This window comes from Arvicola amphibius, chromosome 1 (assembly GCF_903992535.2).
Source record: "Arvicola amphibius chromosome 1, mArvAmp1.2, whole genome shotgun sequence".
Lineage (NCBI taxonomy): Eukaryota > Metazoa > Chordata > Mammalia > Rodentia > Cricetidae > Arvicola > Arvicola amphibius.
In genome coordinates, this window is record NC_052047.1 from 24,914,572 (window position 1) to 24,986,660 (window position 72,089).

Sequence of the window (72,089 nt, forward strand, 5' to 3'; positions counted from 1 at the left end):
GAGCTGTGTATAAATGGAAACGAATCCAGGATTTTGAAGACTTAGTATAAACTCTATCAAGTAAAGTGTGAAGGACTGAGATATGGTCCACTGATTAAAAGCAGTTTGTGACTGTTCCAGAACACCTTTTTTTTAAGAGGCCAAAATGTTTGGCCTCATAAGGTCCAGTGTAACTTCTTGAGCCTAACTTGAGTTTGGAGAGGAGTAATTCAGCACAGCGTGACCTAGGCCCGCCTCTTCCCAGCCACTGATGACATAGCAGGATATTATTGGCACTCTACCTCACCCCATCCCAAGACTCCCACCCACTGCCTCAGCCCTATGTAAGTTACCACCCTGATGCAATAAAGTGACATCCTGCTTTGACAGACTCCTGGCTCAGTGTATGTTTCTCCACAGTGGCTAGGACGAAAAGGGTTTGGATCTTTCTACACTCATTTTTCTGCTCAGTCCCTGGGAGAAACTGGCACGACCAGTTCTGCCTCAGCCCTGTCTGCTGGAGAACCCAGCACCAAAACCCACATCTGATGGCTCCTGTCCCTCTATTAGATCTGAAACCCTCTTCTAACCCCACACTTGGTAGTTACACAAAGCCCAGTACATACACCTAAATGTGAATATTGATGTTTATTTCCCCTCTGTATACTATGAGTATATTTTATTACCATTGGTTATTAAAGAAACTGTTTTGGCCAAGGGCTTAGTAGAGCAAGGTCAGGTGGGAAACCCTAAAAGAGATATAGAGATAAAGTAGTTGGAGTCAGGGACGCACTAGGTAACCATCAAAGGAGAAAGATACCAGCTGCCACCAAGAACATTACCAGTAGGCCACAGCCTCATGAAATACACAGAATAATAACAAGGGATTAATATAAGATGTCAGAATTAGCTAGAATTATGCCTAAGTCATTGATGTGCTGTAATTAATTTACTTTCTGTGTGATTATTCAGGTCTGAGCAGCTGGGAAATGAAAAAGCAGTCTCTACCTACAATATATAAATCTATTAAACTATATCAATAACTTCTATAGTAATTATGTGTTGTAATTATACAATTTGTGGATAATATTAAAATGAATAATCATTTTATTTCAACAAAAGTCACTTTCCTCGAGGTATATATAAGTTTTTAAAATTATGTAGGTGACATTATTCTTGTTTTTTATTGGGTTGTCTTCTAAAAGAATACTCAGCTCTTTCACTTACAATACCTTTGACCTTGTAAAACTATACCTGAATTCAAAATTCAGCAATAAGAAGTCAAGATGGGTCTAGAAGCTAATCTATATTCTAACTTTGTCCCCAGTTCTGTGGATAAATGCTAGCTGATCTATCTGTTTTCCTCTCAATCATCATAACCTGGGGAAGAATGTGACTGGCAGAATGTCATAAATTTCTATACTCAGTTTCTGCTCTTCTGCAAAGCTATTTTCTGCTTTGTTTCTAATCCTTCTTGCTTATCTATTTATTATTGTCAACTCTCTATAGCAGGACACTTTTATCTTAGGGACTTTGAGAAACCCCAAGATATGTCCCTTGAAATGCTGAACAAAATCATAGCCCTCTGGCTGGCCTATCCACTGCTTGCTGTCTCTTGATTATCATTTTTTTTCTCTCCTTAAGCCCAATGAAGGGGCTTATGCTGAAGATCTTGGAGTTTTCCTTGTTTGACTAAAAATAATTTCTTCAGAAGGAGCATTATTCTCTTTATTCATTCTCTACAATGTCATTAAACTGGAGAGTAGAGAGCAGGAACCAAAACAGATTACACAAAGACAAAAAGAAATGTATCCTGGGATATGATTTGTTTTTGAAACTCATTCCTGTCCCCTAAAGATATCTTACACTTCCATTAAATTACATCCATTCACAATTCCCTCTTCAATGAAGAGGGTATATAAGCTTGTAAACTTTGTTTTGTTTGCTATTGTGTATTCACTGCAGCAATGATCACGTGCACATAAATTCATACACCTTTATTAATCTTTCCATTGTCAGTATTATTCAGTAGACTCAGTTACTTCAGATTAAAAAAAGGAAGTCCTGCTAACCCTTTCTATTCTTTGTATTTGTAAAAACTAAAATTATATCTAGTCTTTAATAACCAGGAAATTAATCCAACTCCCATTCTGACTTTGCTCTGAATATTATGTATTTATATCCTTAATCTGGTACTTAGAACATATAAACTTTAAAGACAAGTTCTTGATTTACTTTCATAATGTATGCAAGTGATCTCTAGCATCTAAAATTGAATCTGGCACAGACTTGGGGCTCAAAATTTTTTAGTGGTGAAAGACTCATTGACAGGGACAATAAAGAGTGATGAATTACTGTCAGGCTGTCAGAGAAAATTTTTATCTTCCTTTATTTCCATTGTGAGACTACAGTTCACAACTCAACCTATTCAATATGATAGTTCTCAAAATTTTCTTCTTTGATATCATGGATTTGTTTTAAATATACTACTTCACAGTCTCAAGTGTGTGTGTGTGTATGTGTGTGTGTGTGTGTGTGTGTGTGTGGTTAATATATTGTGTGACAAGGTCTCTCCCTAGTTTATCTTAATTTCTGTTATCTAATGTGTGAGAAAGGTACAGAGATGCAGGTATAGATCCTTACCTTCGTTGAATCAGTTAGTTGCATGCCCATGTATAAGAGTTATTTACTTGATGGGGACAATGTACTAACAATTGCACAATGAAGTGCTACAACACTTCCTCCTCCATATTCACTAACTGCCTATCATTCCTCACCCAGTGACGGGGCCCTGTGAGCCCTTACCCCACCTAGAATGAATGGTTGACAAGTCCATTCTCATGTACGTCTTGTACAGAAACTGAAACTATTTTGAGTGCGTGAGTTAAACAGCCATGTAATGTCCAAAACAACGTATTTCACTTCACTGCTACTTATTCTCTGGCTCTTCCATATTTAATGCATCATCTCCAATTGGCTCTCTGAACCTTGGAAAGGTGACATCATGTCCTATTAGCACTTATAATTCAGCAGTCATTTATTTAATCACTGTCACACACTGTGCATCTAGGAAGAAGACATCAGAGGGGACTCTTATTCTAACACAAGGGATATGAAAACAGGAAGAGAATACCATGGATGGAGAGATTTAAATGGGCATGGAGATGGGGACATGAGAGAGTGGATGATGTGGAAGGGTTAAACAAAACTAACGATGACTGAAAAATTCTATGGAAACCTAAAACTATTCATTAAAATGAAAAGAAAATAAAGATTGAGTCTAAATGTAGAGATAATACAGTTCTAAGAAGATATGGATAATAAAATGTGAATTTTAGTGCCAGCCATATAATATAACTCAATGAGTATTGGGTCAGCAAAGACTTAAATGTCTCCTAAACAATCAGGCCAATAATGCGATAATATTTCCATAATAATTTGCTGCCTACCAGAATGCAATAGCAAGATATTATTGCTGAAGAAAGAAAGCATACCTGTAATTATAGGTCACTAAGAAATTAATCTGAAATTGAGCTGAGAGGTAGCCTATCCTTGTGAATTACCATTGGTTTTATTGCTGGCAAATAGTCATGGGAGGTAATACATGGATTGATGTTGGTAAAAGTCATTATCAGTTCTGAGTTGTGGACAATACTGACCATGCAATATGCCCTAATTGCTGCAAGAGTGATTTAAGTCTCATGTGGGTAATCAGCAGTTTAATGACTGAATTGTAAGTTCTTTCCATGGAAATATCATGACTGCTAGTACACAAGTCCTTAAAGACCAGAACTGAAGAGTGCATAGACCATATCACTGACATTTTGTTAAAAGGATATACTGTCAAACTGTCTTCTAAATAGTTCTCTTTTTATTAATAGCTTGGTGTTACTCTCAGACTTGTTCAATACAGTTCTTTTCTATTGAGCAGTGATGAATATATTTTCTTCTTTTCCCAATTTTAATGTTGTAAGAGAACCACTACTCCTTAAAGTTTAAGGGTCAAAATATAAATGTAAGTAAAATTAGAATCTCTCTATAAGATGCTACCAAACTGCATACTTAATATGGATAAAATTTAATCTTTGCTAAACCTCTGCACCACTTCTGACCAACCTCCTAAGCCTTAAACAAAAAACCTTATTCTAAGAGAATATTTATCAGGTTCAAAGAAGATATTCTTCAAAACCTTATTTAGGTTCTTAAATTGAATTTTAGTGGTATAGTAGAATGAGAGGCAAAGTGATCAAATATCTTAAACCCCACACCCAACATCAAGTAAATGTAATGAGAGAAATTTAATACTATGTACCACTGTCTGAGGGCCCAGCCTCCAGCAGTACAGGACTTTGGGAGGAATCCACAGAATTGACATAAACTAGATTTTCTATCAGAGGGAGATTTGGGAAAAGAAACACTCACACACTCTCTTGGTGGCTTCCTTCTTTGTTCTTCGGTGCTCTTGTATTCTTTCTCTCTGTACACCTTTTTGTTCTACAATTTATATCCCAACAAAGTTAATATTCAGGCAATATTAGAATTACAATGTGATTATATTTCATTTTTCAAGCAAATGATTACAATAAATACAAAACAAACAGTAAAAGCTGGCATAGTTCCATATCCTGCATATGATTAAACATTTTACATACTGCAGGTGAAAAGCAAATTAACACAAGAATCCACATACATTCATTCCCAAGCAACTTATTATAGATTTAACCATGTTGGCAAGTAAGGTGCTCTTGTTAGGTCTTTTACTGGTAGGTTGTATTTTGAAGTTACAAAGAAGGGGTCAATGACTTTATTACTTATCTTGAAAAGTAATCTTACAAGGAGTCTTAAAGGAATCACAAACCTAAGCTTTTATATATGAAAAAGAATCAGTCAGCTCTACCTTAGGGTACATACCCACATATTGATAGTTTTTATGTCAGGAGATTAAGGGCAGAAATGGATATAAGGAATTAATCTTCACCTTTGATCATTGACCAATCATAGTAAGAATTATAAGTCAGCCAGTGAGAATTGAGCTTTGTTCTTGTTCTCTGACCTTTACAAGTTCCACATTCAATTATGTGCCTCTCTAAAACTTTAGATTTTCTTCTTGGTTTTTTTTTTTCCCTCAAAGGTATTTAACAAAAACATCTTAGTCTAACTTTGTTATTTTCAAAGTTTTGTTTTGGCTGTGATGCACTCAATCCTGTGAACATCTTCCAATGTTAAGGTTAAAAGAACTTAAACTAGCTGGGCTACTGGGACTCAATTTGAGCTATAATCCATGCAGCTCCTTGGGTGGAAATCACATTACCTGACTATGAAACATATCCTTGTGTTGCAATGAGCGGGTAGTTTGTCCCGGTCACCCAGCTAGCTTACAACCAAAATAACCACACAGAAACTGTATTCATTTAAGTTTGGGATCCTTGAGAAGATAATAAGAAGAACCTCCACCTGACGATAGATGAAGAAAATGACAGAGCCCCACCTTGGAGCACCGGACTGAGCTCCCAAGGTCCTGATGAGGAGCAGAAGGAGAGAGAACATGAGAAAGAAAGTCAGGACCGTGAGGGAACCTCCAGCTGGCGACAGATGGGGAAGGTGACTGAGCCCCACATTGGAGCACTGGACTGAGCTCCCAAGGTCCCGATGAGGAGCAGAAGGAGCGAGAACATGAGGGAGAAAGTCAGGAACGAGAGGGGTGCGTTCACTCATGGAGACGGTGGGACAGAACTAATGGGAGATCACCAACTCCAGTTGGAATGGGACTGATGGATCATGCGACCAAACCCGTCTCTCTGAGTGTGGCCAACAGCGGGGGCTGACTGAGAAGCAAAGGACAATGGCTCTGGGCTCTGATTGTTCTTCATGGACGGGCTCTGTGGGAGCCTTCTCAGCTTGGTCGATCACCTTCCTGGACCTGGGGGGAGTTGGGAGGACCTTGGTCTTAGCATAGAGTGGGGAACCCTGATGGCTCCTTGGCCTTGAGAGGGAGGGAGGGGAGGTATGGGTGGAGGGGAGGGGAGGGAAGGGGGAGAAGGAGGGGAGAGAAAGGGGAGAAGGAGGGGAGGGAGGGGGGAGGAGGAGGGAAGGAGATGGAAATTTTTAAATATAAAAAAAAATAAACCATGAGAAAAAAAAATAAAGACTGCCTGGACCATTAGCTCTAACTTCTTATTGGTTAACTCTTGCATATTAGTTTAACCCATTTAAATCTATTAAATCTGAGTATCACCATGTGTCTGTGGCTTACCAGCAAGATTCTAACCAGCGTCAGTCTCAGGCAGGAGATCTATGGCGTCTCCCACTCTGCCCTTCTTCCCAGAATTCAGTTCTTTCTACTCTACCTACCTAAGTTCTCTCCTATCAAGTAGGCCAAGGCAGTTTCTTTATTCATTACCCAATGAAAGCAACACACAAAAAGAAGGAACTCCTACACCATCCTTGTATTTATTTTTATCCAACAAAATTCTGTATAGGCTATCATTATTTTTATTTATTTATTTATTTAGTAAAAATTTCCACCTCCTCCCATTTCTCTACCCCTCTCCCTCCTCTCCCTCTCCAGTCCTAAGAGCAGTCAGTGTTCCCTGCCCTGTGGGAAGTCCAAGGTCCTCCCCGCTCCATCCAGGTCTAGGAAGATGAGCATCCAAACAGGCTAGGCTCCCACAAAGCCAGTCCATGCAGTAGAATCAAAACCCAGTGCCATTGTCCTTGGTTTCTCAGTCAGCCCTCATTGTCAGCCACATTCAGAGAGTCCGGTTAGATCACATGCTCCATCAGTCCCAGTCCAGCTGGCCTTGGTGAGCTCCCATTAGATCATTCCTACCATCTCTGTGGATGGATACATACCTCGCAGTCCTGACTTCCTTGCTCATGTTCTCCCTCCTTCTGCTCTTCATTTAGATCTTGGGAGCTCAGTCCAGTGCTCCAATGTGGGTCTCTGTCTCTATCTTCATCCAACGTCAGATGAAGGTTCTATGGTAATATGCAAGATATTCATCAGTGTGGCTATGGGATAGGGCCAGTTCAGGCACCATCTTCTCTGCTGCCCAAAGAACAAGCTGGAGACATCTCCTTGGACACCTGGTAACCTCTCTAGGGTTAAGTCTCTTGCCAACTCCAAGATGGCTCCCTTAATTAAGATATCTACTTCTCTGCTCCCATATCCACCCTTCCTCCATCTCAACCATCCCATTCCCCCAAGCTTTCCCAAATCCTCCCCTTCTTCCTTCTCTCTCCCCATCTCTCCTTATCCCCACACCACCCCCACCCCACCCCCATGCTATCAATTTTGCTTGGCAATCTTATCTACTTTCCATATCCAGGAGGATAACTATATGTTTTCTTTGGGTTCACCTTCTTATTTAGCTTCTCTAGGATCACAAATTATAGGCTCAATGTCCTCAGGACCCAGCAATTCCACTCTTGGGAATATACCCAAGATATGTCCAATCATACGACAAAAGCATTTGTTCAACTATGTTCATAGCAGCACTATTTGTAATAGCCAGAACCTGAAAACAACCTAGGTGCCCCTCAATAGAAGAACGGATAAAGAAGGTGTGACACATATACACTTTAGAGTTTGACTCAGTGGTAAAAAAAATGATGTCTTGAATTTTGCATGCAAATGGATGGAAATAGAAAACACTTTACTGAATGAGATAACCCAGACCAAAAAGATGAATATGGTATGTACTCACTCATAAGTGGATTCTAGCCATAAATAAAGTACATTAGGCTATCATTATTATTATCAAATAAAATAGTACAGCTTACAGAGGTGTCATCTTCTTGACAATCCACAGGTAAAAATGCTTTGGAACAAGAGATAAACACATCATATTACAGAGAGTGGAGATCTCTGCACATCTGCTCAAACCATGCTGGATACCAGAGAAAGAGAGCTGCCCCAAAAGCGTAAAGGCACAGCAGAAGCAAAGTACATTCCCGGACCTATAGTCCCTTAGCATTGTCTAATGAGATTGTCTAAGAGAGTTTCCTTCTGGTGGGCTGACACCCGGAAAATCAATTGCCACCCATTGCTAGTCTGGCATGGCCAATGGCAAATATTTATTGCATTTATGATTTAAATTAATGTATTTTAGTGTGAATGTGTTTATAAAGGCAAGACTCATAATTTCACTGATTATCTTAAGCAAATGTAAAATACTTTTTTAATGAAAGCAGGGAATTGAAGATATAATTTCTCAATGGAAAAGAGAATTTGATATACTCTCCTCAGGCAGATACTCAGACCTAGTGTAAAAAAATTAGGCTGTGTCATGTGTATCTACAACAATATCACTAGTGGTGTCATAGGAATGGAGGCAGAAGATGTTTCCTTACCAATCAGGTCAATAATGGGATAATTTTTTCATAATTATGTGTTGCATATTGCTGCTTGTTGGAAAAATCTAGCTAGGAAAATATGGCAAGTTCCAGATTTGGTGAAAAATAATATGAACAATAATTATTCAAATATTAAATTTTTTTCAAAAAATTAAAAATTATTTCAATAATAATAATAATAATAATAATAATGCAGATAGTTTCAGAGTAATATATTTTAAGTCCTCATTTGGCTTTCACAACTTGATACATGTTGAAACAAATGCATATACCAAACACATACTAATTTTTTTAAATCAGGGTAAGTTTAAAAAGTCAAACTTTTCATATAGAATACATATTTTAAAAGTGTTAGAAAACAAGACAAATTTGAATTTGTTCAAATACATATTATCTACCAAACAAGTTCATATTACCTACCAAAATGATAGAAACATCTACCAATCAGCTAAAAAGGAGGAACATACAAAAAGAAAAAGTTATAACAAGAGGCTCATATGTTTAGGGCCAAATCTTTATTTGATTCTTACTTGTATTTATGACTACAAATATATCTAAATCAAAATACAATGCTTCACATTTCTAATATTAACTTTATTGATATTAAAGTTTTTTCTAAAATAAAGTGATACTATTTGGTTTATAGAAGTGTAATTTAGGTATAATATCTATAAATATATTCAAATATATAGGATTTCAAACATATGTACATGTGAATATAAATATTTATAGTCCATCCTTGTGTGATAAAAATAATGATTTTCTTACTGTCGTTGCTTTCCAGAATCAATCCTGTGACATTTCAACACTACAATGTCTTCATGGCCTTAAAGTTGATAATCTCCCATAGCCTACTAAAATCAAATAAGAAAATTTAAACAAACAGCCTGAAGGTCTTATAGAAAAACCACAAAACAATCATTTTGAATAGCTTAATTTATCCTATAATTGGGCTTTGTACTTGAATAGTGCAAATATCAAGTGTGTTAAGGGAATAACAGCTTCTTTATGGGAATTACCTATGTTATACTTGGTTGTTGGGTAGATTGTTGAAATAAAGCCCTACTTCTGATGATGTGAACCTGTGTTATCTCAAGACACTGAATCTGTATTAAAGATCTAGTGGACAGCTCACTAGAACATAGTAATTACGGAGAAATGAAAAATTGTTGGATTAGTAAAAGTATCTTTATATCTCAGATTATTTAATAGTTATTTGCTTTAACTTTTATATCTGGCAAACATTATCATACACAATGTTAAGCTTAATAAACCTCTACTTCCTACCTACTGCAAACCTAAGATTACTAAGATATCTGTAGCCCATAAAAACTGTTACCTTAGTGTAGTCTTTTTACATGATATTCCCACAGATCTACTTTAAAAAATCTGCTTGCAATTTTGTATGTTATAACTTTAAAAGTCAGTCATGAACGTTTTCTTGCTCCTCCAAGATTCTCCTTTAAAAAGCCATAGATCTTCCTAGAAGTCTATTTTCAATTCCCACTGATCATTTTCTCTTATTTTTCCTCATGGAATGGATTTTCCTTTGCTACAGAAGGTGAATGAACCTAAAGTTCACTTATAAATATACATGTGATACTCATCAGGCAGAACTCCTTCATATGAGAACATGTAACCTAAAGCGATGGAGGATATGTGTTGACTACTTCCTCTGTTCTAATTATCCCTCCATATAAATCCTTCTTTGAAATACCATTGATGTGCATATACACCCATTTTACTACCTAGTTTAAGTGGGATTTACTGCCTGAAGCTTATCTCCCTGGCCAAAAAGAAATGATTAAGTCAATGGAAAAGAGTTAAACTATAATATTTAAAGTGATAGAAAGAGATGTACCCTAATTCTTTTTGATGATAAGACATATTATTATGCAGTCTGAATCTACTGTGGTGATTTTGCTAACCTGACAGACGAATCTTAAAATCTGAAATACAAACAAAGTAATAAAACCAAAGTGCAAAGGCAAAGAATCAAACTGGTTTTATTGGAAATATGAGTGACCAGACATACCCAGTATGATGACATTGCCTGTGTTAGCAGCTGTTTAAATCAGTAATCCAGCAGAGTACCTTATTTATTAAAGGTAGTTAGGTAGATAGTGAAAATTCAGAGACACCAGCTTCGCTGACTCCACATGTCATAGAGCTAGCACCAATTAAAGACTAGCCTTGACCCACTCTTCTCATGTGGCCATGCACATGACAAGGGAAGGACAGTCATCAGCAATGAGTGTTTGACAGCTATCATTAGTAACAGCAAAATCTGGTCTTGTGTTGTCCAGAAAACTGATCTCTGGGAATAAGATGAAAAATGTTAAGCCTGAGGACAGTGAATGTCTTGCTACTATTTACTTGTGTGGAAAAAAGGAGTGGAGAGAGAAAAGTATCAATGATTATTTTCTAGAGCTTAGATATTCTGTATTTTTGGAGAAGCCACTAACTCTTCACTACAGCCAATGAAAGCATGATGTTTAAAATTGCTTTACTTTGGAAGATTTAAAAGAAGAGAACCATAAGATCTAAGGGGTCATTAGTAGCCTGCCTCTCATGAATTTCAGAATAGAAATGAGGATGTATCTCACAGCTCAGCTATTCTGCTTCAGGCTATACCTTATCACATCATGTACAATATGGGTTTCATAATTTTGATTATATGGATGAGAAACCAAGGTGTAGAAAACAACTTGTATAATATGGAGAAGTTACCAATGTGAACAGGGGACTTGTTATTTGAACAGCATATTTGAACAGTAACGTTAATTTTCTTACTAGAAATCACAAGTTTTGTTTTTAGTCCAAAACATTGATAACTTTGCTCATCTTCATAAATAAAATTAAGACATCCTAGTGTCTCAAAGAAAACTGCAGCAAACATCAATATAAAAATGGAAACTTGAAAGCTAACTAATTCTATTTATGGTATTTTTATAGCTAGACATTTATTCTTGAGTGCTTATTTTTTAAAATCTTATTTCATGCATTGTATGTGTGTGTGTGAAGGAGGGAGACAGAGATAGAGACAGAGACAGAGGGACAGAGAGAGACTGAATACCATGGTCTATGTATGGAAGTCAGAGGAGAGCTTTCATGAATTGGTTCTCTCTTTACACTATGTGAGTCCCAGGATTGAACTCAGCTGATCATGATCATACATGGAAGCAAATGCTTGAATGCAGTGAGCCAAACATAATTTTGTGTGCATGTGTATAAGACATTTTTATATATGCATAAAATTTTGTATGCATATATTCAAAATATATATGTATGCATGTATACACATATGAAATTTTATTTTTGTATGTACATACTTATATGCAATTAAAAAATTCTTCCTTTGTGTTTTCTACAACTTTTACCATGCCACCAGTTTTCTGTATATGTCTGTGTGTATTTGTATATGTGTGTGTGTGCTTGTGTATGTTTAAGTATTTGGAATTGGAATTCCCTTGTTCAGACATAACTATCAACTATAGAACATACGCTAGGTACTGGTTGTGCTAGTATTTTTTTTTCTCATGGTTTATTTTTTTTTTTATATTTAAAATTTTCCATCTCCTTCCCTCCTCCTCCCCCCTCCCTCCGCTCCTCCTCCCCCTTCCCTCCCCTCCTTCTCCCCCTTCCCTCCCCTTCCCTCCACCCAAACCTCCCCTCCCTCCCTCTCAAGGCCAAGGAGCCATCAGGGTTCCCCACTCTATGCTAAGTCCAAGGTCCTCCCAACTCCCCCCAGGTCCAGGAAGGTGATCGACCAAGCTGAGAAGGCTCCCACAGAGCCCGTCCATGCAGAAGAATCAGAGCCCAGCGCCATTGTCCTTTGCTTCTCAGTCAGCCCCCGCTGTTGGCCACATTCAGAGAGACGGGTTTGGTCGCATGATCCTTCAGTCCCATTCCAACTGGAGTTGGTGATCTCCCTTTAGTTCTGTCCCACCGTCTCCATGAGTGAACGCACCCCTCACATTCCTGACTTTCTCCCTCATGTTCTCGCTCCTTCTGCTCCTCATCAGGACCTTGGGAGCTCAGTCCAGTGCTCCAATGTGGGGCTCAGTCACCTTCCCCATCTGTCGCCAGCTGGAGGTTCCCTCACAGTCCTGACTTTCTTTCTCATGTTCTCTCTCCTTCTGCTCCTCATCAGGACCTTGGGAGCTCAGTCCGGTGCTCCAATGTGGGGCTCTGTCATTTTCTTCATCTATCGTCAGGTGGAGGTTCTATGGTGATATGCAAGAAATTCATCAGTATGGCTATAGGAACTGGCCTTTTCAGGCTCCCTCTCCTCAGCTGCCCAAGGAACTAACTGGGGGCGTCTCCCTGGAAACCTGGGAACCCCTCTAGGGTCAAGTCTCTTGACAACCCTCAGGTAGCTCCTTAAATTAAGGTATATGCTTCCCTGCTCCCATATCCACCCTTCCTATATCCCAAGCACCCCATTCCTCTGAGCTCCCCCCGTTCTCCCCTTCACACTTTTCTCTCCCCATCTTCCCTTGGCCCAGTCTCGCCCAACCCTCAAGTTCCCAATTTTGCCTGGCGATCGTGTCTACTTCCAATATCCAGGAGGATTACTATATCTTTTTTTTGGGAGTTCACCTTCTTATTATCTTCTCAAGGATCCCAAATTTATAGGCTCGATGTCCTTTAATTATGGCTAGAAACCGATTATGAGTGAGTACATCCCATGTTCATCTTTTTGGGTCTGGGTTACCTCACTCAGAATAGTGTTTTCTATTTCAATCCATTTGCCTGCAAAATTCAAGATGTCATTGTTATATTCCACAGTTTCTTCATCCATTCTTCCACTGAAGGGCATCTAGGTTGTTTCCAGGATCTGGCTATTACAAATAATGCTGCTATGAACATAGATGAGCATATGCTTTTGTTGTATGATTGGGCATCTCTTGGGTAGATTCCCAATAGTGGAATTGCTGGGTGTGCTAGTATTAAGCTCACCATGAAACCCACAACCTCCTGAGTGACTCAGATATCATAAACAAAATCACAAACATTTGCAATAATAATAAATGACATAAAGATGTGGGAGGGTTTAATATAATAAGTGGCAGAAAAAAACAGTTTGAGAAGGATAGAATAAAGCAATGGGAACACAGAATTTAGGGAGCAAAAAGGAAAATAAGAAATAGTAAAATACCTCTGAGATAACTTTTACAATTGCAAAGAAAATATTCAAGGACATGAGAGAGAGTACTTGAATAATTTGAAATATCATAAACTAATGTCCATTGGAAGTGAGAAATAAGTACAGGTAGGAGGTAAGGTGGATGATGAGTAAGGCCATCTTTTTTTTTTTATAGGAAATCAAAACTAGCCATCATTCCGGAAATGTAAAATCTTGTAAAATCTGATGAGCAAGGGCAACGTTCTCTATTCCGTAACTCCAAATAAAAACATTCCATAATCAATTCTATAAAACTGGCATAATTATTTTGCTAAAACACTATTTTTAATGCTATACAGTTAAATAAATATAGCTGTCTTAAATTACATTTCTGCTTTTTTGTGTTTTGCTTTTATTTTCTTAAGCCTTATTGTATTCTTACTTATATAGTATATATTAAAGGATGCATTTTTCTTTACTTAAAGTTATTAGAATAGAAAAGAATTGCTCAGGTAATATATATAGAGAGATATAGATATATAGATATACACATACATACATACATACATATACATACACAAACACACATATATGTGTGTGTGTATATATATATATATATATATATACATAGAGAGAGAGAGAGAGAGAGAGAGAGAGTCATTTTTACCTTTTAGAATTCAATAGAAATTGTACTTCAAGTCATTGGACAAATACTTCTGTTCTGGATTTTCATAGTTTCAACCAAGTAAATCTTTTTAAAAATTCAGACAAAAGAAAGTAGATTTCAACGCACTATGTCATGGACGGGGGTCTGGAAGTGTGGCAGTAGCTAAAGAAACTAATTTTCTTTTACCAATGAAACATTTCTGTCTTTACCTAGATTGTATCTTGATGCTTTACGAGACCAATATATCTCCTCTTTGGCTTCCAGTATTTTACAAAACCATCAATATGATTATGTTTCTGTGTTAATAACTTCAATGGCAGTGAATTACATTGATAAAATTATAATCTCATTATCAAATATGTATACATATAATAAACTGAATTTTGTGGGTTTTGTTTTACATCTAAATAATATAAGTGGTATATGAACTATCACATAGGAATAAATATAAAACATTCTTAAAATAAAAAAGCAGTAATGGGAAGGTATTAGAAACTAAATGTGAAATTCTGAAACATACCACATTGAATGTGAGTTCTAACCTTTTCCTTTCTTCCTCCTTTTATCATTTGAAGATTTTTTTTCAAGTACTGAAAAAGAGAATGAGCATACAAAAGAGATTGGGAGCTTGGGGTTTCACATTGTATAAGGAAGAAAAAAAGTTGGCAACCAAGTATAACTAAGATGTTACAATTCTTTTATTCAACACTATTTTAATTTTATATTTGGAATTCTAATGTGGAAGTGGTATTCCTATTACTTTTTTTTTCTTTATTATAATTTCTGCCTCCTCCCCGCCTCCCATTTACCTCCCCATAACAAAATTCAGAGAAAGGAAATTTAGAAAGAAGAGATAAAATATTTTTAATGTAGTTACTTATATACCTGAAATCTACATTCAAAGAAAAATATTTGAAAAATCAAACAAAACAGCTTCTAAACTTTAAATGGAAATTTAAGTAGCATAATCATAGCAAGGAAATAGACTTGGAATGGGGAGAATCTTGCAAATATGGGGGCACTGATAAATATACCAGACTTTAAGGTGAAGCTCTGAAACTCTTTGTCCTGAGAAGAGCCAAACTGGCCATTGAAAGGAAGGACTAAGTCACAGTATGGTCATTATCTCTCTTCTAAAAATCAGGTCTATGCTAATTTCTCATATGAGAACAGAATTATACAGATGTAGCATTATTTTTAAAAAGGTAGTCACCATCATGGAAATTACAACATGTTCCATGGTTAAACAGAATCAAAATATTTAAAAGATGAAGAAATGTGTATTGTGTACATGTAACAGTTAAATTCTAAAGCTAAATACTTTAATCACCATAGGGAAATCATAAATCGATTCATGGGAACAAGAAAAGATAAACAAAGCTAAATGCAAGTTATGAATTTAATTTCACCATCATTAAAGCTGTAGTTCAGTTGTTAGGCTTAACATCTCATCTATTTATACAAAGGAAGTAGTTGGTTTTTAAATTAGAATATAGGAAAGTGCCGGGCGGTGGTGGCGCACGCCTTTAATCCCAGCACTCGGGAGGCAGAGGCAGGCGGATCTCTGTGAGTTCGAGACCAGCCTGGTCTATAAGAGCTAGTTCCAGGACAGGCTCCAAAGCTACAGAGAAACCCTGTCTCGAAAAACAAAAAAAAAAAAAAAAAAAAAAAAAAAAAAAAAAAAGAATATAGGAAAGTACACCTTATAATTGTAATACAAATTGAAAGCAAGGAAAGGAAGAAAGAGAGGAAGGGGTTAAATGGTGCATGAAGGAAATACATAAAATTATAATTCTAATTGAAGGAAGAATGAAGAGTATAAAACAAATGCAATATTTGAAAACAAAGGAGTTGGGTTACACTATAATGTTAGCATTGAGCACATGCAAGTGAGAAGGAGTGAGATCATTTGAACTCCAAAGTTTAAGAATAGCCTGGGCAATGCAGGAAAGACCAGCCAAAAGGAAAAAGGAAAAAGAAGGAGTACTTTAGTGATAGCTATAGTTTCCAATAATTAGGGAACATAAAATCACTATGTGCTGTCTCTAAGGTAAATTCCAGTATTTTCCAGTTTCTGATAACGGTACCCTGTGCTGAGAATTATCTAGACTTAGTAACACACCATTGCTAACTACCATGAAAAATCTAAATCTTCAGACACTACAAATAACCCTTAAGCATGTCATGTAGTATCTCTGTTCTTCCTGTTTCTCACCACAACCCCTAACATTCTGGAGGAAAGCAACAAGGACAGATCTCCAATGCAGAGAAGCAAAGGCCCTGCTGATTTCCATGGGGTTGAGTTTCCTCTCCACGTTTTCACTCTGAGATCACCATCACCAGATAATTTGTTGGTGACCTCACAGAAAGCCCCGAGAAAGAACCACCAAACTAAGCAAAGGTTTCTGGCTCTCAAAAAGGAGGGACTATATAAAATGATCATTGTTTTATGTAGGAAAGCTTGGATTTGCTTTTGAGATACAATATCTTATATATTGCATGGTTTGGAAATAAATCTAATGATGTGACTACGGATCCTCCATTAAGAACTAGAATACTCAAATGTGGTCCCAGAGAAAGTATTCGTCAGTCAAATAAATTTTGCTTGATTATTTTAAAGTATGAGTCTCCAGATTACTCTGTTAAAAGTAGTACATAATGAAGAAAAATGTAGCCAGCTTGTTTGATTTCAGGAAAATGAACATGACTGTGAACAATTATTTCAGTCAAAGTAAACAATTCTGGGGAAAATATATAGGTAGTCAGCAATATGTCAGCTTAAGCTAGAGTGGAGGCGATAAGAAGTTTGTTTTTCTCATCTAATCCTCACCTGAGAAAACTCCTCTGATGAAAACATGTCATAAATTTCATGACATATTGAAAGTCACCACAATATGTAGATCAGGAGCCTGGGAATATCTAAAAAGTTGTATGTGTACGTGACACGAGTTATATGTTAAAAGTGACTGCCAACACAAGTCTTGCTTTCTGTTTTGTGATATTTATGTTTGAATTAATTAACAACAAAAATCACTTTCTCCTAGTATTCAAAAACTGTTTCCCCCTTCAAGGATACAAGCCTTTTAGGACTTTTATGGGCAATAGAAAATTTACAGATCAGTTAATGTACCATTTCACTAAAAGTCAATAGCTTGTTTACTCACTGAATCGGGATTAGGCTTAGTCTAGGGACATCAGTATAAATGTCAGTATACATAAGAGGGGTGGCATTTGGACTCAACCCCCAGAAAATGTCTTTCTAATGTGTAATTCCAGTAATACCTACTAAATATGTTTCTCAAAACACAAAAATAGCTTTTCCTCTAAGAATAAAATGGAAAAGACAATAACGACATTCTAGAAATTCTTTTAAGTATCAGCCATATGATGCTTTAAAAGTAGATAATGTAACAATAAATGATGTATATGCACAACTGTCAAAATTCTGAACCACAACAAAAACTGGGAAGACTAAACAGCCAGCAAGGAATGTTGGACAAATATGATGCGTCCTTCACCCTGAAAAAATAAAATACTATTTATTTGTGTTGTGCATGTGTATGTGTGTATGTGCCTGTGTGTGTGTGTGTGTGTGTTTGTGGCCAGAGTAATTAAAAAATGCAAGTTACAGATTTAAGAGTGTGTAGGAAAGAAGAAGGGTAGAAAAGAGAAGATTGAGAAAGGAGGAGTAAGAAAGGAGATAATGTAATAATATTTCAATTAAATTTAAAAAATAATATAAAACAGATACATTAAATTTCTATGACAGGCTTCATTTATATCAGCTGTATTGACAGCTATGCTTAAAATGTTTCTGAAGGGAAATCCTTCTGTCCCCAAATATATTTACTGAAAAACTATAATATACCACACACCATAAAAAATACTTAAGAGGAAATAATAGCACAGCAAATCAATCCTTTACCTTACAGAATACATAATGTAACTGATAAAACAGGTAAAGAAAATTCCATATTGAATAACAACATACACACACCTCAAATAAACATTAGGAACTTTGTGAGAAAAACTACTTTAGACAGTTCTTTTGTAGAGAGGAAAGGAGGGAAGTAGAGAGGGAGGGATGAGGGAGCAAGGGAGGGAGGGAGAGAGAAAGAGAGAGAGAGAGAGAGAGAGAGAGAGAGAGAGAGAGAGAGAGAGAGAGAGAGAGAGAATTTTTCATGTCCTGTGGAGAGAGGCAGATCTGAAGAGGCAAGGGAGTGACGAACAGGCTGAGACGGGTGTCCTACTTGCCACCTGTGTCTATTGTGAACTCCAGTCCAAGATTGCTACCAAGTGTCACGTCAGGATCTTTAGCCTACGTCTATGTTGATGTCCATGGATTCTGTTAACTCTGAAGGCTACACAGAGTTGACCCTGCCCCTCACTGGAGCCAGCACTTAAGAGATTGGGTCCTGCATCTTGCCTAGGCAACATAATAGAGTGGGCCCTAGTGGTGTGGGTGTGGGTAAGCCTTAAGACAAAGACTAGAGCAGGAGAACTGGCCCCACCCCTTGCTGCATGCTACATTGTGCTAGCTAGCTGGGGCAGTGTTGGAGAGCTTGCCTTGGTGATGAAGATGAGAGAGACCTGACAGACTGACAACCAGCAACCACTCAGGCAAAGAACCAGGGCTATGAGTTGGTTCACCCCAGCATCTACGCTATCTATAAAGCGCTGGAGCACATGAAGGAGCCAGTCTTTTGGACCCAAAGATGGAGAATTCTTGTGGCCTAGGACAACAACAAGATGTCTATGAGGACAACCAGTGCGGTCCTAGTATCATTTTTGTAGCAGAAGCTAGAGGTCTCACACCAGACCAAACACTCATTGCAGTGAACATTTACAAATAAAAAATGTATAGACTAAAGGGTATTTGGTGTGACATTACTGTGTAACCCTATAATTTCCAAGACAAGATTTATTTCTTTCTTTTAAATTTTATTTTATTTTTGTGGGAGAGACGTTGCAAGGGCAGAGGCTGGATATGAAGGGAAAGAAGATGATTGGGACGCATGATGTGACATCCTCCAACAATCAACAAATTCTTTTTAAGTGGATAATATCCACGTACAATTTCACTCCTGCTTTCCCCAGATCATCTCTGTTATCCTTCCCATCCTTAGCTTCCCTCTTGCTTTGGTCGTCATTATTTTGTTTTGCTTTGCTTTGAGGTTTTTTATTTTGAAAAATTAATAAATTTTGATTACATTATTAGGTAAATCATGACCTAAAATAATTAGATCAGAAATATACCTGTTTTCACAATATATCTGACAAAGATCATGAAGATCAATGTGTGCGTGTGCGTGAGTGTGTGTGTGTGTGTGTGTGTGTGTGTGTGTGTGTAAACAGAACAATGACTTTACACTATGGAGAATTAGAAAATATCTTTGAACACAGAATTCAGCATGTCTTGCAGAATGTCTGTTATGATCATTATTATGTGCTTTATTGAGATTATTTGCTTTGGATACAGTCTCAGAGAGAAGGCATACTTACTTTTATTTCAAAATAGGGATCATCATCAAAGCTTAAAGATTAATTTAATGTTTTTATTTAAATATCTCTATCAAGTTCTTTGGTAAAAGTATTTTCATAGCACTTCTCACTGTACTAATAAAATGACCCAGTTTGGCACTACCATTTTCAGATGGATTTTAGGGATTAGATTTCCAGGCTATTAAGCACTGAATAATTTCCAGCTATAGTCCTAATCTGTTTAGACTTGTGAAGGCTAAAATCACAATCTAGGTATAAATGAGCAAACATTTCATTAAAAAAAATGAAGAGTTTCATGACAACACCCTTCCTCAGAAAACTGAGCCTCCTGAGTCTTCCTAATAGCTGGTGACAACCATTAGTGGTTTTCTCTGAAATTGAAAACATTTTCCATCTGTTCATACACACTCATTACAAAGTAGTTAAGAGCCTGTGGGATCACAAAGGCACACTTTGGCAAATTACAAAATATCAAAATGAGTTATTGAAGAGGCCGCAATAACTATATAATAAGCTGCTCAAACCTGCAATTGTCAGGTTTTGTGTAAGACAAGACATCTGTGGCCTGAAATTGAGTTTACTTTTCAGTACTTGGAATTCTTTTCTTTGAGAATATTCGTTCCTGAAGTTATGATTCAAATATTTTCTTTTAAGGGAATTTATGTAATTTGGTCCATTTTAAAAACTAAATCCCCCCTCTCCAGTCTTTGTATTGGATTATTTTAAGAAGCACAAATGGAAGGAAAGAACTTGATGATGTCACTGACACCAGAGGATTCAGTTGAGTATGAGGAAGAGTAACGTGGTAGGCTTTAAAAGCAATGACAGAGGATAGGGCACTTCAATGTGAAGACCTCCTGGCATGAAGTATGTGAAACCAGAAGACATTATTTTGCCAAAGGGAGTGTGCCTAAGAGAATACATTCTTCTAACATATGATATTTAAAAGCATAATGCACACTTCAGGCATTTTTCCTTCACATAACCTAATAGCACATCACTTATAGCATTGCTAAGGTGTCACCTAGGATTTATCATATGCAGAACTGAAGTAAGACAGCCAATATTTAAACTACGAAGCAGAATAGTGTATAGCATTGACAATCTGTGCAAGGTAAGTTCTTAGATGGTGATAATATGTGAACTGAAATTAAAGCAGGAGCAATAAAGTTGCATAATTATAATAAGAATTTTTGTTTCCTGCCAGGCGGTGGTGGCGCACGCCTTTAATCCCAGCACTCGGGAGGCAGAGGCAGGCGGATCTCTGTGAGTTCGAGGCCAGCCTGGTCTACAAGAGCTAGTTCCAGGACAGGCTTTAAAAAAGCTACAGAGAAACCCTGTCTCGAAAAACCAAAAAAAGAAAAAAAGAAAAAAAAAGAAATTTTGTTTCCTTTTTAGATTATCTCATGACTTATGTACCAAGATACAAAATTGTGAGTGCTTCCTCTTTTTATAAAACGTTTATTTTCCTTTTTGAATTGTTGTTAATTTTTTAAAAAATTGCATTATATGTATGCAAATAGTATTTATTCTTATCTATTGTTAATTATAAAAATAACAAAAATTGATAGATGCAATAAATATTACATTTTTTATATTTCTTTTGGTATTTTTATCAATGTACTTTATATTACATAAAAATTCTGCAGAAAATATATTAAGAAAGTATTTTCTTTTTATTCCCATATCTCAAGAACTTAGGAGACATAGAAAAAGAGAAGGAGAAGAGAAAAGAGGAAGAGAAAGAGTGACAAAGACAAGCTAGAGACAGAGACAGAGAGAATTACCAAACATTTTTATTGTATCAAAACATCATTGTCACTGCCATTCAATATTTAAAAAAATTCCTTGCAACATTAAGGGCCATAATTTGTAATGACCCACCTATATCAATAATTATTTTGCAAATAATTCTAAATGTGATACAAGCAAATGAAACAGGAGTATATCACAAGGAGTCTTGTGGTATGGGTGATATTTCAGACCAAAAGATTACAAATTGTAACAGTTGTATGTAAGAAAATCATTATTTTAATATTTGAATATTTGTTTTTTGGTATTTTATGTTTTTTAAAAAAATATCTACATTTTGTGTATGTGTAAGTGTATGAACATCTGTGAGATTGTCTGCAGAGGTCATGCAAAAGCATCAGATTACACGGAATTACATTTATTTGTGTGCCACCCAAGCAGAGTGCTGGGAATTGAATTGGATTCTCAAGAAGAATCTGGAACTATGAACTATCTCTAAGTCTATGTTTACAAAATTGATTCAGTATTCTTCTGTTTTTTATAAATTTAGATCAAACTATCTGTTAGAGGCATAATGGTTGTTCTATCTCAAAAATATACCCTATGGGATCCTAAGTATACACGTGGCCAACTAAAATCCACTTAAACTTGAAAAGGAATTCTAGACACAAAAATACAGCCTTTAACACATCTTTTGCTGTTTGTTGGTGGCATGCTGCAATTCCTTTAATAGAGGTTTTCCTGACTCAGTTGTAGCAGAAAAAAAAAAGCCATGCCATTTTGAAATGCTGGCTTCCTGGGCCATGCTGCTGCTAGTAGGAACACTGATGAGGTCCAACTATGGAGCATTTAAATGGGGTTTGTGAACAGACTGCTACAACTTGCTTAATGGCAACATAGACTGGTTGTGTATCTATAAATGGGGCTGTGAGCATGGCTCTCAGAGGTAGGAAACAGCTCTGCCATGCTGGGCTGAGTGGGGCAAGCAGGAAATACCATATTACCCCTAGCAATGTTGCCACTTAGTATATAAGAAGGGTTTAGCATTTTTTAAAAGCCTTTCCAGTCAGAAAATAATTATAGATACACAATAAAGACAAAAACCTAAAAAAGATCTCTAAATGGATCATAGTGTTGGATAAATGTAGATAGTATGTGGAGAGAGAAGAAAATGAGTATAGAGAGTTGAAAAAGAAATAAATTGTTCTAAAAAAACAAAGTCTTTAAAGAATAGAGATAGTCATAGATTAAAAGTGGTAAAGAAAAATGTTGTAGGAGGCTCTTCTGTCTATGTTTGCTTTCATTGGTTGAATAAAGGAACTGCCTTGGCCTTTTGATAGGGCAGCACTTAGATAGGCATGGAGACAGAACTGAATTCTAGAGGAAGAAAGGTAGTCAGAAGAGAGAGTCAACATGGAGCCACCCAGTCAGACATGTTGAATCTTTCCCGGTAAGCCATGACCTCATGGTGAACACAGATTAATAGAAATGGGTTAGATCAAGATGTGAGAGTTAGCCAATAGAAAGCTAGAAATAATGGGCCAGGCAGTGTTTAAATGAATACAGTTTCTGTGTGATTGTTTTGGGTGTAAACTAGCTGGGCAGGAGGATGAAACAAAGGGCTTACACTCCTACAACAGAAAAATAAGCCACTTAAAATGGAAAATTCACAGAGCGTCTGGATTTTGTATAGTATTGTATTGTCTTTGAATTTTCTTGGTTGTTAAAGAGCTAAGTACGGAGAACATTTCATTGTATAGGCTGGTAAGCTAAACTAGCATAGATATTTTATAGGTTTCTTGACTTCAAAATATGGGTAATGATATGTTGCTTTGGAAAAGAGGTTCTTCTTTTGCTTCCACAGAGGATGTGGACCTGTGGATTGCTTCCAAACTAATATGATTTAATGGACCAAGACCCCCTGAAAGGTCACTGGGAAATGCCCCCCAAAATTACTTCACACAATAAACAGCAGGAAGCAGTTTGGAGAGAACTATGCCCATGTTCCCAAATTATGTTTATAAATGTTCCTTTACATTTAAAGGGGGATATGCTGTTTAAATTTGCATTGGTATGGATCTAGGTTTATTGATACAGATTTAAGGTCAATTTTGTTATACGTATATTTCTGCTCTTGAATAAGGTATTACGTTTGTAAAGGTCATTTAAAATGTAATATATAATTAAGAAATATAGGTTAATAGATAATCATCTATAATAGTCAAGCCTGTAGTCATGTTAGTTGAATTTTCTAGCTGTACAGATATGTATTTCAGATGGATACACATTCTCCAAACATTTCAAAGAATAACAGAATATGGCATTTAAATTGTTTTAAGAATTTAGAACTTTTCATAACAGTGAAACACATCTACTCCTGGCAGCACAAATCTACTTCAAGAAGAAGATGGGCATGACAGAGGATCCTTATGAAGTTGGTTAGCCATTTGGGCAAAAAAACTGTTCTTGCCTGCTCTTATGTTGTATGAACCAAATATGCGGGACCCACAGAGAAATGACTGTTAAACTTGTCTAAAAGTGAAATGGTCCTTTGGGGTTCCAGCTTCATGAAAGAGTCTGTTAGCCATTCTACAGGACACAGAAGGAAGTGACGGGCAAACTGCCAACATAGGCAACACTGTCTTTAAAATTTCCTGCTTCATGAAAAAGTCTGCTTGTTGCTATGGCAGGTAGGCTGAAGATGGATGCCCCAATGGTAGAGAAGAACTTTGGGTGACTGTCCAGGCAGGAAGATGTCTCTCATTTCTAGAATTTTGGAAGTCGCTTACAATGTACTTCCTGTTTACTTAAGTAATATTATATCCTTCTGGAGTCTTTGATGGAGTTGAAGAATTTATACTTATAGTTTTCCTTAATTAAGGTAAAAAGATAAAGTAGATATAAATATTGTAATAAAACCTTCCTTTATATTTAAACATAAAAGAGAGGTGATGTAGGATTTCCTTCTGTATGCTGTGATTACCATTAATGAATAACGGAACTGCTTTGGGCCTATAGCAAGGTAGAAATTAGTTAGGTGGGGAAAACTAGATGGAATGCTTAGAGAGAGAAGGCGGAGTCAGGAGAAGTCACATAGTCCTGCCAGAGACAGACGCTGGGAACTTTACCCTGTAAACCACAGCAACATGGTGATACACAGATTACTAGAAATGGATTAAATCAAGATATAAGTGTTAGCCAATAAGAAGCTAGAGATAAAGGACCAAGCAGTATTTTAAACAATATAGTTGCTGTTTGATTATTTTGGGTCTGAGCTGCCAGGCAGCCAGGAAACAAAGAAACAGCCTAATACAACACACTTGTTACGTCAAATTCCTGGATGCTGAGGCTGGATGATGACTGCATGATGTAGACTACCCTGATTGACAGCAAATTCTACACCATCCACAACTACAGGGTAAGACCTTGTCAAATCAAGCATAAAATAAAACCAACAACATTAAATAGTAAAAAATAAAAGTCAATGTAGTAAAAGTCTACACATGGTCTTAATATTAACTACTTGATTCCTGATATGTACAAGGAACGTTCCTTAAGCAAAGTACCAATCGTGCCAGTTGCATTCAAGATCCTTTTGGCTTTTTTTCTACATTAAATGTTCAGCGGGGCCTTCTCTTCTCCACTCTGTTCCATCTGCAATGAAGACTCTAGTATATTTTTACCACCTTATGTTTCATATCAATCCTAAATGATGAATTAAAAAATGAATAAGCGTTAATGGTGTCAGGATTTGGATAATACAGGAAACTCAGCCTAGTCGGCACTCAGGAAATAGGCAGATTCTTCATTTATTTGAAAAGCATTGTGTGAGTTATTTACTCCACACACAACAGTGAATGAGAAGAAATATTTTCTCTTTAAATATGTTTTAAACGTTTTCCAGAAAACCAATCTTTAAAACTTGAGGATATTCATAGTAAATTGGATATTTCTACCTTAAGTGCAATATTAAAAACAACCATAGTCTAACCTGTGGTAGATTTCTGATGAATTTTTGGAATCCTAACATTAACTTTATGTTTGAAAATATAGCCCATTTCACTAAAGACTGATAATACAAGATTTATACATTTATATTTGGAAGAGTCATTTCTTTGAATATCCTAATTTCATAATAGATTTGGCTTCAAATCATATTTAATTGTAAGGCACAAACATTAGTTTTATCGTTGATAATATCTTTGCCAGCTCTGGTGACAAATACAACTTTCATGTCATGTGCTAAAGAAGAATACTGCAGGAGCTAAACGAGAGAGAAGTAGCAAATCAGAAAAGAGAAATTTGAACACGTCTGTCCCATATTGTATTCTCTGTTTATTTGGTTTTCATAAAAATCTATTATTGAATTCTGAGCATATTTGCAGCAGACAGGTGCTGCTGTTGTCTTAGCTGATTGGAACAAGGAACTATGGGAAGTGTAGGTTAATGGAAGCTACTGATAAACAAGAATGGGCTGACCTATTCTAGCAAGCAAAATATACATATAATTGAGTTAGGGTTTTGTAGTGATCATTTTAAAGGTGCAGTATAGATGTAATAGTGCTAATCAACAAACTATTTTTAGCAATTAAAGTGAATGTCATATTCAGTAGAGGATACATGTGTGAGAGATTTCTGATATCAAATTAACATTTGCATTCTGAAACTGCATAAGCATACACTAAAATTATTTAATTAACATACATGACAAAATAGATGGCCTTTAATAAAATCCAGTTATCTGTGGTATTTTCAATTTAAATGCCAGAGCTCTGCTTTCAATATTCTTCAAGGTAGAGGCATAACATTACTGACAAGTGGAAAAATATATTCAAAGTCACACACAAACCCTGCTGGAGCAGCAAAAGAGAAGAACCTTATAGTGTATAGTTTTAAATATAAAGTTAAAAATGTTGTGAATTTGTAGTTAAAAGATCAAGTCAAAGTTTCATTGTTTACTGTTTAAAGGCATTCAAACCATTCAACAAAATTTTACAGTTACAATCTGTTGAATAACATTGATAATTCCATGAGCCTTTGTACTATGAAAACATGTTTTTCTATTTAAATCAAACTATATGTACAGTTGAAACATATGTATCAGGAGGAGGGGAGAGGTAGTAAAAGGGAAAGGGAGATTAGAGAGTAGAGAGCTACAATCATTGATATAAACTTTAAACACATACAAATTTGTCAAAGGAAAAAAATCAATAGAAGTTATTTTTTAACAGTGAGGATTTATAACCAATGAAAAATTTTGGATGTGGTGGTCAACTGAGAAGTCATTGGCAGGAAGTATGCAGTGTAAAAGGTTCCTATTGAACTTGCTCTAGCTGGTAGCTTCTGAAGACAAATTTGAGATTTATACAATCCCAGTAGGGAATAGAGACTTTGATTTTATGTCTAAATGGGCTTAGCAGGATTTGCACTAAATTGGAATGTAAAGGTACTGCAAAAGAAAGGCCAAGAACAAAGATAGCTCAAGAGGTCCTTCATTGGAGCACTCCTAAGATTAGTCAAGGTAGATGCCTTGCATTCCCTTACTTAGTATATAGCCATATTAATTTACCTAAATGTTTAAAGACATAAATTAACAGGAAATCATGTGAATCTGGTGATATCTTTAAATACAAAAGAAATTTTGATGTCTGATGGAGGAGAGTTATCTGACACAGCCCGCCCATTCCTTCTACAGATGTCTGTCTTGGTGTGCCAGCCAGCTTAGATTTTTTTCAACTGCATCCCTGATATCCTTGTATTAAATTTGAAGTAAGAAAAGTGATTATTTGGACCACAGACTCTCTTTCCATAACAATTTCAACAAACACCCTTCATCTACTGGCTGTAGAATTTAATCTTAAACCAAAAATATTTTAAACTCCAGAGCTGTGAGAAGCCTAAAGTAAAAGGTGACACATTTCTATACTAAATGAAAAAAGAGTTATATTAGGTAAAATTAATATGGTTTCCTTTCTTTCTATCTGAATATCGTGTTTTATCAGAAATATTAAATGAGAATAAGAGTGCAGCAAAATACTAGCAAAGTGTGTCATACAAGGCAAGGGTGAAACCTTTCAAAGTAAATGTCAAAAGAAATGAGGTAAGTACTGTCTCATTTTCCCATTCCTTGTCCTTGTTCACAGGAATCTTGTTGGGATCTTCTTCAATGGAAAGAAATTGCTATTAAAGAATATGGAATTATGCATGAGTTCTCAACAGGCTGGTATATAATATACTATAAATATCAGTTTTCTTCATACAGAGAATGGACTGTATATGTTGATGCTGGTTTTTCAGGACACTGTGTAAATAACTGATTTGTTACTTCCTTGAAATTGATGTTTCAAAGACAGTTATTTATAAGGGTAATATTACCTGTCACCTTGACAGAAAATAGAATCACCTCTGATATGGGCCTCTGGAATGTCTGTGGAGGGTTATCATGACTACATTAGTGGATGTGAGAAGGCATATTCTTATTGTGTGAGGGACTACTCTCTGAGCCTAGGGCCCTGAAATGAACAAAATAGAGAAAGTCCCCTGCAAGTATATATTGGTCACTTTCTGTTTTTTCTTCACCATGGATCCTATGTGACCAGCTCACTTCAGCCCCTGCTACAGTGACTTAAAGCTGTGACATCTGAACCGTGAACTACATAAACACTTTCTTCTGCAAAGTGCTGTTCTTAAAATACGTTACCACAGCAACCACAAAAAAATCTAACATAATGTAGTATAGATTAAAAGGGCATGTCACTTTGATTTTAGTTTGTAAAAGAAATTCTCAATAAGAAATTTCATAATGAAAGTTTTTATTATCAAATATATATCTTAATAATCTTAAGGAGGCTAAAATTAAGATGAGCCCAATTTTTATTTTTTTGTAACTTAGTTTACCTGGGACTCTGTAGGCACTGTGGGTCACTAAACTAAGCTCAAGACATTCCCAGAAGATCAGGGATATGGGGCTTGGAATATCATAAGAGCCCAAACCCAAATGCAAGGATTACATCTTCAGTTACATTGTTATTACAGTCCCTCACATTTCAACAAATGCAAGTACAAATTCCCATTACAAAACTGTAGATTAATGTAGAAGATGTCTGAGCTGAGCAAAAAGACTTGACAGAAAAAGTAGATCCCAAGATAGTTGAGAGACTGTGATGTAAATAAACCCTCATTGACAGAGAACGAAATCAAATGGAGGAGGGTTGCTTTGTGAGGCAGAAAGAACCAAGACAAGCTGTACTGAGATTTTTTTTTTCTTTATGAGAACCCTGACTGCTCTTTGGCCTGGAGAGGGAGGGGAAGGGGGAATAAAGGGAGAGGAGGGAAGTGGGAGGAGGGGAGGACGTGGAAATTTTCAATTAAAAAAAAGAAGCACTTAATAAACAGATGGCCTGAACACCCCGTCCAGCATACTCTGAAAAAAAAAAAAAAAAGAAACTCGATGGTGATTTTAAAAGGTCAATATCAATATTTCCTTTGATGATGATTGAGATTATTTTTACCAGTATTTATTATAAAATTATTCTTTTGTTTTAGGTCCACTGTACCCACTATTAATTTTACACAAACAAAATAGCACAGATTTACCTCCTTCTTTTTACAGAGAATTTAAGAACATTTGGTCAAGAAACTTGCCCATAGTTATGGACATAAGATAAACATCTCTTTTAAAATATTATGCTTTATGTTACATGAGGATGAATCTGAAATTTGACACAATTATTGAGGACACTAGTAATCCCTTGATTTTCTTAGCTACGTGAAAGTATCTGCTTACTGAATAAAGCAATTTCGTGACAAGAATGCTATGTAAATTTGTTTGTTTTGAGTGTGCATGGGTATGTATTTGGAGCTTACAAGCCTTGGGTTGTTCCTCAGGCACTGTTCAAGTTGTTTTGTTTATTTTACAGAGACAGCATCTTTCATTAGATCAGAACTCAATAAATAAGCTGGGATGACTGACTGAGAAGCCCCCAAGGATCCCATTGTCTCCTATTCCCCAAAATTGCTATTACAAGCCTGTGTGTGACATCCCACCTGCCTTTCTTTATGTGGGTTTTGGGGACTGAATGTTATGTCCTAGTAATTGCATAGTGAAGATTTTACTAGTATCGCTATCTCACTAGTCTGCTTAGATTTTAAAATGTGGTCCCGATTTCAAAAAATATTTTTAGATCATTATGTACCACTGATAGAATTGTTTTCAACAACTTTGTTCTTTGGTTAGAAAAAGAGGTAAAGAGATATTCTGTCATCACAGGGGAACACTTATGAAAGCTGGTGGAATCTGAACTTAAATGGATTTTTTTTTAGAGAAGAGATGAAAATAAAGAAGACAGAAGAATGGAAAAAGAAAGAAAGAAAGAGAAATAATGGGAAAGAGCAAGCTAAATGGTACTGATTTAAACTGTATAACAGGATGAGCTCCTCTGTAAATAAGGTAGCCTATGTCAATCAAGGTTTAAGATGAATAAAGTCATCAAACCCATTTTTTAAATTTATAGACGTTATTGTTTAATCCTCACAAATAAATACTGTGAAAGTTTGAGGCATTTAAACAGTATCTTTCAAGCATAAAATAAAACATGCAAGTAAGCCCAGTTGTAGATGCTATGCTTTAAAACACTGGCGACAACACATGGCTCATATAATCAGGATGATATAAGAATAAAAACAGAAGCTTTCTTCTAAACTCTATTTCAGAAAAGCACTGAAATCTAGTGAAATTATGCATGTAAAAATAATACAGAATTTATTCTTATATTAGTGTTTTTGAATGACTGAAAGTTTACCTTAGGGTCTCTAACTATTCAATATTTAGCTATTTACAAACACATTTTAATAACTTGCAAGCACTCCAAACAATAAGCATGTATATTTATGTAAATATATGATTTAAAAAATGGAATAGTTAGTTTGAAATTGTATGTTGCTTCCTTCAATTTTCCAAATATTAGCTAGCTAACATATAACCATAATGAAACTCAGGAAATAGAGTAATTGATACTTTTAATATTGTTTGATTTCTTGAAATGTAAATGTCAAAAATTTAAATACAAGATATGTTAAAATATTGATCTATTTACATAGAAACACCAAGAATTAGAAAATATTATCTTTTAAATATTTGAGAGTATATAATATAGTCCATGATATCAAGTGTGTCACTCTTTGCACACCAATCTGTAATCACTCAGGAAGAAATTTAAGAAGTCTTTTAGTGATTCAAAATTTCTAGAATATGCTGTTAACAGTGCTGTTGCAAAATATTTTTTTACACTGTGCAAAGATGTGTCACTCTGATTTGCTTAAATAAAAAGCCAAATGGCCAGTAGCTAGGAAGGAGAGAATAGTTGAGACACCTGGACAAAGAGAGAAACTCAGGATGAATCTAGGCAAGAAAAAGTCACCACTGAGATACTGATGGAGTTGGACATATGGCACAGAGGAGAGATAATCGAGCCCCATGAAAGAATATAGATTAATAAAAATGGATTAATTTAAGTTTTTAAGAACTAGATGGGAAAAACCTAAGCTAAGGCAAAGATTTCATAATTAATAAGGAGTCTCCATATTATTATTTGTGAGCTTGGACTCCAAAGGAAAGTCTGACTACAGTGTCAGCTAAGTACATTTTCCAATGTGAAGAGCCACTCAAAGAATCTGACTCAAGTAGCTTTACACTAGAAGACTCATCCTGGTTTGGTACTGAAAGATTTCAAGCACACTGAAGTAGATACTGAATGAGACAGTAAAAAAAAATGTGAATAAGTGAATAAAGACAGTCAACCTCATGAGATGCACAGAGATCAGAAAAATGCCATCTTTTTTCTCAAATGAATGATATATACATATATATCAAATATATTCAAAATGTTGAATAGAAAACCAATAGATAACAATGTTGAATCAAGAACACTAAAAAACTAAATATATTGAAGAACTAGCTATAATAAGAAGCTAATTAATTATTATATATCAGAAAAATCACATTTGAAGTTATTTTCTATATTGCAGATGTAACAATAAATTTCAGTTATAGAAAAAAGAACAAACAGCTACCGTCTGGAATGTCTAGCGGGCTCTGAAAAGAGGTGAAGTATGACTCATGGTTTTTATGCAGGTAATACATGGCTGAATAACTGTCAGTCATAATAAAGTGTTTTTGCTCCAATATTATAGAAACATGAACAAATTTATAAACTCACTTTTTATTTGAGTTGAAGGTGAAAATAATTCCTTTACTGTTCACTATATCAATTTACTTTGATATGATCATTAAATACTATTTTCTTATTTATTTTATATGCTATTTGTTAATTTTAAATGAAATAAAAATAGTTGTACATATATATTTTAAGTTCCAAAGCAATTAAAAAACAATGACAGATAATGTGTAATTTATATATCTTGTAGACCTTTTTATATTTCTGGGATTATAAATACAATTTTTCTTCACTTTTCTTTCTTCAGTCCAAACCCTTCATATGTCTTTCCCTGCTATCCAGCAAACTCATGGCCTCCTTTTTATTATATGCATATATACATACATATACATATATACATATACACACATATATATTTATATATTGCATGTTTGTACATACATACATATGTATTATGAATGTGTGTATATTTCTAAATATAAACTGGGCAGTCTGTGTACTGTTATTTGTATTTCTATAGGACTGACAATTTGGGACTGGACAACCAATTGCTGTGCTCCTCCCTTGAAAGGCCATTTCTCCCTTTCCCAGCATTGCTCGCTTGTCAATAGTTTTGGTGTAGGGTTGAGGTCTTGTGGGCTTTCTATGGTCCTTTTAGGGATGCCCATTTCTGTGCTTGTTCAGCTCACTTTTGAGCAACCATGTTAGTGAGTCTCTGTGGGTGTAGCTTCTGACATTATTAGGAGACACCCTCACAGCAGATTCCCAACCTTCTGTCTCTTACAAACTTTTGGCACTCTCTCCAGTGATGTTCTCTGAGCCTTATATGCAGGAGTGTTTCGCAGATGCAGCCATTGAAACTGAACCTCACTGCTCTGCCTTTTAATTGATATCTGTAGTGGTTATCTGTAGTGGTCTCCATCTGTTGCAAAGAGAAGTTTCCTTGGTGGGATCCCACAGTTCTCTAATTGGACTTAAGATCTGCTTTACAAGTAGTAAATCATGTGTGATTCTAGAAACCTAACTACTCAGTGCTACTGTAGTCATAATTACTCTAGAAATCTCCAACCACTAATTCCTAACAACAATGTATAAACATTTGTTCATATACCCACAAGTAATTGAAATTTTTACAATAAAACCACACACACACACACACACACACACACACACACACACACTTCTAGTTATCTGGTTGGCAAAATTTCAAATACTCACATATAAGTGCAAATAAATAGTGCATAGCAAGTTGAATAAGAATGCTAATAAGAACTGACAGTATCAAATACTTTTAACAAAATGATTTACTACTTTCAACCACAAGACGAGTTCATTGTGTAAGTGCTACTGCTCAAGAATCACAGTCTGACTTGACTTTTTCAAGAGAGGTTTGGTTTCATTTTTATTTTCCATTGTGTTTCAAAATCTCTCTCCAGAAGTTATTTCTCAGTCTAGAATGTTTTAGCTAATTTTACTTGAAGATTCAAGTAATTCAAGTAAATCAAGTAAAATTAGCCAGGCACTAATAGCAATATTGAAGTGATCAAGTCCTGGCAGTAGAGGCTGGTTCAAAGCTAGCGTTAAATTTGTTTATGCATTTTAATTTTATTGCCAAAAGACTCTCTTATTGTGTGGGGAAGAGTGGAAGACCCAGAGGACTTTATCAATATCTATAGGTATTGCAAATGATTATTTAGTTATAAATAAAAACCACAAATGATGCAAATTATGTTCAGATACAAATATATGTTATATAAAACAGATCGCACATGTATTCATAAAGGTTAAAAAGCACATAAACAAGAAATTACATCTTGAGAGAGACAGCTGTGAAAGGGATGGAGCAGGAACAAAGCAGAATACAAATGAAAACACAGAGAGAGCAAAGCGAAGGACCAGCTCTGTCCCTGGCAGTAAGAAATGAGTTCATGGACACAAATCCTGGATTAACCTGTAGGAAATTTACTAACCGGGGATGATGTGGCAGTTCATGCATTACACCAACACTAATCGTCAGTACTTTATGTATTGATTCATGCGCTCCTCACAAAGAAGTGGTGCAGACATTATGTTTTTTATGTTGCCATGGAGAAAACAGGTACAGAAAAAAAAAAGAGTTAGAATTCTACTACACAAAGCCGTGTGAGGAGTTTGGAGTTCCGAGTAAAACACTGTGCTGTTTTCCCTAAAGTGACAAAAGGAAGAAAATACAAAGATGGTAATCTAATCTACAGGAGTAGATTTAAAGTATTGTATGGAGAGAGAGAGAGAGAGAGAGAGAGAGAGAGAGAGAGAGAGAGAGAGAGAGAGAGAGAGAGAGAGAGAGAGAGAGAGAGCATTTCAATGATTCATGACCAGTGGAATTTACTATCCAATTAAGGATTGGAGAAGGTGCCTAACATAATTTATTATTAAGCTCCCCATTCTCCTTATTTAGATTGATAGCAATGGGAGAGACTAAACCAACAAAAGTTTATTTTCTGGTATAACATCCAGATTCACTGGATCTTTTCTCAGTACTATGTAATCCCTGTGTTATTTAAAATGTGAAAGATTCACATCTTGTTCGTTCAATGTCCCTTATTACTGTTCTCTGCAGCCTTCCTTCAGAAACCCATTTTAGTCTTTTCTGAAAGTTACTTTTCTTCCTACTACTTTGCTCATTAATGTTAATTCTTCTGCCTAAGAAATCTTATATAGTACATATTGTAGATAATTTCAACTCTGAATTATTCTGAAATATATTTTTGCCATCCTAATTTTTTCTTGAGCTTCTAAATTTCTATGTCCGTGTGCCTTTTGGAAACGTAACTCTGGTTTTTGCTTCCTTGCCTTACTCATTAACAAATAATATTTCCATAGAAGATATCACAACATATTGCTAAGGCAACACCCAAGATACTATCTGTACAAATATTTTTTTACTATTTTTGAGGTTATAATAAGTTACAACATTTATCCCTTTCTTTTCCTTTCAAATCCCCCCGTATTACTCATTGTTCTCTTTCAAATTCCTTGTCTCTTTTTTCATTGCTACTGTATACATATATTAACATACATATATATTTTAAAACCTAACCTATTTATCTCCTCGTAAGGTTCAATTTTAGGAAATGCGATGCAAAGTATATAACTTTGTGCTTCAGTAACACTGACTTTTTCTCTCTGTTCTTTAATAAGCCAAGGTCATCTCCATCTCTGGAAATGTGACATGTGGTCTTTCTCCTTAAAATTTACTTTCTCCAGACTTTTGCATGGTTGATCTTTAAGATTCAGTTTAATCCCCTTGACAATTTCTCATCAAAGCTTTCCCAAATATGTGTTAAGTAGCTATTTATCATTACCTATCTTATTATCTGAATGCCAAAATATTATAATCATTCAATGAGAATATTATTAAATAATAATTTCAGCAAGGTGATAGGATACTGAATCAACTTGCAGGCATACATAGCTTTTCTAAAGAATAACAGCAAGCATGCAGAGAGGCAAATCCCCAAAAAAAACACTCTCATTCATAATAGACTCAAAGAAAATAAATCATCTCAGAATAAACCCAAACAAGGTGACAACAAACTTCTACAAAGAAACTTAACTCTCTGAACAGATAGAAAACACACCAGAAATCAGAAACACTTTCATGCTCATAGGTAGGTAAAATTAATATTGTGAACATGATCATTCTACCAAAAGCTATTTACAGGTTCAGAGCAACCCCAATTAAAGATTCCAATTCACAATTCACTGAAATAAAAATAGCTATTATAAAATTCATATGCATCCACAAAATAAAGCTTTGCATATGGTATTATAAGAAGGGATGGGGGGAATACTGTCTTAAGGCATATCTCTAGCATAGAAGCACTTAGATGGTAGTTAATGAAGCAAAAATAGAGCACCAGGTGTAGAGGCTGCTCGCTAATTGACATTAGAAAACACTGCTGACACAAGCAAAGGCTTCTACACTTGTGATGCCTTCAAGTCACTGTAAAGGAGAGGCAGACAGAACTTCAGTCCTTTCTTGCCGATCCTTGTATGACAGTGATATAGAAAGAAGTATGACCTGGCCTCACACACCGGGTGATGTAGCCTTCTACCTTAGTTGCAGGAGCTCCTTCCGCTCCTTCAGCCAATAGCTGCTGAGATACCAGCCCATTGGGGCGTGGTCTCTCCTTTAAAAAAGCAGCAACTGCCCTCTTCTCACTCTCTGGCTTCCAGCTCAGCTTTCAGCGACTAGGCTCCCTTCCTGATTGCGCAGAGGGCTGTAGTCTGGGACGGTGACCTGTAAGTTTTTCCCCTTTTAATAAATAACCATTCTATTAATCATAATTTCAAACTGGTGTGGGATTGTTTGTGATTTACACCTTCATACCTTAGAAGACAATGCTGAAGCATTTGCCAGTATCTAGGGAATACAATTTTTAACCCATAAGGATAGGCATTTGTACCATAATTCCAAAGATATTCATTGCAAATAGAATAATCAGTATTGTTTAAGTAAATTGTCTTGAAGCAGTGTTGAGTTGACATCATAATGTACTTCAGATTCCTGCTTTCTTTTTAAACACAGGGTGATTTATTGGAGGAAGACAATAATGTCATCGCTAAGTGTTCTGACAACTTCTTCCTGATATGCTAACTCATACAACAGAACATCAACTGTTTATATAAATTAACTATAGAAACCTATTCTCAACAACTTTGACCAATTGCTCTCCCAGAAGATAGTTTATCATTCTCTGGCAGTCAGCTATAATACTGGAGTCTAAGATTCTGCTTCTATGATGTATCAAATCTGTTTCAAGGGAAGCTGAAGCCTACACAGGTGACTAGAATTTAGAGTACCTACCAAAGGCTATACAGTCATCCTCGTAAGTAATAGTGAAATGAAATTATCCAGGCATCTATAATGTCACAACAAGGTCCAAGCTTTCAGAAGATCAATTCTCCTTCATTTGTTGACCAATTCTTCCTACTTCATGCTTTATACAACCTTTACATTTATACTAGGTATCAATGTAATGTGTATTTGTTTAACTTTTTCATAATTATACTTATTTTGCATTATAACCAGTCTTCACTTATGGTCATCTCAGGTCCAAATGCTGAGATGTGGAATATTATTAAATTTGCCATTATTGCTGATTTTTAATTTTGAACAGAAGAATGTGAGGTTCTGTCCAGTTTCTTAATCATTTAACTGCCCATGTTTATCCTATTCATTGTTTAAGATATACTTGTTACTCCTTTGGTTATGTCCTATTTTTTCTCATTTTCAAATGTATATGTGATTCTGTACCTTTCTGAAGATTTTGTCATTTATGTAGTCTCTATCATTTTCATGAAAGAATAGTAATGACTGACTTTGTATAATGTATATTCAAACAATTACAGTATTACTCATCTTACATATGCTAGGATGTGTCTCCTCCACTAGATTACAGACTAATTCACAACTGAATGTGTTGACAGATCATATGAATGTTACAAACACTGACTCAATTTCCCAAAATGAAATAAAGAGTTTGCCTAAACTATAAGAACTAATAAGAAAAAATATTTCCTGGGAATTATATTGCTTTCTCAGCTTTAATTTATTGTAAAAGTTACTCTATGTGAATGTATTTATGTTGCAGTTTAATCTTTGTTCTTTTCCCAATAATATCCAGCTGGAGAGGATAAAATACTTTTGACTCTGGAGAAAGTAATGAGAAATGTGACAGGGAAAAAAATGAAAATGAGCTTTGGTTGTATGCTATATCTTTAAATCATCTCATTACATTGTTCCCTATGGGCAGAAACCTCAGGTAGTGTGCTCAAACAAAAATGATACAAAAGGAAAGGCAAATTCAATTATGTCAACACAGCAACTGAAATTAGCATGATGAAAATGTTCAAGAACAGGTATAATTAGAAACAGCAGATGTGTCTTTTATATCGAGTTGTTATAATCACAGAAATAATCACAATATCTTAGAAAGTCTTATAATTTTATGTCATTAAATTATATACATATTTACCCACTGATGCTGCTCTGAATGCAGCAATAAAATATTTCCATTTGTAAGTGGGATATAACCCCAAGAGCTTATACTTTAAAAACAAAATCATCTCCCACATATGGAAGGCCTAGTTCGGTTCCAGGGAGGCGCCACAGCTCTCTGTCCAGAGTTCATGGGTTTCCATGAGTTTTTTTCTTGTTCAACATGACATGTCATTTATCACCTTTATACATAGCAGGACATCTTACAAATCCTGCACATAATGAAATGGTACTGCCTATGACACTGCAATGTGCTACCTCAAAGAATGTCTCCCTCCACTCTCAAAGGCATGGCAGTTTCCTTTTGTAAACCATGTTGACGTTTATAAAGGGAATTTCATTAGTAAACCTGGCTGTTCCTACTACTGTTAGGCAATCTCTTTTATATAAAGAACATAGAAGAACTGTTTTGTGTGTTTGTTGTTTGCTTTGTTTTTTTTTAAAATAAAGACTTTGTTTATTATGTATACAGACATACCTGCATGTATGCCTCCATGCCAGAAGAGGGGAAGATTCCATTAGAGATGGTTGTGAGCCACCATGTGGTTGCTGGGAATTGAACTCAGGACCTCTGGAAAAGCAGTCAGTGATAGTAACCTCTGAGCCATCTCTCCACACCCTGTTAGGCAATCTTATTGTCTAATTGATGTGCACACAGCAAAACAACCTCAATATCAGTTTTCCTACCCACTCCCTTATTGTTGTTCATCCCTCACCCCCACTACTAAAAGTCACACAAATTTATTCCTGTCTCCAACTTGGGAAATACCTCAACTTTAAACATCTTGGTTTTCTTTATGTCTGATACATTTGTAGGATTCCTATGTATATGTACATAATTAAAAATATGTTTTCTATTATTAATGTTTCCTATTCTTGAGTCCAAACCAATAATATAAAAGAATAGAAAGTAAGGTAACTAACAAGTATATGATAATATGTGTGTACCTGTATATATGTACATATATAAAAATATATGCATGCATGTATATATGTGTGTATTTAGATGTGTATTTCAGTTAAAGTTTGGCTAAATTTAGAAAGGATATATATATATATATATATATATTTCATAGACCAGACAAAGAATATTTTTCTCTTACCTTTAAATGAAGCAGGAAGCCTCTTAAATACAGTTTATATAAAACCTTCATATGCCCTGTACTTCTAAGTGTAAGAGTGACATTGAGAAAATCTAACCAACATTCCATCTTGCTAAACTAAAAACTACAGCATCTTGAACATTTCTATGAAAATAAAAAATGACTATAAAGTATTCAAATCAGCAATATAGTCAGGAAAGTCAAAAGCAATTATATATAATATAAGTGCATGTGTATTACTAAATATGCATTTCAAAGATAACGGTAAACTAAATTTGAAATAGGAAGCAAACATAAATGCACCAAGTGAATATTGATAATTGTATTATCTAAAATGTTTGATATCGATAGCATAGAATCTTTTCATATTTTAAATCAAATTAACATGGTTCTCTCCAGAGATTTTACTACCTTGCTTTCGTGTATTTTTTCTTCCTTAAATTGTATGTCCCTCAAAATCTATTTTATGTCCTCTTTAAGACAACTAATAACCACGAATATCACAAAAATAAATGATCAACAAAATCAAACAAGGCGTGTTTGCAATGACAATGATAGAGAAAGATAATGACATTTCCTCAGAGCAGTGCAGCTAAACAATGCATTTACCACGCTGACTTCTGAAGTGCTAAGCAAATCCTCATCACACTAATGGATTATGCTGTGTATTTCCTACCAGGCTGATGAATTGGCAACAGGTAATAAGATTCCTACTTCTATGATGATGGGATACAAGAATGGGCAGAATATGCCACCAGTCACATAATGTTTTTTGAACTACAAACAGAATTTTCCAACTTGTCTCTGCTTACTTTAATTACGCAACATGATCTCTTTCAGTCCACCTGCTCCATAGTAGAAAATATTTTATTTAGCTTTTTAAATCTCAGATTAATTAACAAATATATCCTCAAATCTACACCAACCTTGTTAGCTTTGAGAACTAATCAACTAATCTTTTTAGAAATATTTACTTTAGAACAGTCTTGAAGGTCCAGGAGAACTATAAAGAGAATGAAGTTCCAAGATATCTCATAGACAATTCCCTCTTTGTGCACATCTTAGATTACTGCTGTGCACTGGTGACATTTAATGATATATCATTGATATATTATGATTAACAATTCCAGCATATGGTTTATTTTTGCCTGTCTTGCTTTTCACCCAGAATGCTATGCAAATATCACTGTAAATTTTTTAATAGTCTTCTTAGGATATTCCTGACTGATGGTGTCTCAGTCTGGACTTCTTTTGAAGACCTTGTTAAATTTAAGCACTATCAATCTGGTATTGCATGAAGTGTTCCTTAATGGGAATTTGTATGCGGTTTCTCTTACAATTAGTCCTATTGGTCTAGGAATTTTGTGGAAAAAGACCATTCAACTAAAATGTCACACCCATTACTTATGAATGTACCACATTGCCACCACTAAAATCACTTTAATGCCAAACCTGGATGATTGCAATTTAGGTAGGATGTATTTGATTATTTGGTGGCTTTCCTTTATCATTTTTCATATTATGATCTTTTAAATGCTGGCACAATATACAGGCTAAACTTAAGGAGTAAAAATACATAGAATTGGAGAGTGGATTATTTTTAAGTTATTGAAATTTATATTCTCTCAGATACTGATTTATTCTTTATTGTTTATGTTTACCATTCTTTACCACTTACTTATGAATAAGTCTGCTACTTATTCATTTCAGTCAAGGACGCATGGCTGCTCAATGCATGCTTGTAATATGAAGAATGAATAGATGTTGATTCTACGCAATAAAAGACCTTAGAGGGTCTTTTATTGGCAGCAGTGCCCTTTTAAAACCAGCCATTGTGAATTGTGTCTTATTGTAAGTCTTTGCTGGTTTTGAGTAGAGTTTTGTTCCCAATAGCAATAAGAAGAATTTATAAATACATTCATGGAACCCATTAATTATTCCACATGTACATAGCCTTCCCTCACATCAGTGTTCCACGAGCAGGTTATATTTGTCAGTGGATTAGCCAGTGTTCATAGCTGGCATGAAGATTTCCCTATCAGTATTGGACATTGCATTGGTTTGGGCATATTGCATAAATGTAAATCTCTTAATACAGAACCATGCAGAGAAAATATCCAGCTCCCTAAATTCCCTGTGCTCTACTCAGTCATCTCTTCCAGACCTAACTCTTGCCAACATTTGACATGTTTTATTTATGTCATAAATTTACTTTGATCATAATGTCACATAACTCTCTTCATCTATTTCGTAGCCGTTTTGTATTGGTGTTCTCTGGATATAAGAACTGTCTATTTAATTAGGTTCTTAAATCATATTTCAATGGAATTTTTTTATTAATTTTTCCTCTATTTTGTTAGACAAAAACCCATGTTTCCAATTGGGGACATTCTAATATCCACAATATATTGTCTTAAATCTCAAATTCTATTAATTCACTCTCAGTTCACAGTAACACTTTTGACTCTATTCCCTCTGTATTCTATTCTCCGAAATTTACTATAATTGCTTGTGTTTCTGCTTTATAATCTGCTGTTTTGGGCTTTCTAGGTAGGAAATAATGCCAAATAAAGAAGTTTTACTCTTTCTTTTTTGAATCATTGTAACTTTGTTTCCATATTTTGTTTCCTTGGGTTAGTTAGGATTTTCTGGTTAAAAAGAGACTTGTTACCTTGTTTCTGATCTTAGTAGGGATGCTGTTAGTGTCTCACAATTATGGGTATGGGTTTTAATTTTAATTAAATAGCTTATTGTTCTTTTTGGTGGGTTTCATATAGTGTTAAGCCTGACCTAAAAGTCTCTATGTAGTTTTCCCTCAGACCCATATTCCTCCCCATTAGCCTTCTGTGTGCTTACATCACAACATCCAAAAATTTTTAAGTTTTTGGTATTGCCCAGTTTCTAGATTTCAAAGAAACTCCAGGTTTTTACTGGACACTTGTCTCCCTAGTCATCAAACTAAGCATTTCTACATGAAGTCCAAGTCTACTGATTGTAGAATGGAATTAGAAATAAAGATCTAATTCTGGGATGATCTCAGTTATGATATTATATTATAGTTTCCAGGTGTGCCCCCCCCATTTAGAGCAAAGAAACATGTGTAAAATAACTCATGTGTATATACATAAAATATTTATACTATTATCTGTATTTCAATAAAAAATGAACTTGAGATCATAGTGTTATCTCCCATTGACTCCTCTATGATTTGGATTAGTTGACTCTTCTGCCTGGATTTCTTAAAGTTGCTGCTTTGGTAGTGGAAGATGTGTTTTCATGATCCTCTACCAATTTCTCTAATTATATGTGGGCACAGTTTCGGAACTGTTCAACTGTATCACATATGACACAACTTTAACAAAGTAAAGAAAATATTATATAAACTTCCCTTTGCTTTCAGTCTTAAACAAATCCCACCACCTCCCAAATCTGCTTAGGTTTCTATGATTTTGCTCCTATCCCCAAACCTGCAGCAGTAAAGTTGATTCTTATACTTGTCATACAATTATATTATTTTTATTTTATTTAATATTTTACATTCAAAAATTTACACTTCCTCCACTCCTCCCATTCCCCTCCAGCTCCCCCACTTACCCTCATATACTATGATATACTGCCATGACCTATTATGCTTCGAAAATTACTTTAGTATAATATTATTTACTATGAGCCATCAATTTCCATGAATATATATGTATGTTAACAATTCTATTTATACAAAATCATACAAAATATATTTACTACACCCAAATTCTACTTTTGCCATTTATACAAACTTTATCTACATTAAATCTGTTAGCCATTGTTGTGTTCACCTTCTCTATGGTTTTTTGTTACAGTATGAAATGTAAATGCAATTGTATAAAATACTTCTTATTCATGCTAGGTTGTTTAAATTAACAATATGCCTCTATGATTCATTAATGATTTCACATGGCTTTTTAGCATAGACCCTTTTAACATTGCATTGTAGTTCATTGCATCTATGAACTAGTGCTTTTGTATCACCTATTAAATGGCAAATGTGCTGCTGTAGGTTTGATAATTATTAATAAAGATAATATAATCATGTGCACTACAGCATATTACCAAACAGAAGTATTGGCATCAGTTGAGTAAAGAACAAGTAGCATGGCTATTAGATTGTATGAACAATCACTGTTTAGCATTTTAAAAAAACTGACAAACGTTTTTCCAAAGTGACAATCCTATTGAGCATTCTCATCAACAATGAATGAGAGGTCTTAGTGGTCTGCCTCCTAGATAGTAATTGCTATTGTCACTATATTTAGATTTAATCATTCAATAAAAGATGAAGTATGAGCAGGAGGAAACATTAAAAAACACATAGTTATTCTTCCACCATCCCTTCTCCCCTCCACCCCCATGCTCCCAATTTTGTCAGGCAATCTTGTCTGTTTTAACTTTCCAGGTGGATCTATATATGTTTTTCTTATGCTTCATCCTATTACTTAGCTTCTCTAGGATCAGGAACTATAGGCTCAGTATCCTTTGTTTATAGCTAGTATCCACTTCTGAATGAGCATGGCCAGGGCAGACTGAGGGGCCCTGGCAGTGGCACCAGGATTTATCCCTACTGTATGTACTGGCTTTTGGGGAACCCATTCTCTTTGGATGAATACCTTGCTCAGCCTAGGTATAGTAGGGAGGGCCGTGGACCTTCCCCAAAATAATGTACCTTATCCTCTGGGAGGAGTGGATAGGGGTGGGACGGGAGGGTATATGGAGGGAATGGGAAGAGGGGAGGGAGTGGGAACTTGGATTCGTATATATAATAAAAAAGATATTGTGTTCTCTTTATAAAAAATAAATAAATAAAAGGAAAAAATCCATCCCATTGCTTCCAGGAACACCGCAGAAAGGTCAATTGGGGTTTGCAGATTCAGCCACTGGTTGACTGATTGACAAGGCTCTACTGTAGAGCACTGTAAGAAGCAAACCTTCTAGCCTGTGATTCTGTTTTGAGATTCCCATCTTGGAAAAAATAACCCCAAAGTTCTATTGACACTATATCAGGACCCAGTTCTGATGCTAAGCTAATTATTTCAAGCTACACATTTTTTTCTTTCATGTGTCTGTACTTTTCCTGCAACTTCAACTTTTGTCATGAAGTCTCAAGGCTTTGTATTCCAAACTTTCTATAAAAGTTAATGTGGAGTGCTCATTTAAAAATCCCTCAGCACTAATTTTTATTCTTTGAGAGGTTTTTTTTTTTTTTGTGTGTGTGTGTGTGTGTGTGTGTGTGATTACTGAATTTTCACACACACACACGCCAACCTCTTTTTTTACTTCTCAGCTATTAACATGCATGTCAAAGACTTGGCTGGGAAGGGGGTGGACTGTACACTAGTTTTCAAAGCACTGTTGTAAAATCGTCTCTTGGATAGAACTTGACATAGAATATTTCTCCTTGCTTGTTTCAGCATTTTTCCATTTTGTTGCAGACAATTCTCCATAGACCTTCATATATCACTCTAATACACTTAATCTCAGTATACAAAATACTTTTTAAGTTTTCTCCCATTGATATTAAATATCCTTTTGGCTTACCACTGATCTTACAAGTCATGCTTGTTTATACAGTAAAATAGGTCTATTAAGGCCAGTTAGTGCACAGATAAGGAGTTCTTGTGTACAGATTTTGTGTTTTTCTTTTTATATGCAAAATCAGCAAACTGCACAAAGGACCATGTACTCATCCTTCCAACTATAGAATAAATCTTATATATCCTTGGGCTTTTCACATTTGAGCAAAATGATTTATTCTTAAATGAAAATAGGTATTTTCAAAAACAAAAATATCTATTGAAGATAGGATAACAGACTGATTCCTAGAAACTTTCAGGTAAACGCTAAATTCGCCAGTTTACAAAAATTGTCTGCTCATGATTATTAGACAACCATTAGGTCTTTGGTGAATTTTTGGTTCTATTGTTTAAGGAGAAAATGGGGCTTACCAAGAAAACTGGATGGAGCAGCTTCTCAATGCAGCAGGGGAAGCTTCGATTGGGTCCATCCATCAGAAAAATGCTTGTCACAATTCTGATCCCTCCTATTCCTTGGTGCTTTCCCTAAGTAAAATTTCAGACCCCTTTATGGGAGCTTCGTAAGTCAACAGTTATCTAAATTTTGGTTAGAGTTATTGAAGATAACTTATCCTCAAGAGAAAATTATATTTTCATTTTAATCTATTACATATGGTTTTAATAATTAATAGATTTTAAACTATGTTGCTAAATTTGTGTAGTACATGTTAATGCAGACATCTTGTGCTGCATATGTGTTTGTATGTTTGCATATGACTGTGCAGGTGCATGTGTATATATGTTCAAGATTATGTCCATGAGAAGATCAGTTTGATAAAAGCTGCTTCTTAGGTCACTTTTCATCTTATTTATTGATGCAAGTTCTTTCAATGAACCTGGAGCTCATCATTCCCAGTCATTCTGGTGGTCAGCCAGTCTCAAAGGTTCTCATCTTTCCAGCACTGAAATTTACCTGAATTCTATCACAGCTGACATTTTACATGAGTGTTACAGATCCAGAATTGAGTTTTAATACTTGGTCTGCAAGATTTATTTACTATCTGAGGTTACAAAATTAATATACTGACTTTTAAAAATCATAACAAATTTTAGGTATTTGCCAAATACTATAAAGTTAAAATAACACACAACTCTATCACTACTTGTGATTGTTTACAATTTGAAACGCGATGTTTCATGTTCTCCAAATTAGTATCCTTGTCTTTTTCCACTTCTTTGACTGTTTTAACTTCACAAGTATTCCCTATCTCAGGATTTATTGTTATTTGTGCTCAGGTTAACACCTGAAATGACACAGAGCTTCTACTTTCCTCAGCAATAATTCTTGTTTAGTGGTAAACCGACATGTTTACGAATGAGAAAATTTCAAGTACGGCAAGTTAATAGAAACTTTGCTTTTCTTTTGTTAATCATTCAATGCTGTCATGCTGTCACCAGTAAAATTTTTCATCTTTAGAACCTAATTACCAAGGTCAATTCCTAACAATTCCCTCATTTTTTAACCATGAAAGGAAGAACAATCTAAGTGAAGCTCTGACTAAAAAATGAAGCAGACCTATAAATTGAACAGGTGACATTCTTCTCAGTGTTTATAATTCACTTTTATTAGTATAAATTGTATTTCATATAATTAATAAATATATGTTACTGAAATCTGAAAGGAAAGCAGAAGTTTCCTAACTACAGCACCAAGGAAATATTTGTATTTAGCCAAGAATAATAACTATTTACTGTTAAATGGTCTTCAAGGATGACAAGTACACACAAGGTTCTAAAAGACTCATAAGGACTTTTTAAATTTAGAATTTCGAGTGACATTATTTCTATATTTCCACTTAGCTTCTTTCATTGTCAACTGAAGAGTATTTTCTATTCACCCATCACTACTTCAAGGTCAGTTACATATTTCTAGACTTTATTAAGTTCATAATTGATGCAATGAAAATTTTATAAAAGGATAATGAACATGGAAGAAGAATTTTTGTTCATAAACAAGATTTTGTTAATTATTCAAGGTCATGAATTTTATAAGATTAATGTTTGCCAATATATGTCTAAGCATACACTGAAGATAAGAAAGTGCATTTTGTTCATATTGTTTCTATTTATACCTAAAGACATAAAGTAATTATACACCTTATCAATTAATTTTATTTAAAATTAACTTTATTGAAGTACTGGACTTATTGGAACAACAATATTCATAAATTATAACTACTTCAATTAATTTGCTAAAAATTAAATTAGTTGGAGATTTCATAATCACCAAAAGTTCTACCAGATTTTTCCAACTAATCACCATATAAAAGTTTATCTTTAACTTCCTGTCACATTATACAAAACTATTTATCCAGAGCCTTAGACCATTTCATCGTTTATACCTTGTTTATTCTTTAAATAATGTTTTAAAAACCCATAAGAATGGTTCCCACATCAATAACTTTAACAATTACTATAAAATTTGGGGGGGGGGATTACACTCTAGGAATGTATGAGAATATTTATGAACTTGCTATAAATAAAAATTGGAGTCATTTTTTTATAACCTTGTAATCACGTTTCAACTTGAACTGGGCCTCCAAGCATCTCAGGAGTTGAATCCTGAATAAATTAAAGACCAAATAATGGAAAAATATGAGCCAGTCTACAATTTACTTTTGGGCATGTCCCTTGGTAACAACATAGAAATGACTTCCCAGTCACTAAGCATGAAGAAAAGGCATGTGCATGGGGCACTGCTGCCATTCTTGTAGCACTTTTCTCTGTCATACTCAAGTGCCACTTGGTGACAATAAAAAATAGACATATTAAGGTCACTCCTAAAGCCACAGCAGCGAGAACAAATAAGATCTTAATTCCCCCACTAAAAGAATAGGTTTCATAATAGACTTTCCTTAGTCCCTAGAATATAAGTCCTAAAAAGCAAAAAATCAATAAAAATGCCAACTCCTTGGAGTTATTATAGTTGTTACAGTTTCCTGGTAATTTACACACACACACACACACACACACACACACAATATCATTTTTCATTCCCTGAGAATGAATCTTCTTGGAAGTGAGACCTCATTATTAGTTTTTATATGTTAGAGAAGGATTTCTTCTATAAGTTCTGGAGATTGACTATTAATATTCTGTTATTGATATTATTTAAAATAAGTGATCCAATTCCTGTTTCTCCAATTGCCATGCTAATTATCCTCCTGTAAACTGAGCGACTCATTCAACATATAGAGTTGTTGATTGCATATAATTTAACCACAGAAAACTTTCCATTTCCAAATAAATCATAGAAAGCAATGAAGATAATATCAAGATAGAATTCTGACTTGTTCTTTGTCTTCCTACTGTCTCTTTAAAACAAAGTCAGGATTTTCTTCCTTTTGGGTAAGCAATGCCCCCTAGTATTTATGATTATCAAAAGTAATAGACCTATAATTGACATGAGCTTTCAAATTCTAATGTTGAGAAAAAAAACCCTCTAAATATGTAGTAAGGCTATTTAGTAGTTAGGAGCATTGAATAAATAATTTCATAAAGGTGGGATCTATAATGAAAGGTGGGATTAGAAACATAAAAAAAAGTCTGCTTGAAAATGGGCTGGGATTTTGAGCCCATCCATAGTGTTAGGATGTAGCAAATGATTTTTACCTGGTACATAAAAGACACTGGCGCCATGTTCTTGGATTTTTCTGCTACCAGAAATGTAAACTAAGCAAACTTCTATTCTTTGTAAGTAACTTGGCCCAGATATTTTGTTATACAAACAAAAATCAATAGAGGAAACCATGAGAGGTGACTTGCATCATTTGTAATAAGAAATTAATGACAGTTGGAGATAAGTTCAGATTTGGATAGGTTGGAGACTAAATTAACCCCATACAAATTCTATAGGTGAGGTCCGCAATATTTATGAAGACTAGAATTCTCTTTAAGATTTAAACTGATGATATCAGTGTGTATAAACATTGCCATGCCCTTCTTTGATATGATGGTTTGTGCCTACTTTTGCTGCATCTCGTTATGTCATGTTCAGTTGGTATCCCTGGGAGTCCTGCTCTCTTCTGAAGGGAAACAGAGGAAGAGTGGATCTGGGGGAGAAGAGGGTGAAGGAACCTGGAGGAATAAAACACCTTTTGGTAAATGTACACTATGGTTGCTGGAAGATGGTACATGACCCAAAATAAGAACAACCATCAACACAATGCCTAAGGATTCAGGAAAGATCAGGAAGTGCAATAAAGCTCTAGAACTCACAGGGAATGAACCATCCAACTAGAGAGTATCAGGGTGCAGTGTGGTGAGCCAGGTTCTAAAGCAATGTACCAGTGGTTTGATTCCTATCCCATGAAACCGTGAATATGATGGACTCTACTCATGATTAGATTAGATTAGATTAGATTAGATTAGATTAGATAGAACTGGTGACTGTAAGGGATGGAAATTAACACCAGTTCTTCAAAATCTTAGAAAGTTTCCATGAAGTATCAGGCTTTTGAAGGAGGAGTGGGACATGCTATAATTTATAATCTCAAAAATAAACAAAAATATATATATCAAAAGGCTAAAACTTCTTTTATCTATTAACAAGAGGTTTCAGGAGTCATGAAAACTCTCCCTATTATTGGTAGCTTGAAGTGCCAAAGGTCAAAGAGCATGTCTAACACCTAGAATCAGATATCTCAGGGCCACCATAGCAAAGATTTGAATTTGGCCAGTAAATATGAAAGTATAATTTAAAAGATTTTTCTGAGTTCCCACTAGAAATGAGTGTCTCAGTTTCAACATTACAGAGAATTTTGCCATGTCGTGTCATATCATGATTATGTCCACCAAAATATGAGCTACTTAATGGGTATTTTGAATTATGATTTTTACACACTGAAATTTAAAACGAAGAGTGTAATGTTGGGTTTATGGTAGCTGGCTCATATATTTCATCAGGTCTTGACAGGCAGAACACCTAGTTGAATCGTTACATTCTAAGTGTGGTAAGAAATCCTGTGTCAAAGATGTACTAGAGATCGATTAAGGAAGACATCCTGTATCAAACTCTATGTGCATTTCACATGCCTATAAATGCATACCTGAACATACATTAGCACACATATAATAGCACCTAGACAAATACATACAAAAACGTGGAGATCATATTGTTATTAATACATTTTGTGTCTGCCTTAGTCTCTAATAATTCTACACAAGCCACTTTCTTGTTTTGCTACGTAATTAATCATGGAGTAATATTGATGTTGATTTTGTTTAAATATCAAGGTACTACCTGTCTTTGTAGTGGGAGTTCCCTTAAATTTTTAACTTCAATAAATGTTTACATTCTCTTTTTCCTATCCTTAGACTATAAAGAAATAAACAGTATCCAGGAGTCTTTACGCTAACTCGGATATCTTTTCTGCTGCACAGTTTTAAATCTGTTTTACATGTTACTTTATCTCGCCCCTAATACTCCAAACATACTAATACAATGGACAGCTTCAGTGAGTTTTTGATGAATGAGCTAGCTAAAAAATTAGCTAAAATTTAATAGAAATTACAGAGACTATTTTTTTTCTTTTTTTTCTTTTTTTTTCTTTCTCATGGTTTTTTTTTATATTTAAAAATTTCCATCTCCTTTCCTCCTCCTCCCCCTCCCTCTGCTCCTCCTCCCCCTTCCCGCCCCTCCTTCTCCCCCTTCCCTCCCCTTCCCTCCACCCATACCTCCCCTCCCTCCCTCTCAAGGCCAAGGAGCCATCAGGGTTCCCCACTCTATGCTAAGTCCAAGGTCCTCCCAACTCCCCCCAGGTCCAGGAAGGTGATCAACCAAGCTGAGAAGGCTCCCACAGAGCCCGTCCATGCAGAAGAATCAGAGCCCAGCGCCAATGTCCTTTGCTTCTCAGTCAGCCCCCGCTGTTGGCCACATTCAGAGAGACGGGTTTGGTCGCATGATCCATCAGTCCCATTCCAACTGGAGTTGGTGATCTCCCTTTAGTTCTGTCCCACCGTCTCCATGGGTGAACGCACCCCTCACGTTCCTGACTTTTGAGGTAATATGACTTATTTTTTTGTTTAATTGGAAGATTTGAAGAATATCTATCTACACTGAACTGGCAAGTAGGTATCACACTGATTCCATGGATACCAAACATCTCAACAATTTTTATACTAAAATAGGACAACCAGTAAATCACCATTGGAGAATATTATTTTAAGGTATTCTGCTTTTGTTTATGCTGCATTTGTTTAAATCTGTGAAGCTGTGATTCTTTGCCTGTCTTGAACACCTGATGGTCTAATGGCTGAATGGCCAATAGCAAGTCAAGAGCAAGGATAACCATATGTTTTTTTTTCTTCAGTTTATTTATATGATGGATTACATTGATAGATTTTCGGTTTCCAGGGAGACGCCCCCAGTTAGTTCCTTGGGCAGCTGAGGAGAGGGAGCCTGAAAAGGCCAGTTCCTATAGCCATACTGATGAATTTCTTGCATATCACCATAGAACCTCCACCTGACGATAGATGAAGAAAATGACAGAGCCCCACATTGGAGCACCGGACTTAGCTCCCAAGGTCCTGATGAGGAGCAGAAGGAGAGAGAACATGAGGGAGAAACTCAGGAACGTGAGGGGTGCGTTCACTCATGGAGACGGTGGGACAGAACTAATGGGAGATCACCAACTCCATTTGGAATGGGACTGATGGATCATGCGACCAAACCCGTCTCTCTGAATGTGGCCAACAGCGGGGGCTGACTGAGAAGCAAAGGAAAATGGCGCTGGGCTCTGATTCTTCTGCATGGACGGGCTCTGTGGGAGCCTTCTCAGCTTGGTCGATCACCTTCCTGGACCTGGGGGGAGTTGGGAGGACCTTGGTCTTAGCATAGAGTAGGGAACCCTGATGGCTCCTTGGCCTTGAGAGGGAGGGAGGGGAGGTATGGGTGGAGGGGAGGGGAGGAAAGGGGGAGAAGGAGAGGAGGAAAGGAGGAGGAGGAGGGGAGGGAGGGGGAGGAGGAGGGGAGGAGATGGAAATTTTTAAATATAAAAAAATAAACCATGAGAAAAAAAAAGAGCAAGGATAGGCAGGGTTGGCAGGCAGAGAGTATAAATAGAAGGGGAAGCAGGGAGAAATAGCTAGAGAAGGAGGAAGAGCAAGAGATCAAGGAGAGGAAGACATCAGGTCTCAGCCACCTAGCTACACAGTAAGTCGTGGAGAAAGAAGTAAAGAAAGCTATACAGAAAAAGAGAAGATAAAGGCCCAGAGGCAAAGGTAGATGGGATAATTTAAGTTAAGAAAAACTGGCTCGAAACAAGTCAAGCTAAGGCTATCTTACATACACACACACACACACACACACACACACACACACGCACGCACGCACACACGCACACTAACACAGAGTCCTCCTCAGTCTTCTGGGTGGGCTAGTGTTAGCAGCTATCTTACACATACATGAACACACAATGTACACACACATAGTTCTCAGTCTTCTGGGTGGGCTAGTGTTAGCAGCTATCTTACACATACATGAACACACAATGTACACACACATAGTTCTCAGTCTTCTGGGTGGGCTAGTGTCAGCAGCTATCTTACATGTACATGAACACACACACACACACAAACACACACATACACACACACAGAGTCCTCTCCAGTCTTCTGGTTGGGCTAGTAGCAGCATCTTTCTAACACATGCACACACACACACACACATATATATATATATGGTTCTTGTATGTATTAATATATACCATAATCATGCAATTATTTGAAAATTTTACACATACAATAAATATAAGCATATTTGCCTCCCATTTCTCACTCACAATTTCCTCCTATATAACTCCTAGACATATTACTCTCTCGATTTCTATGTTCTTTCTTTTTTTGTTTTGTTAACCCACTAATCTATCTTTGTGCTGCTCATATGTATATTGGGATGGGGCTTCCCACATGAGCATGGGAAACCTACCAATGGCCATACCCTCATAAAAGAATGATTATCTGTTCTCCAGTAATCAACTAGCAATACCGCCTTCACTAAGAATGGGAGCTTGTGAGCATTTCCCACCTATGCAGATATTCTGGGTGGCTTTGTAGGTAATCAAAATTGCTATACATTTGTGTGTACAATAGCTGTATCACATCCAGAAGACATTTTACAGCAGTTGCTCTCTCCTCTGACTCTTAAACTGTGAAATCCCCTTCCTCAAGAGGTATTTTGATTCAGAGACACTAGGATGACCCCAGCTAAGACCCTAAGCAATAGAGGAGAGGGTGCCTGAATTGGCCTTGTCCTGTAGTCAGACTGATGACTATCTTAAATGCCACCATAGAGACTTCATCCAGCAACTGATGGAAATGTAGGCAGAGACCTACAGTGGAGCACTGGATAGAGCTCCCAAAGTACAGTGGAAGAGTGGGAGGAGGGAGAATATGAGCAAAGAGGTCAAGACCATAATGGGGGCACCCATAGAAACAGTCTACCTGAGCTAATGGGAGTTCACTAACTCCAGCCATACAGGGAAGGAACCAGCATAGGACCAACTAGACCCTCTGAATATGGGTGACAGTTGTTTGGCTGGGGCACACTGTGGGGCCACCAGTAGTGGCACCAGGGTTTATCCCTACTGCTTATACTGGCTTTTTGGGAACCTATTCTCTTTGGATGGATACCATGCCTAGATATTGTAGGGAGGGCCTTGAACCTTTCCCAAAGCAATGTGCCTCACTCTCTCTGAGGATTGGGGGCAGTGTAAGTGCAGGGAATGGAAGGAAGGAATGAAGTGGGAACTGGATAGGTATGTAAAATGAAAAAAGATATTTTGTTTTCTTTATAAAAATAATATATCACAGAAAAAAGAAATCCCTTTCCTCTCTCGTCTCAGGGTCTATACTGTCATGAATGCTACTGTAATTAGTCTTGATTTATTTCAACTTACAAACTCCTGCAAGGTGCTAACAATTGGAAAATAAATATAGTACTAAATTATTAACATACTTTTATTCTCTATTGTTACTTTACAAGGCTGATTTTAAGGAGCCTTTGTAAAAAGCCAGGCAAATACCTAATCATCACTAACAATGCTGTGTGTTTAAGAAATTGAAAATGCAATAATTTTCTTAGTCTTCTAACTGCTAATAAAATAGCTGGGGAAAAAAGCCCAGAACTTCATTCTTTACATTTTACAGAATCCTACTTTAGAGCTGCAATCAATTGAGAAGGCCATCTAACATTGTTAAATCAATTAACCGACTAATGGTGACTGCCAGTTCATATTTGGGAAAGGCTCAAGAGCAGTACAACTAAAGTACAGTCATATTTTTTCTTTGTTCCAAGTATCTAGGGAGTAAAATAATCAAACTGTTTTCAACTTTGTCTTTTACATTAATCAGCTTGGTGTAAGAAGCTGCAAAATGGGACATGCTATCAGATGGGGAATCTATGCTGAAGCATTTCCCATTAAGTGAAAATTATTTTCATGTAGCCTTTTTTTTAATTGCTCAAAGCACAGTTAGAGTCACAGATTTATACTCTTTTTAATGACAAATGAAATACATCTATGGCTCTACCTCTGATGTCCTGCTTCTCTGCTTCTGAATGGTTTTAGTATATACACATGAATACATATACACGCACACACACATAAACTATATATCAATCAGCTGGGTATAATGTTTTCACTATAGTAAACAGGTCCTATCGCTGTCCCTAAGAAGGTGCAGTATAAAATATCTGAGAGTAATTCAGTAAAAATTATAACCAAGCATTCAGATACACACATAAAGCCTAATGAATCTAACTCTGCTATTTTTAGAAAATTGTGCACTACACAGAAGTAGTGAATGTATAATCTTGGCTGCTGAGAAGCTGGCATTACTTCTATGTCACTGAATTTGTAAATCGTCATTAGAGAAATATTTTATTTGATACTAAGTTACCTACTTATTTGGAACCAAGAGCTTACTCCATGATGATTCATTAGAAATGAGGTAATTTAAGATGCTAACAAAATAATAAAGAGGAAAAAGCACGTAGTTAATGACTTTTACAAACCAAAACCTTGTGAAAGCATGTTTGTCATGTGATAATGAGCTGCGTTTGAATCTTCATTGCTTTAGTTCATTTCAACTGAAATGACAAAATACCATAACCTAAGTGCCTAACCAAATAAAGTAGTTTGTTTGCACACATTTCCAGAAGCTGGAAACCACCTGACGGCATGAAGTTTAGTTTATGTTAGAGTTGGCTCAGGTGACCAGATGACTATCTACTCTGTGCCTTTAGAAGGTTTCTCAGTTAGGGTTTCCATTGCTCTGATGAACACCATTACCAAAAGAAACTTGGAGGAGGAAAGGGTTTATGCCATCTTATAATTCCAGATAACAGCCCTTCACTGAGGGAATTCAGTGAAGGAATTCAAGCATGCCAGGAACCTGGAGGCCAGAACTGAAGCATAGGCCATGAATGAAAGTACCTACGAACCCATTCCTCCTGGGTATCTCGGTTTGCTTTATTAAAGCACCCAGAACCACTTCCTCAGTGGTGGCCCCTCCCACAATGAGATGGGCCTTTCCACATCAAATGTCAATCAAGACAATGTATCACAGATTAGCCCATATATGAATCTGGTGAGGTCATTTACTCAATTCAAGTTCCCTCTTCCCAAATGACTCCAGCATATTTCAATTTGACATAAAACTAGGCATTACTAGTGGTTAGAGAGTGAAAGGACCTTTCTAGTGTTGTCTAAAAGGACAATAATCCATCTCATGCAAGTCTCACATACCCAAAATATCACTAAATGGCCCACATTTTAATAGAATCAGAATAGGAATTTAGCAAAGACACAAATATTCAATGTACATTAGCCATTTTGTTTATGTATCAGAAATGAAATGAGGAGCATATTTTGGGAGCTCAGTGCTGGGAAGAAAATTTCTATCTGTATTAAGCAAAATTTCACTTTATAATTTTGAAGTGAATTTAATGATTACTAAAGGCATTTCTTTTTCTCTAAAAAAAGAAAATGTGTCAATATATCTCATTTTTTTCTTTTTTCTTTTTTTATTTTATTTTTTTTATATATCTCATTTTTAAAATGTGGGAAAGGACATGGTTGGGGATAAGGGATAAAAGGGAAGGAGAGAAAATTATATTATTGTGCTTTAAGTTAAAAATCATGGTTAAATAACTTTTATAATAATTTTTATCATACAGCAATAGAAATAATCTTTGACAGAATGTCAAAGCTTCAAGCTGAAGGAAGGAATATGTAATATCTTTTTGGTCCTTCCATTGATTAGTAACACCAAAACTTTGCAATATATCAATGATTAAACTTCTATTTCAGATTGGTCTTACATCTAGTTTTCCATTGGATTCTTTTATAAATTTTGTTTTAAAGCTTATCTAATCCTAATAACAACTATTGTGTCAATATCATCTGCTATTACTCCATTGGTTTTGTTTTTCTTCCCTGATAGAGGTTTGTCTTTTATTTGGATTTGCCGCATTTTAAGTGTACATGCCCAATGCTAATTAGGCGCTTTGAAAACACTGCTAATTGAAATGTTATATCATACAAACTTAGTATTTATTAAACTGGTGAAACAGTGTTCAAGGACATCCTGGCCTTGAAACCTGAAAAGCCAGAGTGATCAAGGTTAGGAGATTTTTTTAATGCCATAGTTTGTAATATTCCAAATTAGTTGAAAACTTTCAGATGAAAGAAAAATTACTTTTGGAAAACTCATGTTCCCATGGCTATTTACAGAAGAAAAACAAACCCTACTTTTTCTGTTGAAGCCTATTTAATCTTTTGAATTAGAGAGCTATTTTCCAATCTTACAGCAGCTGAAATGTCTGAAAATATGAACTTTTGAAACTCTATTTTCAGTTTCCATTTCAGGGTAGGAAGTGGTGAAATGCTATTTTTGTAACTTCCATAATCCTCCACAGCCATTCTGCAATGAGATCAGGAGAAATAATGTCAGGAAAATGCAGGTTGATGTTTATTGTTGGCCACAAGCCCAAAATTTCCCTAAAATATCCAACTTTGTTTAGAGAAGAAGTCTTGCATGTAGCCTAGCATGGCCTCAAATTTGTAATCCTCTTGTTTTATACCCTTGAATGGTGGGACTGCAGATGTGGAATGCCACACGTGGGGCCAGTTTGCTCACTCTCAGCCAAGAAGTGGATAAGATCTCAATATTTATATGTTCAATCACAGCAGAGATCCTTGCAGGCCCAGCACAGCCTCCTGAAGATCTGATGTTCCCAAGTTATTTCAAATTTAAAACAAAATAGCCTATATTTGGGTGCTCTGTCATCAGTTTTGGCACTGTCTAAAATGAAGACAAGTTATTTTTATTTAGATAAGAATGTTAGGATGAATTTGCTATTTATCCCAAAGACAGTGGAACCTCAGCAAGGAAATGCTTTATGTAAAATGCAAAATAGCCATAAACATTCAGTTAGGAAACTAAAGAATTTTATATGACGTTATACATTGATTCACAATTTTTACCATATTTGGCTTCTGAAAGTAGTAGTAGGTACAGCAGTAATTGCATCTGTTATAAATATTCTGTGTTATGAAATATTTTCAAATCCTCACCACTATTTAATTTTCAGCCAAATTGAGGAGATTTGCTAGATAAATTATAGAAAGTAAACAGATAATGTAATTTCACAGTTTTCTGTTATTCATAATAAAATAAAAAATAAGTGTGTCTCATTAATATTTTTTGCTTATGTCCATGTGTTTCATATCATTAAGAATTAACTTTAATTGCCAAAAATGGTAATAAACTCTACCAGCAGACCAACATAAGCATTTGAAAGTGAATTTGGTACCTTCTATTACAATGTTGTTAGTGTCTTAACTGTCTTGAAACCCATTCACAAAATTCATTCACTTGGAAATATATCTTTACTAATGTTTGACTTGACTATACAGGTAACATCTATCTTGAATTCCCATGTACTCCATCGATTTTGTACAACTAATAAAATTCAAGAATTATTTATTATTCTTTATTCCCATGCTTTGTATCTTGTCTCATAGATAACATTCTAGAACCTATAATACCTATATTTCCCAAAATTCATTGTGTTGAACAATCATCTTAAGATGAAGGTTTTGATGCAGTAGATGTGAAGAAGTAGCTGATCTTCCATGGTTCTAACTAGCCCTACTTGGGGTGAAGCTCCTGGCATTGGTGATACATAGCACACAGTGGATAGACACTATTTTGCTGTTTGGACTCACTCTGCTTCCTCCTGTTGACCTTTCATTGCTTCCTCATAAGCCTTAGCTTATACACCCCATTCCATTCCATGGGCTTTATGATCACTCCTAAATCCAATCTGGCAAATAATAGCTAGTATCACTTTGGCAAAATATGCATTTTTAGGGTACGGCCAACTATGTTGATAAAGCCATTATGGTTCCTAGAAAGCTAGTGGCACCTCATTTCCAGGACTATAAACCATGTAGTGTGACTAAGTCTAGTGTTTTTCACCACAATTTAAGAGATTTTATCATACCCATGTAATCATATACTTGTTTTTTCTTGTGTCTTTTTATTATTTTCATGGGTAAACTCTTATTTTTGAGTAAATCGTTCTGAGAAATATTTCAAATTAAAAAAAGAAAATGGAGAGTATTTTTAAAATAACAGTAATATACTCTCATTTGCTGAAAGAGAATGAGAGAAAGAGAGAGAGAGAGAGAGAGAGAGAGAGAGAGAGAGAGAGACAGAGACAGAGAGAGAGACAGAGACAGAGAGAGAGACAGAGAGAGAGAGAGGGAGAACATTTACCAAAAAGATTTTTCTTATTTAAACTTTACTAAGTCTGGTGACTATCTTTGAGTGTCAGCTTGACCACATCTAAAATTAACTAAAACCCAATGGCTGTCTAATAGACCACTTTCTTAATTGAATCATTTGAAGTGGGAAGGCCTGCCTATTAATCTGGGTTTTTGATGTGGGAAGACCCACTTTTAATTTGGGTGACACCTTCTGTTGACAGCCTATGTAAAGGACATCTAAGAAAGAAGTTTCTGCACATTTCCTGCTTGTCCTTCTTTTTGGAAATTCTATTCCTTCTACAGCAAGTGCATTAGAGGCCACTTCTTGAACCCGGTTCATACTGAAGACCAGATGAGACACTCGGTGTCATGGACTGAACAACTACTTGACAACCATTATTGTACTAGCTGGACCATACCCTGTAAGCTAACTCTAATATTTATATATATATATATATATATATATATATATATATATATAAAATATATAAACACACACATATACATATATATATGGATAGATATTTTTATATATGAGGATAACAAAAATAACACACACACACACACACACACACACACACACACACACATATATATATATACAAAGTCATAGGACATTTCATGTTCTTTCATGTTGGTAAGAGCCAATGGTCTAATAGACTTCTGTACTTCATGGTAGGTAATGAGAGATGGGAATACATGGGAAGCTATGGTCCCTGGATACAGGTGACTAATCCCAGCAGCTTATCTTTCACTGTGGTAACTCACACAGAAAGGAAGACGTATAATCAAAAATGCAGAGGATGCTATGGATGATAGGACAAGGGATATTTGGGAGATATTTCAGTATATGCCCCTTTGATTTTGAAAAGCATAACATGGAAGACAAGGCCTTTGTATGTTTGGCCTAAACAAATATTAAAGAAGAAAATATCTGATGATTTTCTGCATGCAGGTTTTTTGTAATGTTAAACTGGAGGTAAAAAATAATGTTCTCTAGTGGAAATATTATCAATCAGGACAAAATCCTATACCTTGATTTATCTACAAGAGGGGGAGGGTACTTCTTAAGTTTTGGGGGTTGTGTTTCTGTTCCAAGTCATACACTAACTGAGGGTGGCTACAAGTTTTCAACCAGCTGGTTACCCCAAGTCTATCCAAAGAGGATCTCAGGTTACATGTTAGTAAAAGAGAATACTTCGTCAACTTGGTGCTCCTTAATCAAGAGTGCTGGTTTCCACTCACCAAACTTTGTTGCAAAGTTTAGAAATATTAAAGGTAACTCTTCAAATTAAAGGTCTGTTTCAGATAGTACTCTAAAGGAAAGAAAATATTGCTTTTGTCTCTTGCAATTCCCTTTCCAAGTATACAAACTGGCAGATGGTAACATTCATCATAATAATTCTATGCAGGTTATGAGGAGGATTGGTCACTTGGGCACAGCTGGTCATCATTAGAATCAACAAGACTCCTTTCCAGAATATACAGATTGGCTAATGACCATTGTGCATATATTATATGTGTATATATACTTATACTTGATCCTTCCATTCCTCTTTAGACCCAAAGCCGATTATCTCAAAGCATTCTACCCCCAATGCACCTCTTCTAAATCAGGCTGGTCACGTGGATCTGTGATATGGAGAGAGAAAAATAAAAGAAAAAATAACTCCAGGGAAAGAATGGGTGACCTTAAGGACTTCTAAAGATCAAATTCTTTCTAACAAGCATTACTGTTGTTTATCTCATGCTAGAATGATTTCCACAGTGGCAATAGCAATTAGGTGATTCCTCCATGGAAAAGATAGAGATGAACACAAAAAACAAAACAAAAAAATAAATGAAACCAAAATGAGGCAGAGGCAGGCGGATCTCTGTGAGTTCGAGGCCAGCCTGGTCTACAAGAGCTAGGTCCAGGACAGGCTCTAAAAAAGCTGCAGAGAAACCCTGTCTCGAAAAACCAAAAAAAAAAAAACAACAACAACAAAAAAAAAAAACCTTTTACTAACTCCAGCCTCATAGTTTTAACAGTTCAACAGAGTACCATTAGTTGATGTATTATAGATATTTTAAACATAATTTTAATAATATTTTGCTGTACTTTTCTACTTTTCCATGTCCTCTATTTAGTCTTCTTCAGAAACAAATTATAGCTAAAGAAACATACTACCTACACTGTAAAATACAAAGCAAAACAAAAGATGCTTGACTGTCTTCTTCTTTTGAGGTTTGCCTGAAAACTTACAAAGTCTCAAAATTTAGTAGTGTATACTCACATAATCTTAATTTATTCTCTAATCCTGTATAGATAGTTGGAATACAAAGTTGAATTTTTATTTGACTGGATTGATGGAGAAAATTCAGATTTGTGTAAATTACTAATCTATCTTGTCAAACATGACTAATGTTGTAGGACTAAAGCAATCATACTTAAGAAGAAGAGATTAAAAAGTGGTTGCAGACAGAGTCTGGATGAAAAATTCAGTCTAAATTTCTGTAGATTAAAATGTTCAAAATGGTGTAGCTAGCCATCTCATTTTTGATTTTGACTTAGCCATACTTAGGTTTCAGTTCTGAATTGAGCCCCACAAACCCTCCTAAAAAGAGTAGGCATATGAATGACTGCAAAATATTCTGTGCTCCTGACTTGAAGAAGTCTACGTTTTGTTTTAAAATTATCTTCCATATGGATAGGCCTTTTTTGCTAACATAAGGAAAAATACCTAAAATCTATGAATAGAACTACTCTGTAAGTATGAAATTGGACACAATTTAGTATTAATCATTGTTGTGGGATTTTCTTTTACTCTAGCTCCATGCTGCAATTCCAAAATGTTGCTGATTGTTTTTTCTACTCTTTGCTCCTTACTCTCTTTGGGAGCTCACCACCCAGCTCCCAAATGAATCACACGTGGAGTCTGAATCTTACTTATAAAAGCCTGGCCTTAGCATGGCTTGTTGGTAGCCAGCTTTTCCTAACTTAAATCAACCTATCTTCTTTTTGCCTCTGGGATTTTTCCTTTTCTTGCTTCTGTAATCTTACTTCGAATCTTACTTTGTGGCTGGTTGGGTGACTGGCACCTAGTGTCCTCTCTTTTCCTTTTTCCTTGTTCCTTCTTCCCTTCTCCTTCTGGATTTTTCCTTCTCTTTATTCTCTCTGCTGAATAGTCCCACCTATCCTTTCTCCTGCCTAGCTATTGGTTGTTCAGCTCTTTATTATCATCAGGTGTCTTAGAGAAGCAAAGTAAGACAGCTTCACAGAGTTAGACAAAAGGAACATAAAAGAATGCAATACATCTTTGTATCATTAAACAAATGTTTCAGGCATGGACAAATGTAGCACATCTCAAAATAATATTTCACAGCAAAATCATTCCCAAATGAATTATATTTTCCTGGAATTATAATCAATTGAATTTCTGAGTCATCCCAAATGACCATATAACTTAAAATGTCAATAAATATACACTTTTACAAATGTATTGTGACACTTGTACTAAATAAGTAGAAAGTTACTTTCTACAAATCACAAGTGAAACACGATTAATAAAAAATTTGGAAAGAGAAATTGGGGTTCAACCTGAAGACCCTAAAAGCAAAGCAGTCAGCTACTGTCTCTTATTTCAACCTCAGTTCAGTTCAAAAATGGCAATCCTGCCTCTAGGAATCTCATTATGAAACTGTGTTTGAGAGCTGTTTCCTCTGTATAATTTTCTCTATGGCTGGGATTAAAGACATGCATCACTGGGATTAAACACATGCATCGAATGGTTTCTATGACAACTAGTGAGGATACTGGGTTTAAAGGTGTGAGTTATCAATACCTTGTCTGTAAGGCTGACCATTGGAGCTGTTTTACTCTCACATCTTCAATCAGAATTTATTTATTAAAATACAATTGAAATGCCACTACATTATAAGTATGCAAAATATATTTAAAAGGTTTAATATTCAAATGATGACCTAGAAGCCATTATTGGTAAGAATGACATCTATAAGACATTACTCTAAGTACCTCATTACTTAGCCCATCCTGAAGCAATCCTTAATAATTTCTTTAATGGAATGAGCAGATAAGAACTGTAATGACTTCTTTGACTTTTTTGTTAAATTGACATTTATTAGGTATAATAGATATTTAATCCTCTATGTTCCATGTTTGGGCCTATTATAAAAATTTCACAGTAGTCATTTTTCTATCCATTTTCCTGAAATTTTCATAATCTCACTATTATTTATAAGTGAATAAAAGTCCATTATGTTTATTGCTCAGTTTCTTCATTCATTCATTCATTCATTCATTCATCTGTTGCTGAATATCTAGGCTGCTTTAGTACTTTGACTATTGTGAAAACTGCAGGACAAAACATGGATGTGCAAGTATCTCTGCAGTTTGCTGGGTTACAGTTCGGGGGGTATACACCCAGGGGTGGTATAGCCAAGTCACATAATGAGCCTATTTTTCATTTTGCGGGGAAACTTTCATTTTGATTTCCATAGTGGCTATCTTCAATTGCATTGTTAATAGAAATGAATAAGAATCATTCTTTTCCCATATTCTTCCCCAGTATTTATTGCCATTTATTTTATTGATAATAGTCATTTGGACTATGGTGGCATAGAATTTTAAGTCATTTTTGGTTTGTGATTCTCTAGTGAGTAAGGATGTTAAATACATGTAAAATATTTGTTGACTATTTGTGTTTCCTCCTTGGAAAACACTGCACTAGAATCATTGACTCATTAATTGAGTGGATGACACGTGGGCTCATTCATGTCCCTTTCAGTTGTTTATACATTCTAGGTGCTTTTCTCTCTTTGATGTACAGTTGGCAAAGATGTTGAGAAAAATTTTTCAGGAAGACAGATGCCATATGTTCACATGTCTTCTCTCATATGCTGAATCTGCATTTGAAGAATGTGTAGGATGAGATAGAGAAACATATCTTAAAAGAAATGAATAATGATGGACTACAAATGGCTTGCCAGGGAAAGACAAGCATTTGGAAGAGTATATGGACCAGTAACATAATGGAGGTGTGGAGAAGAGAAGAAGGAAGAATAATTATATTGACATTCCACTTACATTATGAAATTCCATAACAAAATCCATTACTTGCTATGCTAACTTTAAATTTTAATTTAGAAAGAATAAACAAACGCAATAATATAAAATAAAAAGCCATCCTTACTTTGACAAAAAAGTTAAGTAGACTTTGAGGTCTCAAATAACAGAATGGTGGACTAAGGTAAATTCAAAATATCAATATTCTTTCTTCTGCAATAGGACCTAAATAACAATTATAATTATCTATCAAAGTAACCTTTTGTTCTCCTGGATATCTAGTAACATGACAACATCTCAATTGGTAGACTCCACATGAAGCACACATAAAGGTAAATAGTGTCACCATCTAATAATAGGGACCTCAAGTTTACTACTTCATCTCAAATTTTTATCAGAAATTAGTGAATGTACTATTGTAGATCAAATGCTCTGAGTTTTATCAATTCAGCAAACTACCCATAAGCAGTGTGATATAATTTATATGGTCTTGCAATGGTGCAGTAAATGGAAGAAAAATTTACTGATCTTAAGCTGGTATAGTCTTGGCATAGGTTGTTTAAAAAATGACACAGTTTTCAGACAGAAATTATAAAATCAATGGGTAGGCAGGTCCTGAAATACATTTTTATAGATCTTCTAGCCACACAAATACAAGATATCTATTACACAATTACCTTCAAAAATGACCATCTTCCTCTGGGCCAGCACATGTTTATGAATTATAAAACTCAGATTTTCTAACATTAATAAAAACCCGACCCAGTGTCTGAACTCACAGGTAAAGTTTTCTTTGTAGTTTTAAGTGGGTTTTCAGTATATGTTGTTTAAAAAGTCTATTACTTGAGATGACTAAAATAATCAACAGATAAAAAAGGAATAAAATTGATCTTTCACTTCCTTGTTAAGTGTTACCCCAAGATACTTCATGCTATTTGTGGCTATCATGAAAGGTGAAGTTTCTTTGATCTCCCTCTCTGCTTCTTTATCCTTTGTATATAGGAGGGCTACTGATTTTTTGAGTTGATCTTGTATCCTGCGACTTCACTGTTGGTATTTATCAGCTGTAGGAGTTCTTTGGTAGAGTTTTTGGGGTCACTGATGTACACTATCATATCATCTGCTAATAATGAAAGTTTGACTTCTTCCTTTCCAATTTGAATCCCCTTGATCTCCTTATGTTGTCTTATTGTTATTGCTAGAACTTCAAGCACTATGTTAAAGATATATGGAGAGAGTGAACAGCCTTGTCTTGTTCCTGATTTTAGTGGAATAGCTTTTGACTTTCTCTCCATTTATTTTGATGTCAGCTGTTGACTTACTGTATATTGCTTTTATTATATTTAGGTATAATCCTTGTATCCCTAATCTCTCCAAGACCTTTATCATAAAGGGGTGTTGAATTTTATCAAATGCTTTTTCAGTATCTAATGAAATGATCATATTGTTTGTTCTTTCAGTTTATTTATATGATGGATTACATTGATAGATTTTCATATGTTGAACCAGCCCTGCATCTCTGGGATGAAGCCTACTTGATCATAATGGATAATCTTTTTTGATGTGTTCTTGGATTCGGTTTGCCAGTATTTTATTGAGAATTTTTGCGTCGATGTTCATGAGCAAGATTGGTCACCATAGAACCTTCGTCTGGCAATGGATGGAGATATAGACAGAGACTAACATCAGAGCACTGGACTGAGCAGCAAAGGTCCAGTTGAAGAGCAGAAGGAGGTAGAAGATGAGCAAGGAAGTCAGGACCATGAGGGGTTGGTCCACCCACTGAGACAATGTGTCTGATCAAATGGGAGCTCACTAAATCCAGCTGGACTGGGACTTAACAAGCATGTGATCAAACCGGACTCTCTGAACATGGCTGACAATGGGAGCTGACAGAGAAGCCATTAATAATGGTACTGGGACTTGCTTCTACTGCATGTACTGGCTTTTTGGGACCCTAGTCTATTTGGATGTACACTTTCCTAGGCCTGGATGGAGGGGGGAGGGCCTTAAGACTGGAGCGGGAGGGAGGAGGATGAGTGGGGGAGTGGGAGAGGAATGGGAGGAGGGGAGGAAGTGTAAATTTTTGAGTGGAAAAATAAAAAAAGAAGACTTTCCTCAGTTTAAAAAAAAAAGAAAGAAAGGTGTAAAAAGATATACAAATTTGTAGACATGACATCTTAAAACTCCACTTACAAGAGCTCTTCTTTTAAATCATGATTATGGTTATATGTGCATGTGCTTTGTGAGGGGGGGACACATGTAAGTAGCAGAGTTCACAGAAAAGTCAAAAGACAACCACAAACCCCATCCTTTCTTTCAAGCTTGTTATGGCTCCCAGGACTAACCTCTTGTCTCCGTTAAGGATTCGATTACTGTGAGAAGACGCAATGACCATCACAACTCTGGAAATCAAAACACTTCATTGAAGGGGCTTATGTTTTCAGAACTTTAGTCCATTATCGTCATGGCGAGCATGCTGGCTTGAAGGTAGACATGGTGCTGCAGAAGCAGCTGAGAGTTAATATTGCTTGCAGGCAACAGGAAGTAACATGTAACACTGGACATGGCTTGAGCATATGTGAGGCCTCAAAGCCCTCTTCCGTAGTGAGACCCTTCCTCCAACAAGACAACACCTACTCTAACAAGGTCACACTTCCTAAGAGTCCCACTCACTTTAAGGGCCATTTTCTCTCAAACCACCACACCTCTGGTTATCAGTATAGAGCAGCAAGCACATTTTCTCCCTGAGCCACCTAAGACAGCTCATATTCTCTTATCTTAAAAGTCAGGAATAGACAGGAAGGATGAACAACTGCATATCAGTGTACAAAAAACCTACTGCCATGTAAAAGGACAAAAAAGTAGCAGAAGAAGCCTTGCAAGAAGATCCAATTGAATATAGACCTTCAGGCATAATAATAAGCATAAAGTAAATAAAATAAAAGTTTAGGTCACGTTTAAATAGTCATAGAGTTAGACAGAAAGACATAGTAGATAAAAAACAACTCTGGTAATGGTTCTATTTTGGTGAATTGTTTTTTCCTGAGAGCTACTTCAAACCCTACTAGAAAAGAGGTGAAATATTAATGTAGAAATAAGTAAAATGAATGGAAAGACCATACTGCTGGCTTATACTTTTTATAGTAGCATTGAATTCACTTTTGTAAGAAAAATAACCAAATCTCAGCCATGCTAGATGTTATTGCGTTGACTGCCTGTTTTTGAAGACACCTACTCCCAGTTAATGATTTCTTCCATGTCCTTATTATTTAAATATGAAAAATAGCAAAGTATCCACAAGAAACTATAAAATTGCTTCTTCTTCAGTTGGAGGAAAAATTATAGAAATATACAGAAAACTAATTGGTTCAATTTTTAAGCAATAGTAGAAAAGAAAAACATACAATACAAAAAGCATAGGATTTTAGAAATATGTGAAAATTTATTTTCAAATGTGAAAAACACAATTCGACTAATATATCACCTGAAATATCAAAATATATATTTGTTTGCCAATCTATTACTATAAGGAAAATATGAGTAATATATTGTTTCCATAAACTATAAATCTTTTATATTTAAAAATAAAGATCTATTAAATATGCAAAGTAATATGTTTCATCATGATTCTTTCATGCATGAATATAATGTACTTTAATCCAGTCCACCCCCTTGCCTGTCTTTGTACTCCCTTTTCATCCTCTTTTCTAAACAAATCTCTACTATGCCCCCATTAACCTCAATGTCTTTTTGTCCCTAAATTCCACAGTAAACACTGAGGCTTGTCATTAAGAGACTTGACTTATTTGACTCAACAGGCCACTGTCAATGCCATCCACTTTTTCCTGTGGTCACAAATACCTTCTTCTGTGTGACTGAATAAAATTCTATTTCCCCACCAGACATCTCTAATCTATCACCATTTCTTTTCTGGCACCTATTTCTGGCACTTTCATCTTTTAATTTTTGTTTCTGAGTATTACAATGTATTAAATTTAGTTTTCAAAGGTGCTAACAGTTGTTTGTGCTCCCATAAGTTATTATTTTATGTTACAATCAATTTAATTGAGTGGTCCAATTTAGTAACAGTTCAACAACGTATGCCAGTGCAGTGCCAGGAATGGGAGTGGATACAAGACAGAAATTTTGACTACACATGGTCTCACAGACATAACTGCTATTGTTTGGATGAATGACTTCCCAAAAGTTCACACCAAGAGTTTTAAGATAGAATCGGGAAGTACTGTGAACTTTAGGCAAGAAGGACTGTAAAGTTTTAGGTTCTTGTGTTTTCTTAAAGAGAATGTGCAACTCTCTAGGCCTTTCTCTGATTTGCTTTTGTTACAATAAAGGATAAAATGTGCCTATAGTGGAAATATGTCCTTGTCTGCTCCCTAGACAGTTAATTCAGTTGGGCAGATTAAGGACATGGTAAAGGACCACCAATAGAGATGCAGGATTACCTAAAATACTGTACTCTTCCTTCCTCAATTTTTAGCCCCCTAGTAAAGACCCTATAAGTTGCCACGAAGTTCAACTGGGTTGGACCACATTTATAAATATTGCTTTTCATTGTCTTCTGCCATTTTCTCTCAATACTTGCTAAAACCTAAGCATGATCTTAACCTCACATAACGTTTTGGGCTTACTTACTCCAGGCCTGTCAACATGAAACTGATACCCATACTGATTTATCTTTTCATTCAACTTCTTTACTCTGGGAAACTCTAATATTTCCAGACTTCATGCCCTGGCAGTTACTTTTAAACATCAGTAATTTATACTTGAGTATAAATTTATGTCCATTTTAATTATTTTTTTTATTGATGAGAAGGTCCCAAGAAAGAACTCAGATTTTCTAGTATCATCTGGTGGTTCCACCAGAACACATCGAGATTTCTAGTAACTTCTTTTCCCTACCATTTAATATTTTAACTTGTTCAGAAAATGAACCCATTTTCTGTACCATTAAATGTCATCATTTTGGTACAAGACTGCTTATCTGTAAAATATGCTATCATCAATAGAGACAAGATCAATGGTGCATCCTAATTTTTGAATGAGGGCTGAAAAACTGAAGTAAACAAACCATAAATATATGTGTGTGTGTTTGTATATGAGTAGAGTATATATAGCAATTATAATATATATATAAATTATACATTTATATAAATCATATATAAATATACTATAAATATATATTATATATAAAGTTGGACACTTCTGATGTTTCATAATAGAAACATAACAGACAAATATGATCACTATGATGTTACGATGATGTTTCAGTGTCCTTTTCACACTGAGGAACTGAAGAATGTTGATTCATTCATTGAATTAATAAAAGGAAAAGACACTAAATAGTGTTAGAAAACAACAATACCTTGTAAAACACTAAGTCCAGGTCAAAGTCATTGGTTGCAAGAAGCACAGGAAGAAAAGTTGGGACTTTCATTTGGCAAGAAGTGGCATGGTCATGGAAGGCTCCTATTCTGTGCTGTTAGCTGAAGCATCCAACAGAGATGGAATATCCACGTTATATCGCATAGTTATGAACCAGCTGTTACTGACCATCTACTGCTTTAATTCTTTTGTTGCATTTACTTGTTTGTTTTCTTTGACTTGGAAAATAAAACCGCAGCCTAATTTTTAAAATATTAAGATTTACCAAGTGATTATATTGGCCAAAAAATATTGGGAATGTCATTTATTCTCTTTTTTTTCTAAGAGCAGAAAATGATATAAGCAAGACTGGGTTTAGTAAGGAAAACCCAGACTAGTATTTCAGGCAGAGTAAAATCTTAAGTCACTAATAGGAAAATAAAGCAATTATAAAGGACTACAAGGTCAGCTTAAGCAAACAATATTCAGAGATAAGAAACAAGCAAAGTAAAATAAATAGCCACCTGTCTTGGGATTTAATTACTGTGAAGAGATGCCATGACCACATCAACTCTTATAAAGCAAAGCATTTAACCAGGGTCGGCTCATAGTTCAGAGGTTTAGTTCATTGCCACATGATGGGAAATATGTCAGAACACAGGCAGATGTGGGGCTGAAGAAGGAGCCAGAGTTCTGTATCCTGATCTACAAGCAGCAAGAAGAGAGCCAGTGGGCCTGGCTTGCGATTTTGAAACCTAAAAGCCTCCTCTTCCCCCAATGACATGCTTCCTCCAACATGACTACACCTACTACAACAAGAATACATGTACAAATATTTTACAAAAATGCTACTACCTAGGAGCCAATGGTTGTTGTGGAATATTATATTAAGATGTGTTTTATTTGTTTATGCTGTTGAATATTTATTTAATGATGCAAAGTTATTTTGCATTTGTTTAACTCGGTGAAGATGTGTTACTTTGCTTGCTTAAAACACTTGATTGTTCTAATAACTGAACAGTCAATAACTATGCACGAGAGGTATGGGTAGGGATACAAGGCTGAGAGAATAAACAGAAGAAAAAAAAGAGGATGGAGATGAAAATACTAAGAAAAAAAAAGAAGAGAAGGATGCCAGAGGCCAGTTACCCACTCACAGAGCCAGCCACAGAGTAAGAAGGAAAGAAAGGTAAATATAATAGCGAAAATCCCAGAGGCAAAAGGTAGACGGGATAGTTTAACAAAGCTGGATAGAAATATGCCAAGCCAAGGCCAGGCATTTATAAGTAAGAATAAGTCTTCATGTATTTATTTGGGAGCAGAGTGGTGGGCCCCCAAAGAGCAGAGTAAAAAAGGGGGGGCATTATCATTCAGACCATCATACCATTGAAGAAGGGCAACTTTGATTCAGTAGTCATCCTAGTTTTCACAGGACTTAAGAAAAGATATTACAAATATTGTAATTATACTTCAAACACAACAATTACAATAGGAAGTACATGAAAAAATATACTGGCTTATATTTGCAAGGATCCTGTGTTTTAGGTTACTGTGATCAAATGAAAGAAAAGCAGATGATCTCATATTCTCGGCTATATAGGGGCTATCCCTCTTGAGAAACAGCTTTTCAAAGAGACTGGGGGATTGTTTGTCATCAGGTCACGGTGGACCCATCAGAAGCGCTCACCTATGAAACCTATGAGTCTGATTCTACCTTAATCAATCTTCACAAACAGGTTCTATGGCTGTGTCAATTTTAGCAGTTTGCCATGCTATCGATGTCTGAGAACTGAAGATGAATCTTTGATTCAGGGGTTTTAAACTCTTCTCAAAATCTGACATCAATCTCCTAACACAACACAACACAACACTTCAGAGCCTTTGTTTGTAGTCTTATATACCTGAATGTGAATTCTTATCCAAACCCTAAATGCTAAAGCTTTTAAATTATTCATATATATATGTATATTATATATGAGTATTGCAACCTACTCTATAGAGTTATGCTTAAGTTTAAATCTTTAATTGCCAAACATATGCCTTCTGTGTAAAACACCATTAATGAATTGCACTTTAACTTCAGAATTAAAGTTCCAAGGCAAATGTAAGTGACTTACAATAAATGATTGCAAGAAACAAAAATATAAGCAGAACTATTTTGCTGAACCTTTTCTGCATTAAAGCAGTATACACACTACTGGAGAATGACTCTCTCAACATATAAAGCAGCATTGGGAACAGATTCCCAGGGAACAAAATTTACATAGAAATTGATTTTGACAGATGGAGTAGAAACTCTTATTACATCAAAAATAGTGAGGTCATTTTTACATCAAACAGACTAGACAGAAAATAACCTTATTCTTTCAACTATATGTTTATGGCCAATCACATAATTTGTAAATGACTTTAATTGGGGTCCATTTAGCTGTTTCAAACAATTCTTAGGTTGTGATAAGCCAAAGTATTAGGTATTTAACTAATTTTCCTTACATATGAATTCTCAAGTTTCTTTATTTATATTTTTTATTAAATATAGTTTTTCTTACACAATATATCATGATTACAGTTTCCCCTTCCTCAACTCTTCCCAGTTTCTCCTGATCACCTTTATCCAGATTCATTCCTTTCTATTTCTCATGTAAACCAAACAGACTTCTAAAAGATTGAAATATAATATGATATGACATAATATGATGATATTATAAAAAGAATAAGAAAAGAACTAACATCAGAATAGGACAAAAGTTTGAGAAAGAGCCTTTAAAAAGGTATAAGAAACAAATATAGACTCAGAGAGCCACTAGTTCCCACATTCAGGAATCTCATAAAAACACTAGACTAGAATCCATAATATATACACAAATGGTTATAGATATATGATATACATATATCCATATAGTTTATGAAAATCCCTAACACAACATTATGAGACTAGGAACATTCAAGATAATCTTGAGTTTTTGTTTCCTGTTGGCCATGAAGTGCTGGGCATGAAACCTGTCTTTAAGAGTAGTTTGCTTCCCTAGTGTGACTTTCTTGAAAAAAATACTCATTTTCAAGTAGTTACTAATTTTAGATAGCTTCTGAGTTAGTAATGTAGCAAGTGTCTCCATCTTCTTTAAGGTCTCTTAGTTTAGAGGGCCTTCCTTTTTTTGGTGCTGTTCATGCTCTCTGGCTCTTATACTCTTTGCCTTCTATTCCTTTAGGACTTCTGAGCCATGGGAGAAGGAATTGGATGGAGATATCCCATTTAGGGAAAGTGTGCTAATGTATCTCACACTCTGTATAGTGTCTAAATGTGGGTCTCTGCGTTTGTTATCATCTGCTACTGGAGAAAGCTTCATTAGGAATCATTTTCTTGCTGTGTTTTATTTTTAATGTTTAGAACATTAGTATTTTGTCTTACTCAATGCTTAGGTCCCTGGGCTATTTAGCCTTAGGTTATTGGTCACCAAAGAAGAGTCAGTATGTGTTCCAGCTGGTGGTGTGGGACTTAAAATAAAACCAATATTGTTTGGTTACATACAATTTTGTGCCGCAATTGCACTAAGATA